Source organism: Mus musculus, chromosome 12 (assembly GCF_000001635.26).
Source record: "Mus musculus strain C57BL/6J chromosome 12, GRCm38.p6 C57BL/6J".
In the NCBI taxonomy this organism is placed as follows: domain Eukaryota; kingdom Metazoa; phylum Chordata; class Mammalia; order Rodentia; family Muridae; genus Mus; species Mus musculus.
The window spans coordinates 17,168,991-17,240,737 of record NC_000078.6 but is presented as its reverse complement, the minus strand read 5'-3'; the positions used below and the strand labels follow the sequence as shown (position 1 = coordinate 17,240,737).

The 71,747-nt window shown below is 46.6% G+C and overlaps 1 protein-coding gene, 1 long non-coding RNA gene and 1 pseudogene across 3 annotated transcripts; 2 read left to right on the top strand and 1 right to left on the bottom strand.

Moving 5' to 3' along the window:
- Positions 1-6,680: 6,680 nt before the first annotated feature.
- On the bottom strand, positions 6,681-7,144 carry Gm10054 (annotated as a pseudogene).
- Positions 7,145-12,684: 5,540 nt separating this feature from the next.
- Gm36568 lies at positions 12,685-56,876 on the top strand. 2 transcript variants are annotated; one of them, XR_381307.1, is made up of 3 exons: positions 12,685-12,827; positions 13,072-13,110; positions 56,671-56,876. It is a non-coding gene; the product is annotated as a predicted gene, 36568 (long non-coding RNA). The 2 variants fall into 2 exon arrangements; XR_381306.1 differs by having other exon boundaries at positions 12,685-12,895.
- A 6,973-nt stretch (positions 56,877-63,849) lies between these two features.
- On the top strand, positions 63,850-68,638 carry Kcnf1 (potassium voltage-gated channel, subfamily F, member 1). Its single transcript, NM_201531.4, has one exon. The coding sequence runs from the start codon at positions 64,520-64,522 to the stop codon at positions 66,035-66,037; it is 1,518 nt and encodes a 505-aa protein (NP_963289.2). The 5' UTR covers positions 63,850-64,519; the 3' UTR covers positions 66,038-68,638.
- The last annotated feature ends 3,109 nt before the right edge of the window (positions 68,639-71,747 follow it).

Below are 71,747 nucleotides of genomic sequence, written 5' to 3'. Positions count from 1 at the left end.
GGGCATTCCAGTTGCTACACTGCCAACAAACTTGCTGGAACCCTAGGTCTTCAGGAGCTTGCCAGCAGAGGGTGCTACCTAGGAGCAAGGGCTGGATTGTGTGTGTGTGTGTGTGTGTGTGTGTGTGTGTGTGTGTGTGTGTGTGTATGGTAGTTGTAGGGGAGAGAGGCTGGGCTGAGTGCCTACAAGCATACACACAGTAGGTGCTCAAAAAAAGTAATAGCAAGACAGAAATGCTCAATCTATTTTAATATGAAACTATCTCTAGAAACCATTTTTTTTTTGCTACCCTAGGAAGATAGGATTTGAATATTCTATCTCATGAAATAGGAAGTTGAATTGTAGTTGTTCTGGAAGAAAATGGAACCATTTTCAGCTATCCTGGACATAATGGACCACTGAGGTCTGCTGTAAGAGAGCAAGAATTACTAGGGGTGGGGCACTCAGCTGGTGTGTAGGGATGAAGGACAGCTCCAGTTTTAGATGGGGTGCAGGAAGTGAGCTCAGGAAGGTAGCCAGGGCAGGAGAGGTGGAGCTGGATCCAGAGACTTCACCAGCCAGGGATGTGTGTGTTCTAGGTGCGTACAGTGTGAGGGTACTCCTAACTCTGAGAGCCCATCCTGGGAGGCATCAGCACTGACCCAAGAGGGTTATCCCATTGTGGTCAAAGAATCCCCAGCTCTTGATGGCACATTTAAAGGAGCTATTGGCCAAGGGGTGCTTATGTATGCATATGAGTGTGTGCTAAAGTGAGCAAGCTTGACTCTTCAGCTCTGGGATGGTAATCACTGATACATGCATTGTGAGCACACACACACACACACATATACAGAGAACAGTTAATACTGACCTTCAGGACAGCCTTCCCTCTCTCTCTACATATATATATATATATATATATATATATATATATATATATATTGAAATACCGAAAGACTCACTGATTTGGCTCCAAGAAGATACACTGACCTGGGTTATGAACTCAGGGGTTTGAGTTTAAGTGAACAGTGAAGATCTGTATTTGAAGGCGATTTCATGGCAGACTTGAGGAAGACTATGGGACTTTTGGCTGGAGACTGTCCTCTGGGTCTAGATGACTGAGGGAAATCTCAGATGAGAAAGCTGCAGTTAAGTGAGGTCAGGTGTTTTGTTTTGTTTGAGATAGAGTCCCACCATACAGCATAGGCAAGCTTGAAACTAGGTGGCCCAGGCTGACCTAGAACTCTCTGTTCCCCTGCCTCAGCCTGCTGAGTAGCTGGGATTACAGGCATGCACCACTAGGCCCAGTTAACCTATTTTGAACAGAAATAACGACAGTTTAATTCGAGATATTTGAGACATAATGTTCAATACAAGACAGTACGTCAGGCTCTCCGGGAAACATTAGCAGAGAGCTGGCCTGTTGCTGGCCCCTGGCTTGTGGCTCAGGATACTAGGAAAGTGTTCCTTAGGCATTATGGAATCTATTTCTGTGTGAGAGCCTTCTCGGAAATGTAGATACTGGACAAGCTCTACCAACAGCTCAGGGACCGTGTCTGCTGGGCTGTTTTCTTCTCACTGAACCAGCGGAGGTGGGGGTGGGGGTGGGGGTGGAGAGAATAGTTGGGGTTTGTTCCTGTTTGGGCCTCAAGGGGGAACAAAGTTAGGCATAACCATGGTAACTAACAGGCAATTAACGCCAATCAGGGCTGCTAATCACTGGGTTAGAATTTCCCTGCAGGAAGTTTTTCTGTGAACTTCATTAGAAGTGGATCACGGGGCTCTGTGGAGGCAGAAGTTCCACTGTTGGGGGAGGGGGTTCACATGGTCCTGGGACCATGTTGCCTGGTGACATTGCTAGGTGAAAAAGGTTCCAGAGAGGAGCTTGGGCTCGGGTCCTGGCCCAGCTGTCCAGCCTGTGTGATCTTGAATAAGCCCTGTCTGTCCTGGTTCCCCACAATCCCCATATGGAAGTGGTTAAGACCTCAGGGCTGCCCTGAATTCTCATGAGGGGAGAGACAGAACTCAGCAAATGCATGTACTGCATGGGATTTGCATCTGTGAGGGACCAGGAGAGAGCTTAACTACCACTTAGTATTCGTCTTTAAAAGATTATTTCAACTAATTAATGACTTAATTATTTTGAGACGGGCCATTGTGTAGCCCAGGCTGACTTGAAGCTCTCTATGTAGACCAGGCTGCCCTAAACTAATAAGAGATCTGCTTGCTTTTGCTTCTCAAGTGCTAGGATTGAGGCATCATCATCATGCCTGACTGGTCTCTCTCTGTCCTTTCTGTCTCCAAAACAAGGTCTCATGTAAATCTGGCTGTCCTGGAACTCTCTATGAAGACCATGACGGCCTAAAACTCACAGAGATCCTCCTGCCTCTGCTTCCTAAGTGCTGGGATTAAAGGCGTGCACTACTACAACCCACCTGGCTGAATTTCTATATTTTATAAAGTTGAGACAGTATTCTGCAAAGCTCAGGCTGGCCTCAAACCCCTTCTGTAGTGGGAGATGACTTTGAACTTCTGATCGCTCTGCATCTACCTCCCGGCACTGGGGTTAGAGGTATGCAGCACCACACTTGGTTTGCAAGGTTCCAAGGATCGATCCAAGGGCTTCATGTATGCTAGGCCAACTGAGTGGCATCTCCAGACCCTCGCCGAGTGTTCTTACTGTGCCTTTTCTGTGTGTAGATAGTGATGTGTACCAGCACTGCTGTGCTGCAGCTGCCTGCAGCATCCAGCGCAGCATCCAGTGCAGTGTTATCCTATACAGCTTCTAGCCGTGGAGTGATGGTTGATGCTGCACAGCTAGTGCAAGCAGCGCTGTCTGTGTAGGTTAGCGGAAGTCGTCTATTACAAGCAGCAAGGACACATTTCCCCAGAAGCATCTCCACCGTTGAGACACTCACAATTGCCATTTGTAAATAGTTGGAAATTCCAAGGGCCTCTGCTCTTAATTTTTAGTCCCCAAAGGGTCTTCTCAGGGGACAGAATGAGGGAATTGGATAATAATTTTGAGTTTGAAAAACTTTATCAGGACAGTTTTCACATAAAGAAGTGGAGGCAGAGTTGAATTAGAGTTATCTCTGAATGTGTTACCAATATCAGTGATTAATACTTGACCAATTTTGCTTTGCCAATTCTCCTTTAAATGCACAACTTCATTTGAAAGGTATAATTTAGGGCTATACAATGTATCCAAATGAGAGGGTTTTTGTTTTTGTTTTTTTTTAAGATAGACTTTTCAGGGTGGCTTTGAACTCACAGAGTGCAACCTGCTTTGCCTCATGAGTGCTTAGGGATGTATTACCTACAGATGTAGGGTTGCTGAAGATCCTTTCCCAATCTGTAGGCTGCTGTTTTGTCCTATTGATGGTGTCCTTTGCCTTATAGAAGAGTCTTAGTTTCATGAGGTCCCACTTATCAATTGTTGATCTTAGAATCTAAGCCATCAGTGCTCTGTTCATCCAGGAAGTTGTCTCCTGTACCAATGTATTCTGATCAGGTGTAGGAAGAAGGGAAGCAGGAGAGGGTTGGGAATGTGAATGGAAATCAGTGGGGGAGGGGCTTCTCGGGTGACTAACTGGAGGCCCAGGATGGGAGAGGATACAGGGAGTCTATGGGGGATGACCCTAGCTGAGATTCCTACCAGAGGGGGATATTGAGACTGAAGTGGCCACCTCCTATAGCCAGGCAGGGCTTCCAGGAGAGAGAGGGGGACATCACTCAACCCATTAAAACCTCAACCCAAAAATTGTCTTACCTACAAGACAGGGATAAAGATAAGAGCAGAGACTGGGGAAACAGCCAACCAATGACTGCCCCAACTTGAGACCCATCAGATATGAGAGAGCCAACCCCTGACACTGTTAATGATGCTCCGCTCTGCTTACAGATAAGAGCCTAGTATAACTGATTCCTGGGAAGCAGTATATGGTGGCAGATGCAGAGACCCTCAGCTATACATCAGGAGGAGCCTGGGGAGTCTTGTGGAAGAGTGGGGGATAGAAGTGAGCAAGTCAGAGGGATCAAGGACACCACAAAAAAGACCCACAGAGGCAACTAACCTGGAACCGCTGGGGCTTACAGAACCAGGGAGCATCAGGAGCTGGACCTGGATCCCCTACACATCTGTAGCAAATGCGCAGCTTGTGGGACCCCTAACAAGTAGAGCAGGGGTTGTCTCAGACTCTGTTCCCTGCTGTTGGATCCCCTTCCCCTACCTAAACTGTCTGGTTGGGCTTCAGTGGGAGAGGATGTGCCTAGTCCTGCTGGGACTAGATGTCCCTGGGTGGGGTGGTACCCAAGGGGGGCTCCCCTTCTCTGATGTGAGTGAAGGGGAGGAGGTGATGGGAGGAGGGACTTGTAAGTGTGGGAGAAATGAGGACTGTGATTCATGATGTAAAGTGAATAAAAAAAGAGAAGGAAACAGAAGCCAGGGATTGACAGCTATTCATACATCTATGTTCGTGTCACCATTACTCACAGTAACCAAATGTAGAAATACCCTGGGTCCATCAGCAGATGAGTAAGAAAACACAATGCGGTATGTAAAACCCTGAAGCCTAGTCAACCTCACACCAGGGTCTCTCTTTACACAGAATACTAATGACATCGAATGGGGGCTGGGGGTGGTGCTGTCTTCCACATCAGCAACCAGTCTCCCGTTCTCTAGGCACTAGCTGGGAGCACAACCATTCGATTCCATTTAGACACTCGCTCACTATAGCTTGGACATGCACTTAAAAGCCACTTTTGCAAAAAGCCTTGACCCCTAACTGGAACCCACAAGGTAATTAAAGCAGGATGAAGGCTGCCCGTCTCTGCCTTCCCTTTGTGTCTGTACTTTGGCAGAAGGCTCGGAGATAAGTGATGTCCTTAATCTCGTCTCTTGAGTCACTTTGAATCCTAGCAGAAACAAAATCTCCAGGACACACACACACACACACACACACACACACACACACACACACAGAGCATGCGTATGCATGCAGTGTTAAGCCCAGTCTCTCCCCCCTACTGTAATAGACTGCTATACAGTGCAGGACAAGCATGCTACAATCCACAGACCTGAAAGGACTGACTAATAAGGAGGTCTCAAGGGAAGATGCTTGTATCTCACTCAAAAGGGGAAACTAGGTAGTCATTGGAGATGGATGGAGAGAGGGAACTGGGTAGGAGAGGAGGTGAGGAGAGGAACGGGATGGTTTCTGTTTCTTTTAGTTGCCTGCTTACACACGGGATTGCTGGATCACATGATAATCTTTCACTTTTCTTTTGTTTTTCGAGGCAGAGTTTTTCTGAGTAGCTCTGGCTGTCCTGGAACTTGATCTGTAGATCAGGGTGGCCTTGAATTTGAGATGCACCTGCCTCTGCCTCCGGAGTGCTGGGATTAAAGGTGTGCACCACCACCATCTGGTGGTAATTTTATATTAAACTTTTTTCCAGGGTTTGAAGGATTGTTTTCCATAGTAGTCGTATCATGATGGCAACACCAGCAAAGGACGGAGGTTTCTAACTTCTCCACATCCTCACCAACACTTGCTCTTTCAGTTTTTAAAAGTAACCACCAACTTACTGGGTGTGTAATGACATCTAAAGTTTTTCTTAAATCTGTATGTGTGTAGATCTGCATCAGGCATACATACTGCAGGTGTGCCTGGTGCCTCCAAATGCCAGAAGAGGGCATCAGATTATTTGGGACTGGAGTTAGAGGCAGCTCTGGGTCACCAGGTGGGTGACCAAACCCAGGTCCTCTGCAAGAACAGCCAGTGCTCTTAACTGCCTAGCCATCTCTCCAGCCCCGTAGTTGTGGCTTTGATTTGCTTTTCCCTAATGACACTGAAGGTGAGCACCTTTCTCTACACTCATTGGCCACAGTTGTGCACCTGCTTCGGAGAAGAGAATGTCGGTTGAAGTCCTTAGCCTTTCATTTGCTTCATTAGATTAGGGATGTGTTTTGTTAATTTTAAATATACATTTGAATTGTCTGTCTGTATGGTGTGGGAGCGTGGGCAGGTGTGTTGGAGGTCAGAGGACAACTTTATGGGGTTGCCTCTCTCCTTCCACCTTTAAGTGAGTTCTGGGAATTGAATTCTGATAATCAGGCCTGCATGGCAAGCACTTTACACACGAGCTCTCCCCCCATTTAATGCTCTCCCCCCATTTAAAACAACAAAACAAACATGGACTGGTGAGGGCTCAGTGAGGGAGGCTGAGCAAGCCTGATGACTTGGGTTTCAGCCCTGAGGAGCCTGAGGAGCTCACGGTGAAAGGAAAGAACCGAACTCTGAAACTTGTCCTCTGACGTCCAAGTGTGCACCCGGGAATGCATACATATCACACACTCTCACACACACACACACACTCACACACACACACACTCACTCACACACACACTCACTCACTCACACACTCACTCACTCTTATACACTCACACACATATATATACACTCACTCACACACACACATACACACACTCACTCACTCATACACTCACACACACTCACACACACATACTCACTCACACACTCACACATACACACACTCACTCACACACACTCACTCACACTCATACATACACACACACACACACACACTCACACTAATAATAATAAGGAATTTTCATACTCTCACAAATAATTCTTAATTCTTCCTTGATTTTTTTCAGAATATGAAAATTTATTACTGTTTTTCATTGTCAAATTTTATGATCTTGGCCTTTCTTTCTTGCCTTTGTACAGAGCCAACAGAGAAACATTGGCTACTTTAACCACCTTAAAGCGGACTCCAGGAATATCACCTACAGCATGACCTTTTCGACCAAATCCAGCAACCAGATCTTCATCATTTTCCTCAATGAAGTTCAGGCAGCCATCATTGGGCAGGAACGCTGTGATCTTCTTGCCGTTCTTAATGAGCTGCACCCTGACGCACTTCCTGATGGCAGAATTTGGCTGTTTGGCCTCAACCCCTACTTTTTCCAGCACAATTCCCTTTGCATGAGAGGCACCCCAAACGGATTGGCCTTCAGGGCTGTGCCCAAGTGGGCTTTCTTGTACTGTTTGTCATGCCACTTCTGATCCCGTCGGTGACTGCGGAGCTTCCGGGCAGTTCGGAGACCACGACACTTGCCCATCTTGCCGGCGCCACGGGCCCCGATTTTTATGCATTATCATTTTCCCAGTATTTTATCTTTATTTTGAGTATATAATTTACAATTAATTATTTAATAACTACAATAATTATTATATTAATAATATGATTATAACATCTCTCTCTTTCTCTCACTTCCTTCCTCTAAATGCTTACATATTAACCTTCCTTGCTTGCCATCAAATTCATGGTCTTTTTTTCATGGATTTTTGCATGCACATATATGTCTATACAGATGTATTCTTAAATATAACCTGTTCTGCATCTATAATGTTGTTTGGATGTGTTTTCAGGACTGAGAGTTTGGCATTGATTAACCTGTTTTCAGTTTTGAGGTAGAGCCTCATACTGAACCCCAGGTTGGGTTTCTAGTCACTCTCTTCCTGCACTAGACTCCTAAGGCTGGGCTTACAAGTGGACAGTCCCACACCTGGCTTCATCTTCTTGGCTACATGTGGTCTTCCAACACATCTGCTTCCCCAGTGAATAATGTCCACAGGCTCTCTTGGTTTGGGAGCTATCCTCTTTGGAACTCTGGTTGCTTTGACCTGTGAGCTCAGGCTCTGTAAGGATGTCGGCTATTCTATGTAAGGGCAGCTCAGGTTGGTAGGAAGAGTCCAGGGTGGGGCCTTTGCTGGTCAGAGAGTGCTATAGAGAGGGCACCCAGATGAGACTGGACTAGGGGGGCCTTTCCTGTGTGCCATCTTCCTGCATGATGCCTGCTCTGATAAAGGCTGTTCCACTGACCCCCTCAGGGAAGAGAAAACTTGGGACAGCCATCCTTTCAGAATTCAGTACACCTTGGGGTATGTGTGTGTGTGTGTGTGTGTGTGTGTGTGTCAGGGGGGTGTCTCTGTCATCACCTGTTTTTGTTGGATCCCAGAAAGGTCCCTGCTTTTATTTGCTATTATTTCAGATTCTAGACGCAGCAGCCTGACTGAACAAAGGCTCATAGAAGCAAGAGACAGGAATTAAGAGACTCCTTTTCCCTTGGGCAGGAGAGGTGGCTCAGTGGTTAAAATCATTCCTTGCTCTTCTAGAGAACCTGGGTTTGATTCCTAGTGCCTAAACGCTGGCTATCAAATGTCTTTAACTACAGATCCGTATGATCTAGTGCCCTCTTCCAGCCTCTGTGGCCTGTACATGAGCATGCAGCCAAAACACCCACACACATAAAATAAAAATAAATGAGGAAGTCAGGTGTGGTGGTGCACGCCTTTAATCCCAGCACTCAGGAGGCAGAGGATTTCTGAGTTCGAGGCCAGCCTGGTCTATAAAGTGAGTTCCAGGACAGCCAGAGCTATACAGAGAAACCCTGTCTCGAAAACCAAAGAGAGAGAGAGAGAGAGAGAGAGAGAGGGCACTCCTCTGCCCCTCTTTGCTGTTTCTCATTGGTTATCCTTTAGGCTGTAGCATCCTAGTCCGTTACCCCAACATCAGAGTTGAAACCACCATCAGCCTTCATCATAACACACCTTGGTGCTGCTCTCTGGTCATTTACGTAGTTTTATTTTCCAGACTCCCCAGCACAGATTTGATGGTTCTCCCCCAAGATTTTCAGAAAGAACAGTTGGTGGACTGTTTAACGGAAACACCAGTGGATTGTCTGAATTCTCTGCCTGCAGAGACCTTACTTTGATGTTTCTGTCAGCTGTGGCTGCTGTGGCTGTTACTTAATGCTTATTGTGTTTTCTATATGTGAAAGACCCAACTTAAATCAGTTTTAATCTTCCGTGTGTGTGTGTGTGTGTGTGTGTGTGTGTGTGTGCGCGTGCGCGCGCGCGCGCGCCAGAGGTCCTCAGGATATCATAGTCTCCTACTGGCCTGGTGCTCAGAGGTTAAGTTAGGCAGTTTGGCAAGCAGACCCCAGGGATCTGCCTGTCTTCGCTTCCCTGGGTCGGATTACAATGTGTGCCACCACACCAAATTTAAGTCCTCAGGCTTGGATGGCAGCACTTTAACTGAGCCACATTCCTAGTCCCACCCCATTCTGGTCACGCCTTTGGTCTGAGCCCCTGTCCAGTGTTAGGAGTGTTCTGGGCTGTGGGAACGGGCTAGCTTTGTCTTCTTGGCTGCCTGAGACACAGCTTCGGATGCCACCGGAGGCAGCCTCTGCTTCACTCTTGCTGTTTGTTTTGGTCCTAGGGTTTCTCTTCCCTTAAAATTTCTCATGTTGCTTCAAGGGGGTGACTGCCTGCACCCTTCAGTGTGCTTCCCCTAACTCACACGCTACCTTGTGGATGGTCCAGGACGGTGCTTTTATGCTGCCAGCTCCTGCGTGCTATTGAATCAAACTCTGCTTCCATTTACCTTGTTCTGTGGTGGATCCTGGGATCCAGCTACTCTCTATGGGCATTCCAGCCTCAGTCAAGAAGGGAATTTGTTAATTGTGGGACTGAGACACAATGCTGCTCTAATGTAGGAGCACTTGTGCCAGCTCAATTATTCATGCTCCTTGCGACTATTTTTAAAAGTATAGTCTGTAGGCAGTGAGTAATTATACACCGGTAGATGTTTCAAGTCTTTAAAAAAATGTCTTATTTTCTAATTCTAGGTATCTGGTTAGGGTAATGGGCATTTTTATTCAGATGCAATGAAAAAGCCAAGTATTTGCACAAAAAATTAAATATGGTATTGAAGTCATAGCTGTTCCAGCTTGTAATTACAGGCTATGATAGCATCCGCAGTATCCCTCCTGCTAAAGTCTGAGTCACTGCTGCCGCCCTGACCCTGGGGTAGAGCCAGCAGAAGAAGAGGGCAGTGAGGATTTGTGGCTAAAGAGCTTGGTTCGTGTCCTGGCCATGTTCATTACCACAGGCCTTGCCAACCAAGGCTTGCAACCTTCTGGTGCATACTTCCCTCCAGTGCAAGTCTGACTGGAGCATCCTCTCCGTCCCCCCCTCTGCCTCCCCTTCCTCTTCCCACTTCCTTTCCTTTTGATGTATGAGAGAGGCATCAAGAGCAACAGAGTCAGAGGACTAGTGGGAAGTGTCCTAGTGTCAGAGGACAGCGGGGGGTTCTTCTAACCATGGGCTCCATATAACCAAACAGCACATGAAGAATAATGGCTGGTGTCATTGGGAATGTCCTGAAAGGACAGAGACCCATGGCCACCCATGGTCCAGGCCTGTGAGCCTCAGGCCTTTCCCAGCCCTCTGGCCCACTTCCACTGTCAGGAGTTTATTTCTCTTTATCTCTTTAAAAAAAATCTCTCTGTGTGTGTGTGTGCGCGCATATATACATTTCATACAAATGTGTGTGTAGTATTTCTCTTTCTTAGTTAGCCTTTAAGATCCATCATTATCCATGTGTCCTTAGTCCAGAGCTTTTTTTCTGGTACACAAGAACCTTGACATTTCAGTGGGTGCCCTCCAGGCTCTGGTCCATGTCTGTAATCCTCCCTCCCTCCCTCCCTCCCTCCCTCCCTCCCTCCCTCCCTCCCTCCCTCCCTCCCTCCCTCCCTCCCTTCCTTCTTTCCTTCCTTCCTTCCTTCCTTCCTTCCTTCCTTCCTTTGTTCCATACCTTCCTTTAAAATATTTATTTTTATTTATGTGTATGTGTTTGTCTATATATGCTCTCTCTCTGTCTCTCTCTGTTTCTCTGTGTCTCTGTCTCTGTCTGTCTCTGTCTGTCTGTGTGTGTGTGTGTGTGTGTGTGTGTGTGTGTGTGTGTGTGTATGCTCTTGCGCATATAGAAGTTTGAAGTATATTCTGGAAATCAAACTCTGGTCCCCTGGAAGAGCAGTAAATGCTCTTAACCATCAAGCCATATTTACAAACCCACCTTTTGTTTAAGACGAGATCTCACTTTATAGCCTAAGATGGCCTGGTGCTCATTATGTGGCCCAGGCTGTCTTCCAACTTGTGACATCTTTCTGTCTTAGCTCCTCAAGTGCTGGGATCTATTTTGTAGTAGGATTAACAAAATGATGTGTGCTGCTATTGTTTGCTTGATTATAAAGTGGATCGATTAAGATCAGCAAAGCCTGTGTGTTAAATCTGACACCATCAAAACCTTGAGATGCCCTTTCTTACCTAGCTGATCCCATAATATAGAATATAGAATACTCTTTTAAAATAGAAGCAGGGATATTTCTAATATAGGGATTACTGCAGTGGAGGTAGATCAGTGTGAGACAGGACTATGGCAAAGCTTAGCTTCTGCCACTGTCCCTAAGAAGAGAATTTGGGGCCCCACTCAGCAGGAAGGACCTGCTTGACTGTGACCAAGTTTTTACAAGGGAAACGTTTATGTGGTTCTAGTTAAAAGGGAGTGGGCAGAGAAGCTGAGAACTTCATGTCCAGGAGGCCTTGTCTGAGGGACAGTACTCTGGCCAAGATGTCTCATGGCAGCATGTAGCGTTGGGCTGGGTAATAGCTCCCCAGAACTACCTCTTCTCCATCCTAGACTCTGAGCTCTCTCAGCCAGCTCCCTCAGCTCCCTCATATCCTATCTGAAGAGTGCTCCTTGTAGGACAAAAGAGGCTTTCTTTATAAAATCAGGATGCAGGCTCCTAAGTGGGCATGTGCAAGAAGACTCACTGGAGACAAAGAATAGAACTGCCATTTGTGCCCGAGTCTGTCTGTTGTTCATCACCCCCCCATTTTTCTTTGGGACAGGGCCTTCCACAAGCTGATCTGAAACTCAAAAACTTTGTCTTAGCCTTAGTGCATGGGCACATGTGTGTGCATTTGTATAGAGAGAGAAGAGAAGGAGAAATCTTAGTTGGAACTATCATTCCTTTAGAGAAATCTATTTTCCTGTTTTGGTGGGAATAGTGTATAATCTCTCATTTGCCTTTACAACAGACCCATGAAACAGATAGACATATCCAGGTGTATAGCCATACCTGCTATGTATACCTATTAATATCATTTCCATCTACTCAATGCAAATGGAGGTCCAATCACTTGAATTTGGAAGGGCACATTGCCACTAGGGGTCCTTGGTCCACCTCATGTAACTGTTCCTACTTGATCTATTGCTGTGGTTCTCAACCTGTGGGTTTTGGCATTTTGGGGATTGCATCTCAGATATCCTGCATATCAGATATTTATACTACAATCTATAACTATCAAAGTTACACTTATGAGGTAACAATGAAATAATTTTATGGTTGAGGTTCCCACAACATGAAGAGCTGTATTAAAGGTCTGCAGCATTAGGGAGCATTAGAGCCGCTGCTCTATCAGCTAGCCCTTATTTCTGCATATGGTATTTGCATCATTATATCAGGGCCATCCCAAGGAGAGAAGCAGAAAGCAGCCTCCCTGGGAGGCTGTCTTGGACTTTCTCACGGTGACTGTAGGATTGAGGAACTATGTTCTTCTAGAGCCCATCTGGACCCTTTGGCCAGGAGCAGGCTAGCCAGGCTAATGCCCTGCTGGGAGACACTTTTGCTCATATATGAATCACCAGACAGCCCACTTTGTGAAGAGACAAGGATAGAATACAGAAGGCTGGTGTACCATGCTTCCATCTTACCCATAGTTGCCAAGGCAACCAGAGCCTACTGTTTCTTAGTAACCACGCCTCCCAAAATAGCCTCCATTGGTGCCAGCCAGGGATCTGTATCCACAACACAATCATTTTTACATGTTTTGAGGAGAAGGGCAAGGGGTCCCTTTACATCGCTTAAGGTTATACACTATGGATGCTGCCCTTCCTCAGCCGAGTTTGAGCAGGTGAAGAATTACAGTCTCCACCCCAGGAGACCAGCATAAGCTCAGGGAGAGAGAAAGGACTTGCTCAGGTGATTGGCAGGTCTCAGAAGTGAAATGGCAGCAGCAACTACAACCACTACCACCACCACCACCACCACCACCACCATCACAACAACAACAACAACAAACTCAAAACACCAGACCCTCTGAGATTACTGGCCAGAATGCTGCCTTCTCCCAACTCTGTCTGTCTTTTTATTCACAGGTGGAGGAAGTGCTGAATCTAGTCAACCCTGTGGCTAAGGTAGGCTATATTGAGGTCTTGCTTGTCGGTACCATCCCAACCTTTAGACTCTTCTTGTCAGTGGGTACCATCTCCATCTTCTAGACTCGAAAGCTGGCTGAAGGTTTTACAGATGTAGAGGGGTGGATGACTTTTACGGCCTTCCCTAGCCCAGGGGTGAAGACGGACTTGCTATAATGATAAATCCTCTCCTCTGGCTAGTACACAGGTGACTGGCCCCAGCCAAAGGAGGTGGGAGCCGATCTTTGTGGACCTGGCATTTCTCTGTAGAAAGTCATCACCAAGAACAACTTCCTACCCTGGCAAGGGTTCCTTTTGTGAGTGATGTCACCTATGTGATGGTCACGAGGAGGAGCACTGCTGGTCGTGCTAAGTGAAGGAGGAGATGGCTTTGAAGTCAGGTTTCCTTTCTCTAACCGTATTGTTGGGTCCCTGCTCTTGCACTTGTGGCCTCCTGCAGCGCACCAGAGTTCTATCCAGTATGTCCTTCACTTTGCCTTGGGCCACAAGCCTGTTGGTGCTGGCTGTATGTTCCTCACACTCTTCCCCAAGTCTAGGGGGCATGGAAAGGTCACTGAGAATCAGGCTGGTTCTCCAAATGCTTAGCAGTGGGAGGCCTGGACCCCATCGCAAGGGACTCAGTAATGTTTGTTGGGAAGTTCCCAGGATTCTGCTTTGCAGAAGTATGGCAGCGTCCTTCATATCACATCTTCAGGGCTGGGCTTGCGTTGGGAGTTCTTCCATATGAAACCCCTTTGCAATGTGGAAATAATTCCAGCAGTGGTTTGGAAGGATGTATGAAGGGAGTTCTTGCTTCTCTTACACTGACATCCACAAGTGTTTGTTAAGTAAGCTTTGGGACTAAAGGCCAGGGAAGTAGCTGTGATGTGGCTGCTAGCTCTCTGCACCCTGAGCCCAACAGTGTGGTACATACCACAGAGGGACCCTCAGTGACAGAAAAACACATCGGGGGGATCTGGAACTATGATGTAGGGGAAGGGGATGGCCAGCGATCAGGAGCAAGTGCTGATGGATGCTCTGAGACCGGAGGAGGCAGGAGGTAGGTGTGTAGAAGCATCACCGAGTGGTACCAAGGGGCATCTGGGTAAGACCTGCAGAAAGGAAAGAGTGAGTCTGGACCCTAAGTGCCTGGCCATTAGGGGAGAAGTTAGACTCACGTTTGGCCTGGAGTGATGAAGAAGATGCTGAGTTCAGGTGGAATGGTGGGATGTCAGGAGCTCTGAGGAAGTAAGTCGTTTGAGGGAATTTGCAGGGTCTGTGGCATGCTGGTGCTGTGTGGGGGTGGTACATCCCTGTAATCCCAGCACTTGGGAAAGAGAGGCAGGAGGATCAGGAGTTCAAGGGCAATGCTGGTTACATAGCAAGGCTACAGGAGAACTTGTCTGCAAACCAAACAAAACTCAGCCCAGCCCGGAGAGCAGGGATTAAGGTGTGAGCAGCTACCGTCCATTGGAAGACCAGCCAGGGGCTAGAAATAAGGTTTTCTCCACTAGCTTTTTTTCCTCCCTGCTCCCCAAATGGCTCTGGGGGATGCCCAGCTTCTTCCTTACAGTACCCTCCCTTCCCCCCAGCCCCTCTGCAGCTCATTTCTGTAAGGAAGCAAGACCTGGTTTAGGGGGAACAGGGATGTGTCCTGGGTCAAAACCTCAACTTATTCTTAGAATAATAATAATCCCACTGCCAAGTTCATAAATGTTTGAAACTCACAAATGCATGTGTCTGCAGTTGCTTGTTTTTCTAGCTGTTTTTAAATTTCTTTGCCTGATTCCCAAGCACACATCAGAGTTAATGAAGCAATTCTATTATTAAACCACTTAGAAATTTAGAAGACAATGTACTAGGGTTTGAATGGGATAATTAGATATTGGAGAAGAAACATTTGTAAGCGGGACCCATGTAAACCTCAGTGCTATCCCTCACACCATGTTCCCCTAAACGCCAGCCTCATGAAGAGGCTGTTTGTGCATTTTGGGGAGCAGCAAGAGTGTTTCTGCTTCTAGCATACAGCCTTCAGAAACACCCCAGAATGCAGCTCTGCAACTTGATAGCTGCATTAATGTTTATGTAGAAGGTTAAAAACAGTTTTTGATTTGGAGAAGTGGATAATGCTGCCATAGGGCTGGCACCTGACGAGGGGCTGGGACACCACTCTGTCCTCTGCTGAGAAGCATAGGATGCGTTATCGCTATGCTGTGAGAGAAGCAGAGGCTTCCGCTATGCTGAGGCCACAGCAAGGACAGGATGGAGACTCACTGGGTAGCGTCTGGAGAGACCCCCCGCAGGTCTTGTTCCATGACTCTGTGCACAGATTTCCTGCTGGTCAGCAGGCACAGAGTGATCTTGCCCTTGGCAGTGGCCCATGTTTGAGTGGCTCAGCAGATTGCAGGGCTCATCACAGGCATTTGCCAGTTTCACATGGCCTGCGGTGACAGGTGCAAATAGTTTCCTTCAAAGGACACAAATTGCTCACAGTTCCGGGGTGAATGTGAGAGGAGTCTAGATCCAAATTTGCCCAGATGATGTGCCAGGCTGGACATATGTATCCATGGACAGATGAAGTCTCTGCCAGGAAACTCAGGAGCCATTTGGAAAGATCGTAGGTCTGGAATCAGGAAGATGACAAGTCAGGCCTTTGCTGGGTAACTTACTAGCTATGTGACCTTGGGCAAGTTCCTTGATATCTGGGTGACATACTATCCCCGTTAGCTAGCTTTTACTTTCCGTGACCAAGACGCCTGACAAACAGCTAAGAGAAGTATTACTTTGCTTATTTGGCTCAGAGAGTTCAGGCAATCATGGCAGGGATGGCATGGTGGAGCAGGGTGGTTCACACCAGTTCAGGGTGGAGAGGATGCAGAGTATGGATGGCCAGCCCTTGGGGTGGCGTATCCTACACTCAACGTAAGTATTTCTCACTCAGCTGATTTTGTCTAGAAACAGAAACACCCAGAAGTGCACCTTACCAATCTCCTAGGTGACTCTAAATCCAGCCAAGTGGACAATGAAGATTCACTACTATGGCCCCTTCTGCACAGCAGAGCTGGGTACCATATGTCCTAGCTTTTTTGCCCTGTGATGTGATAGGATGCAGACAGAAGCATCAAGGGAGAAAAGGTTTCTGTCAGCTCACAGTTCCCGGTTACAATCCACCCTACCAAGGAGGCCACAGTGGCGGGAACTTGAGGGAGCAGGTCACACCAAACCCATCGTCAGAATCAGGGGACAACAATGGATGCAGTTAGTGCTTTTCTGTTTGTCCACAGCCCAGGTCCTATCCATAATTAAGGTGAGCATGTTCCCACATCAATCAAAGTGGTCAAGACAAACCTCTCAGGCCTGCCTATGCCCCGGTCTGCCAAGTGATTCTCCGTTCTGTGAGGCTGACAGTGAACACTGACTACCACACTGCCCCTTCTTCTCATGCCAAGGGTTGCAGAAGCACTTTGTACATGATGAAGCATGCTGCACACACTCTGGGTACTCCTCATGTGCTCTGAGGTGGTTAGGATGAGAATGTTGGGGAGCTCTGCGTTCAGTCCACATACGTGGTGACAGAGTGGGTCCCTGCACCCCTGTCCTTCTGGCAGCTGTGGCTTCCTTCCCACTCTCAGGTTCCCACTCCCAGGTTCTGCCTAGATAGTTAGCACAGCTTAATGGAATTGCCATAAAGTGTAGTGAGTCTTCCAGAGACTTTGGCCAACTCGTCTCTGAGGCTTGGCAGTAGCCCAGTGCATGTCTATCAGTCCTCTGTCAATGATTGCAAGAAGAATAGAATTGATCGATGGCCACCAGGAGCCTCCCTGTGAACAGGGAAAAGCAAGAACCTCTCTTTTCCCCCTTTTATTTCCCTCTTCTTGCTCCCTCTCTCTCACTTTTTTCCTTATTTTTGGGTTATTACTGTTTCTGGCTGTTGTTCAAATAGCTCTAATTACTTAGTTGTCATTTTGCCGATAATTGTTTGCCCATAAATGGATTCATTTATTTAACATAATTTATTCGAATGTACATGTTTACACTGTGCAAGTGTATTGCTTACTGTTGGGCTGATTTGGAGACTGGAGGCAGGGGTGGATGGAGATCAAAGACAGATGATGAACAGCAAATCAGGTGACCCCTGGGCCCAGCTTCCTGACTGTGAGAAAGGGGAAGATGAGCCTCCCTCCTCTGACTCAACGTGATGGTATAGACCACAGTGGGTCATTCTACACTATCTGGGAAGATGTGAGGGGATTCTTTACAGAGTGGGTGTATCCAGAGAAGACACAAAAGTAGCCTTTGGGGGACAGGTCTGAAGGGGGCCTAGGCATTGGTAAAGGCAGAGTCATCAGACTGGGAAAAATGGCTTTAAGGGTTTCTCACAGCTCCTGGGAGCACTAGTGCCTCGTTAATTCTTTATGAGGCAGTTAAACCAATGGCCCCCAGGTCCCAGTTCTTTGTAAACTCTATGATGTCCTTGGGAGATATTAAGGCTTCTTCTTTTTTTTCTCTCTTTCTAAAAGACTGAGGAATAGGGAAAGGGGGTTTTCCATCTGAGTAGAGAGCTTGTTCACGCAACACTGAACTATTTGGTTTTTGGAATGTTTTTTGTGCTAGTCAGCCTAGGCTGTCATAATAATATGAGAGGTTTACATACTAGTTGGAAGTTTGAGACCAGGGTACTAATGTGTCTGAATTCTGATGAAGACTCCTTCTGGATCCCAGATGCCACCTTCTTAATGTGTGTTCACGCTATGGACAGAGAGAAGTACAGTGTGTGTGTGTGTGCGTGTGCGTGTGTGTGTGCGTGTGTGAGCACAACGTGAGAAACTGTATTAAAGTGTCATAGCATTAGGAAGATTGAGAGCCACTGCTCTAGATTTTCTGCCGCTCCAGTGCTGGGATTACAGGTTCATGCCACTATCCCTGGCTTTTTATATGGGAGGGGGCAGGATCTAATTTCAGCTCCTTATGCATTCAGGGTAAGCGCTTTCTATATTGACCCACGACCCAGCCCTCAGAACCACATTTTAAAAGAGCACTAGTTCTGCTAGGTAGGAACTGCACCTCATGATCTTTTCCACACTAATCTCCTCCTCAGAGGCTCCATCTCCACTTCAATCTGAAGGTAGAAGATACTTCAGCTTCATAATAAGGATTTGGGTACACTATCCCTCCCAGAGCAGATATAGTGTCAGGACTGCAAAGGTGGAAGGAGCTGGAGTCTAGGATTCGAGTGCTTTGAAAACTGTGTTCAAAGTCTTCCCTGCTGCCTATAGTTGAGGGGATGCTTGGAACAACGTGTTTATTTTTCTGATCCTAAGAGGAGACTCATCATCTTAAGAGTATTAGAATTAACAGGAGCTGACATTACACCTATTCACCTACAGGGGGCAGCACCACACCCACCCCCTTTGCTGCTGAACAGCTTTCTGTTTGTCCTGGACAGGCTCAAAGTGGCAGTCTCAGGTTCCACATTTGCTCCTCCGTGTTGGGACTCAGTATTTATGAGGCCATAGCGTAATGGTCTCTGTCTCTAGTGGGTGTCCCTAGCTCTAAAGCTCATTAAGACTGACAAAGAAACACCATGTGGAAATACTGGTCCTCCTGGGGCATACTACTCAGTCCAGGTTCTTGTACTATGTCCACAGCTACAGGGAAGGAAGCAGGCTTGGGAAGATGTGGGTCAGCAAAGATTCACCGAACCCTGCTGTGTGCCAGGCATTGGGGATACAGCAGAGGATCCGACAGGCATAGTGTCTACTCTAGCAAAAAGGTTTTATTTTATGTGTGTGACTATTTGCATATGGATGTGTACCATGTGCATGCATGGTGGCTGTGGAGGGCAGAATTGGGCACTAGATTACCTGGGACTGGAATTATAGATGGTTGTGAGCTGCCATGGGTGGGTGCTGGGAACTGAACGATACTTGCTCTTAACCCCTAAGTATCTCTCTCTGGTCCCACAGTCCCTACTTATTTTTAAAAGGGACTTTGAATTACGGAAGAAAGGACATGTTAGTAGATAATTATGAAGGGTAATTTTGAATTCAAAATTGAATAATTTTGAGTAATTAGGAAGAAGAAGAAAAAAAAGAGGATTTTTAAATAAGACAAAGGCTTTATGAAGGTTCGGAAATTATTACATGTGGCGGAGCTTGAGCCATGCTGTGTTCACCAGAAAAAGGGAGTGTTTTCCAGAGCCATGCTGTGTTTACCAGAAATAGGAGTGTTTCCCAGACTCTCAGACCAGGGGCAGATTACTTCCCAGGTTCTTCATCTTGCTCTTGATCTAGGAAAAGCCAAAAGTTCTGGGTGTTCTGTCTTTGGCTCCCCCTAAGCCAGCCTTGGAAGCTGTGGTCTTGGATGGACCTAGTCAAGTGCCTGTCTCTGAGTTTTGGGGCTGCTGTGTGCTTGAGGTCCCTGAAGTAGTCAGCTGTGCTCAGCATCCTACTTGGGCTTTTATGTCTGATTTCATTTTGTTCATCTCCAAAACCCTGGGCAGGAGCCTTGATCACCATCATCTGTAAGAAGGGGATATGCTCGGCCACACAAACTGGCAGGTACCTGGGGGCACCAGAGGCCCTGTGGGAATGAGGGCGAGGGCTTCCCCAGGACACTGGGCTCACATCTGCCTAGGACCCCTGCAGATTTTGCTGTTGCACTGAAGTATACATCATTGGGCCCTGCTGGCGCCTGCCAGTCCATCCCTCTGGGAGGGGTGCCCCAGATTGGGTGTGCAGGAATTCTTGCCTAAGTCCCTGGCATCTCATCAAATGCCAGCTCAACTTCTAGCTATGCGTCTCTCAGAGCATCTCCTGTTTTGGTGTCCTCGAGGCAGCCTGTTCAGGTCTCATGAGTCACAGAGCCACTTCCTAAGCCTCGGCCCAGAGCACAGCATTCCATTTGTAACAAACATGCTCACAGGAACCAAGGAGCCTCCTTTGTTGATACATCTGGCATTGTGGCTGAAGGTGCTTTGCACTGAGGGGATGGGAAAGTCATCTGGTCCCAGCTTTGCTGGGGACTTGCTAGGTGGCACAGGCAAATGACTAGCCCTCTTGACACTGTTAAAAGTTTGACAGTCAGTCTATGACATGCACCTGTATTCACACACAAGTGTGCATATGAGGGAGACAGAGGGAAGCGAGACAGAGAGAGGAGAGAGGCAGAGAGACAGAGACACAGAGAGACAGAGACGGGGGAGAGAGAGAGCACTCACAAACATACCCACCAGTCATATGACATATATTACACTTACTGCACAGTCAGAAACATGGCTGTGTCTTATCGAGTATTGTGTACATGTTATTGAATACACTGGGTTTCTAGAAGATGAAGCACCATAGGTCTGCTTACACCAGCATTGCCCAAACACAAGAAGAACGTGTCACTTTACAATGACACAGTGGCTGTGACATTACCAGGAAGAAGGCCATTGTCATCTCCACTGTGATCTGACAGGATCAGTGGTGTTTTCATCTGTTCTGGACGGGGTGATGGTTGTCAGCCTCCCCTCTGACATTGTACTTTTGGTTTTCTATTTACCTCAGGCTTTTCCTGCTCAATTATTCCTGTATCTCTTTCATTTAGATTCAGTGAATATTTCTCAATCTGGCAGTTTAATTACTTGCCCCTATATTTAAAAGATTTGAATTTATCTGTTGACAATTTCATACATATAGTCACGTATATAGAATACAGATTATATCATCCCAACCCCCTCCTTTAATTCTCCTGGACCCCCCTAAAATGGGCCTCCCACCTCCATGCTCTTTGTTTTAAATTTACTTTTTAATGACTTATTGGATTTAATTAGTGCTGGCTACATAAGCATGTACAACCACCCAGTGGCCATACCCCTGAAGAAAAATGACCCACCCTTTCCTCCAGCTAATCAGATGCCAATGACTCCTCCACTATGATTAGAGCCTTGTGTGACCTTCCCCTCCCATGCTGGAATTATTGTCTGGCTTTGCACAGTAGGTAACTTATGTAACTGGAAGTGCTGTGAGTTCATGCATGCAGCAGTCCTGTCATGTCCAGAGACACGCATGCAGTAGCCATGTCATGTCTAGAGATCACCCATGCAGCAGTCTTGTCATGTCCAGGGATCAGCATTTCACAGCTCTCCTCCCCACCTTACATTCTTTTCACTCCTTCTTCTGAGGGGTCATCTAGAGCCCCCTTTTCTGAGGGGTGATATAGATCAACCATTCGGGGTTGAGAACTTGGCAGTCACTTACTCTTAGCACTTTGACCAGTTATAAGTCTTGGCACTGACTGCTGCCCACTGCAAAAGGAGCTCCTCTAACCGAGGTGAGAGCAGCGCTAATTTATGACTTCCTCCAATATATGCTCTTAAAGTCATTTCCTTAGCAGTCATGGTTTGGGATGTGTGTGTTTGTGTGCTTGTGTGCGTCTGTATGTGTTTCTGTGTGTGTGGATATGTGTCTATGTGTTGTGTGTCTGTGTGTGCCTGACTGTGTGTATCTCTGTGTGTATATGTGTGTGACTATGTATGTGTGTGTCTATGTGTGTGAGTGTGTCTGTGTTTGTGTCTATGTGTGAGTGTATGTCTGTGTGTGTGTGAGTGTGTATATATGTCTCTGTGTGTGAGTGTGTGTATGTGTGTGTGTGTGTGTGTGTGTGTGAGAGAGAGAGAGAGAGGGAGAGAGAGAGAGAGATTTGATCAGAGTCTATTAGACAGCTCTGGTGACAGATTTAGGAATTTCATTTAATATAATTCTACTTCTTCCCTAGTATTACTGTTCAACAGTGTTACACCTACATGCATTACAAACCCAATAATATGTTGTTATAGTATTACCTTATATAATTTAATGTCTTTTAAAGAGTCTGAGAGAAGAAAAGAGAGCAAGTAAGTATGTTTATAGCCTTCATTATATTAAGTTCCATAGTCCCTGGTTCTGGTTCTCTTCGTTTGTTCCTGTTAATTGTGTTGCCACACGAAGCTGCTTTCCTAGCTTAGTCTGCCTTTGTTCTCATTCGCTCCCTGGCACTGCTGTTGAGAACGTTTCACTTACGCATGGTGTAGCTAGAAAGATGCAAGCTGGTGCAGTGAGTGGGACAGAGAAAAGCACTTTACAGTGTCTCCCATGCTGACCGGACTATCTCCTCCCGGGTTCTTAATTTCTCATGCAGAGTCGAATCACCTCCTTGGGTTACTCTCTTGTAGTGTGAAGGACTGGCTTGATCCTTCTTGTAAGCCAGGCATTCTGTTTCATGTATGTGCTGATATCTTTGGATTTCTGTTTGGAAGATAACTTTGCTGATTGAAGTAGTGTGTGTGTGTGTGTGTGTGTGTGTGTGTGTGTGTGTAAGGGGTGCAGTTGTTTAATTTAAGAATTTAAGTGCCTTCAGTATTGTCCCATTGTGCCCTAGTCTCCATTTTTTCTAATAAGAAGTCACACTGAGGTCCCCCTCTGAGGTTTTCTCTGCTCTGCTGCTGATTTTAAGGCTGTCATGTGCCTCTCTCTTCAAGTTGCATAATCTCTGTTTTGTATCTTCCAAGTTGATTTTGTTTGCACATGCAAGCAAGCAAGGGCTCTGTTTCCCCAGCCCCGAAGTTTGGCAGTTCTTTTGCCAAGTGAAATCTATTGTTGAGCCTCACTTTATAGCCCAGATTTTCCTCGTAAAATGTCCATCTCTTCATGGACAGTCCCCTTTGGTGGATTGTGAAGTACCTTTTGGTGTTATGAAAGTTTATCCTCAGGGAGGATGGTTTCTGGTCAGATCTGGTAACTGGACATTTTAGATCATACAGCATTGCATCTGATCTGGGTATTGGTCCTCAGGGAAGTATTTATGTCGAAGCTACCTGTACTATTTCGGTGGGTCTCCTCACCATCAGTTGTTCAGCTCAAGCCTTGTGAGAATGTGGCACCCTGGGGTTGGTGCACGCTTGGCAGTACCCTTTAACTATCTCTTTCCTTGACCACAGCCACACGTAAGGGTTCACAAATCACTGCCTGGCTTTTCACTTTACCCTGAAATCAGTTTAGTGATAGATTTCATTAAGTTTCTGAAGCCCATGCTTAAGATTTGTTCTGACTCCTTAACCCTGTATCTCCCTGGTTCTTTCAGAACACCTAGGCAAGGAAGATACTATGGCCTGGGGGCTGTCCACTGAAGGAAAGGGCGTGGCCAGAGCACTGAGTCTTTGTCTGGAGTAGAATCACAACAACCTCCAGCTAAGATGGACCAAGGGCACGGGCCTTGGATTCAAATGTCACAAATTCTCACTCCTCTTGCTGAATTCTATAGATTTTCTTAAATGTCTCTTTATTTGATCAGTGCCTTTAGGATTGTTTCCAAGGACTCTAACCTTTTTTTTTTTTTCCTACACAGGATTTCTCTGTAGGCCTGGCTGTCCTGGAACTTGGTTTGTAGACCAGACTGGCCTCGAACTCACAGAGTTCCACCTGCCTCTACCTCCTGAGTGCTGGGACTAATGATGTGTGTTACCACCACCCGGCCTTAAACCTTTTTTTTTTTTTAAGATGGTTTTTCTTTCATTATATAGCCTCGGCTGACATCAAACTCTTTTCTCCTGCTTCAGCTGCCTGAGTGCTGGGATAAACATTCTTTTTTTAAAAACCTAATTTCACCAGTATCACAGGGCAGCCGGTCTCCTCATTCCTTGCACGGTCTCACTCAGAGTGGAACTTTCTTTTAGAAACTCTTATTTAAGGCTTTAATTGTCTCTGAATCCCTCAGCTACAGAATTTGAAGATGTTACTGCTTATGCCGATAGCTTAAGTATTCTAGATATAGATGTGATATGAGTCATATAGATGCATATATAGAGAGTACATGGATATATGTGCAAGTAGTTTTTCAATAACTTTTTGATGTTTAAGGAGTCAAGGATTCCACATAGATTTTCAGGCAGTATGAGGACTTGGAACTTGTGTGGCATTAAAAATATTTTATTCATGTTGTGTGCACATGTGTGGGCATGTACGTGTCATAGTATGCATGTACGGAGATCAGAGGACAACTTAAAGAGGTTGGTTCTCTCCTTCTGTGAGTCATGGGATTGAACTCAGGTCAGGCTTGGTGACAGGTCCTCCTACCCACCGAGCCATCTCACCAGCCCTTGTATGATATTTTAAAAGAAGGGGTCACGTTCCCTCGCACTCCCCCACCCCCCGTGAGACTTTCTGTTGATCTAAAGATGAGCTACCAGGATCCTGGGATCCTCTAGATAGAGTTTGGCTCCTTACTTACTAACCCAGTGTCCCAGCCCAGTTCTCTGACCTTCCTTTGGTTAAATGTTGGTAGCACTACTTCAGATAGGGGAAAAGAATGAATAAGTCACCCATGACACAGGCTGAAAGTGCCCCATATCCTCAGGATTGCAGTGATCTGGAGTCAGGAGCATGGGACGTCCTTTTCTTCCATGCAAGGCTCAGAGGCTGCCTGAAGAAGGCCATATCTCAGCCAAACCATAAAGATTTTATTTGTGGGTCTTGACTGTCCCTTGGTTTGCAGAATCTGATAGAAGAGTCCCTTACTTAATGTAGCTTCTCTCTGTTCCCTAGAATAGCAAACTTTTATGCATATCTCTGTCCCTTGTTGAGCTCTCTCCATTTAGTTCCTGCTGCTGGCCAGTGGGTGAGGTAGCTGGCCTTGACTGTTTTCGCCGGGGGAGGAGGGAAAGCATGCACAATGACCATGACCCTCTTTTGCACGGACAGCAGCACATCCTTCCTCGGCCTACTCGCTAGTCCCCAGAGAGGCCTCATCGATCGCTGCCTACTTCCAGCTGTCTGTCTTGCTCCCTAGGCAAAATGTTCTTTTCCTTTAGAACAAGAAGCCACAGATTTGTAGGATTCTTTGATTAATATCACTAATATTGGCTTTAGTTGTCAACTTGATATAATTTAGACTCATCTGAGAATAGAAACTCGACAAGGGACTGTTTAGATCAGGTTGGCTTGGGAGCATGTATGTGGGGGATTGTCTTGACTACTAGGGTTAGCTGACATAATAAGACCCAACCCACTGTGGATGGCACTATTCCCTAGAAAGGAGATCTTGGACTATGTAAGTGTGGAACTGAGGCTAAGCATGAGTACACATGAACTCATCCATCTGCTCTTTGCCCTATGGCGATAACTAGCTGCTTCAAGTTTATGCCTTGTCTTACCTGAGATGGTGGGTCATAATTTGAGATTTTAAGACCTTCGTTATCTCTCATTTTTAAAATATTTATTTATTATATATATATGAGTATACTGTCACTGTCTTCAGACATACCAGAAAAGATCATCGGATCCCTTTACAGATGGTTGTGAGCCACCATGTGCTTTGTGGGAATTGAACTCAGGTCCTCTGGAAGACCAGCAAGTGCCCTTAACTGCTGAGTCATCATTCCAGCCCATATCTCTCAGTTTTATTTTTTTTAACTCTTTCTATCTCTCTCTCAGTTTGTGGCAGAGGGTATATATGTGAATATAGGTACCTATGGTGGCTAGAGGTGTTGTGTACCCCTAGATTTTTGAGTTACAGGTGGTTGTGAAACACTAAAGAGGTCAACTAACTAAAGACTGTTGGAAAATTCCACCAGGCCTCAAAATAGCTTGGTACCCTCCCTTCCTAGGAGAGAGAGGTCAATGGAGCACATCGGCACCCCTCCCTTCTCAGAAAGGAAAGTCTGATTACATTCCTCAGAAAGACCAAAGGGTAGACCAGCCATTGGCTACCTGCAGGACCAATCAGTTTAAAAGTCACACTGTTCCGCCAATCATATTGTGCCTAGTTGCTATTGCTCCATTCTACCCCTGAAAACTGTATAAAAACTGGCTGAAGGGGTGACCTGGAGTCGTTGCCTCTCCTTTGGGTGTAGGACAGCCCCAGCGTGCTGGAACAATAAACTCCTCTTGCTTTTACATCAATCTGTAGATCTATGTGGTCCACTGGGGTGGGGGGTGGGGGGAGGGAGTCCCTGGTATCTAAGGCTCAGCAGAGTCTGTTTTTGTTGTTGTTGTTGTTGTTTTTGTTTTTTGTTTTGAAACAGGGTTTCTCTGTGTAGCCCTGGCTGTCCTGGAACTCACTTTGGGGACCAGGCTGGCCTCGAACTCAGAAATCCGCCTGCCTCTGCCTCCCAAGTGCTGGGATTAAAGGTATGTGATGTGCCACCACTGCCTGGCTGGCTCAGCATAGTCTTACACCACCAGACATGGGTGCTGGAAAGTTCAAGTCCTCTAAAAGGGCAATACTTGCTCTTAACCACTAGCCATCTCTTCAGTCCCAACCCCTTCTCTCTCCTAAAGATTTATTTTATTTTATGTGCATGAGTGTTTTGCCTGTATGTATGTATTTGTACACATGTATGTACTGCCTTCCTGAATATGTCAGAAGAGGGCACTGGATCCATTGGAACTGGAGTTATTGTTAGTTGTAAGTGACCATGTGGGTGCTGGGAACTGAATTCAGTATTCTGCAAGGGCAGCAAGTGCTCATAACTGTAGGGAGAATATCTTATGTTTGTATGGTTGCAGCACCTGTCAATAATAAATCTGATGGCCTATGGCTTAGGCAGGAAATAGGAGGTGGGACATTTGGTAGGAGAGAGAATTCTGAGATAGAGCCAGGCATGGGGAGATCTGCCCAGGAAGATTTGAGGAGATGAACACATGGAACCTGAGCACAGGTAGTCAGTCATGTGGCAGAATGTAGGTTAAAATAAATGGGTTATCTAAGTTATGATCTAGTCAGAGTAGAGCCTATATGACCAAGCTATTTGTAAATATACTTTGAGTTTGAGGACCATGAAGCAGGGAGGTAGAACCAGGCCCTAACTTCTACACTTAACCACTGAGCCATTTCTCCAGTCTCCTGACCCTTTTTCTCTAGAAGTTGTTTTTTTCTCAGGGGAATACACACACACACACACACACACACACACACACACACACACACACACACACACACACACACACAGTCACAGGACCAGAAATGAAGCTAGGACAGTGTCTGCCCCCTTCACTTGCATGTAAATGCTACTAAGTGCTCTCTTTGGCAGCAAGATTTTTACTTTGTTTCTGCTCACTGTGGCACCCTTGGCACTTATTCAGGCAGAGTGGATGCTCAGAAAGTGTTCACTGAATGAATAAAGGAGTCATTTAGAATAAAACATCTCTGAAGAAACCATAACTCTTTCAGAATAAGGCCCAACCCAAGTGGGCCTCATTGGTATTCTGTCACCTTCAGGAAGGAAGTTACAAGAGGGATTCTCAATGTGCCGTCACCTTGGTGAATTACTGGGACTGACACTGGGCTTAAGGGAGTAGAAATGTAAACATGCTTCCTGGAGTGTTTACTAAATCTCTTACCTTCTGAGCTTTACCTCTTCTTGATGAATAGTTGAAATTTAGCAACATATAAATCTTTTTTTAGAATGATTTGTTTTAGTACTCATGCTGTTGTATGTGCCACATGTGTGTGGTACTCAAGATGTTCAGGAGAGGGTGTCGGGTCCTGTCCTGGCTAGTTTTGTGTCAACTTGACACAGCTGGAGTTATCACAGAAAAAGGAGCTTCAGTTGAGGAAATGCCTCCATGAGATCCAACTGTAAGGCATTTTCTCAATTAGTGATCAAGGGGGAAGGGCCCTTTGTGGGTGGGACCATCTTTGGGCTGGTAGTCTTGGTTCTATAAGAGAGCAGCCTGAGCAAGCCAGAGCAAGCAAGCCAGTAAAGAACATCCCTCCATGGCCTCTACATCAGCTCCTACTTCCTGACTTGCCTGAGTTCCAGTCCTGACTTCCTTCAGTGATGAACAGCAATGTGGAAGTGTAAGCCGAATAAACCCTTTCCTCCCCAACTTGCTTCTTGGTCATGATGTTTTGTCCAGGAATAGAAACCCTGACTAATTGGTACCAGCATAGTGGGGTATTCCTGTGATATCCTGACCATGTTTTGGGAAGGACTGTGGAAGGACTTTGGAACTTTGGGCTTGAAGATCCATTCGTTGTTAAGAGCTCTGTCAGATGTTGTGTAGGAGCTTGGAAGATAATGTTGAGAACAGTGTAGAAGATGGAGGCCTGGCTTGTGAAATTTCAGAGGGAAAATTAAATACTCTTTTTAGAGCCATTGCTGTTTTGATTGTGAAGATTCTGTAGTTTTGGTTAGCTGGGGCTGAAGAATCAGCTGTGATTAACAAACAAGATACCAGAACTACTAAAGCAAAAAACTTTGCATTACTGGGACTATTGATGCTGGTTAGCTGGAGCTAAGAAATTAGTGGTGATTAAGAAGAGACCAGCATCATTGAGGTGATATCTTCTGGGAAGTGTTTTCTGAAAGCACAAAGAGGCTGTGTTCCAGAGATAGCCAAGGTTGTACTCCTGCTGCAGCGGGACTTGGTAATGTGTAAGGGTCACCCAGGTGGTACTGGTTTTGAAGGCATGAAGGGGTCACGCAGAGCAGCTGAGGCTCCGCACTGTGAGAGGCCATGGAAGGCCATTGGTGAAGGTGCAGCCGCAGTTGCAATTGACGGCCCAGGACTGAATGGATCATGCAGTGTTTTGGAGATGCCAATACCATGAGATGACCACCAAGAGCAGCAGTAGCAGTGGAGTACAGGCATCTGGATCCTAGAGGACTATGTGTGTGCTACAAAGGGCATGGCTGAAGAAGTGACCCAAGCCCTAGGAGGAGCCCAGAAGATCGTGAGTTAGATCCCAGACATTGGACGGCTGGAGATTGATTTTTGCTTTTGATTGTGACTGTGCCCTGATATTTTCCCTCTTGAAGGAAGTTTTTTAGTGGAGCCCACAGTTAAGAGACTTTTAATTTTAAAAAGACTTTGGGTTTTAAAAGAGATGGATATTTTAAAGAGATTGAAAATTTAAGAATATGTAAAGACTGTGGGATGTTTAAATTTATTTAGACCTTGGGGATGAATAAGAATATAAGGGTTGAGGCTTACTAGTGATGTGTTTGTGTGTCAAGTTGACAAGGGGTCAATTGTACTGGCTAGTTTTGTGTCAACTTGACACAACTGGAGTTATCACAGAGAAAGGAGCTTCAGTTGAGGAAATGCCTCCATGAGATCCAACTGTAAGGCATTTTCTCAATTAGTGATCAAGGGGGAAAGGCCCCTTGTGGGTGGGACCATCTCTGTACTGGTAATCTTGGTTCTATAAGAGAGCAGGCTGAGCAAGCCAGAGCAAGCAAGCCAGTAAAGAATATCCCTCCATGGCCTCTGCATCAGCTCCTGCTTCCTGACCTGCTTGAGTTCCAGTCCTGGCTTCCTTTGGTGATGAACAGCAGTAAGGAAGTGTAAGCTGAATAAACCCTTTCCTCCCCAATTTGCTCCTTGGTCATGATGTTTTGTCCAGGAATAGAAGCCCTAAGACAGGTCCTTTGCAGCTGGAGCTGCAGGTGACTGCGGGCTCACTGGTGTGATGCTGGGAACTGACTTCACTTGCTCTGCAGTCCTGGGTTTTATTCTCACCCCATTTCTCTTATAATTGAGCCTCATGAGTTCTTCAGATACATGTGATGCCCTGTTAAAAGGCTTTTCCCCGTTAAAAGGATTTTCCCTGATATCCTGCAGCCCACATGGTCATGTGACTAAGAGTTGCCAAATGGAATGAACCAGTGCACAGCCTCCAGGCATCTCTGTTGTGATAAGCGTGTGTCTTCTCCCTGCTCTCTTATAGGCTTGAGTGTGGAGGCAGTGATGTTACGGAAGGGAGACTGGGTATGAACATGAAAACCTCTAAGACAGGGGACAGAGGGCTGAGGAGAAGGTTTGGGGTGTTGATCTAGTTACACACAATGAATGAGAGGCAGGAACGGGAGGGAGGGAGGAGAGAAAGGGAAGTGGATGATGGATGGACAGAATCCTAGCCAGAACTGGCCTGTCACTGTTCTGCATTTTACGGTGTAATTGTACGGAATAATGGGTATACCATAAAGAAGTAGCAGGGTTCTCTGAATGACTTTGTGGAATTGAGTTGCTTCTGAACTGTTTACATAAGAGAAAAACAAACTTCCATCATGTTTAGGAACATTCTTGTTCTAACCATTTATCTTGTACTTAATTGTAAGGTTTTTTTTTTTTTGGTATGAGGGAGGGGTCTGACTTTAGGTTCTCTTGAGACAGGGTCTCACTCTAACCCAGGCTGACCTCTCAGGGACCTTTCCACTTCAGCCTCCCAAGTGCTGGGATTACAGGTGTCTGTCACCTGTAATCTGTAGGGGCTTTCTGTTTTTATTTAAGTCTCAACCCTCTGCAGAGCCCGTGGGGGAAGCTGCTCTGTGCCTGGTCTCAGAGTGCATGTTTCCATGGGTGGCTTCCAGCCACACATGGGTTTGGAAACTTAAACAGTTGCAATACACCAAGGGCAGAACCTTTCTCTTCTGCAGCAATTAGCCTGGAGTGGTCAAGACAGCTTTTCAACTCACTGGGCTTGCAGGCACTTCTTCTAAGTGGGGTCTGGTTCTAAATCATCTAAATGATTTGCTTCAACAAATGACACGATCACCTGAACTTGGAAATGCTCTCTGTCCTCCTAATAGCCTGTATGGGAATGCTTGAACAGATCTCTCTGTGCACACACCTCTCAGGACTCAGCTACTTGGGTTCCTTGCCTTGCAGGTTGTGAGCAATGATGAAGACCCAGGTGGTGGCACAGGGGACAGCTGTCAAAGTCGCTGCTAGAAACAGTACTCCGGGGCCACCAGAAAGGGCTGACCATACACCCTGCAGTATGCTAGGCCTCAAGGTGACTCACTGAATGATCAAGATAGAGTCAAACACAGGAATGGCCAGAGAGGAAAAGTCTCGGGCAGGAGGGAGGGTGTGGTACAAAGAGGAGTCTGTACTCCTGTGACCGGGGGAAGGCAGTGTCTCCACAGAATGCTGCCTTCTCCAGTCTGTAGGGGTGAGAGCTTCTACCTGAAGGCCCCTCCCTTCCCTGTTGTCCTGGACTCCAGGCCTCCTGCCTGGCTTGATGGAAACCTCTATGGGCCAGACAGGGCTGGATTTGTGTTCTGTGCATTTGGCTTCAAAGGACTCTATCTACCTCATAGGCACATGGAGGTCATGTCCTGGTTCCTGTCACATCTGAACCCACACCCTTCTCCACCTCCTAGCTCCAAGGGATAGACAGCCCTTTCAGATTTATTTCCAGGCCTTTTCAAGTTTCAAAACACTGAAAAAAGATCACAGGCTTGAAAACAAGTTTCCCTCCTGCCCATCAGTTTTCTCAGCTGGGCTTTGCTTCAGCTCACTCTGGCCAAGGCCCAGCCTTTGCTTTTGGAGAGAGAGAGAAAGAAAAACTTAAATGTTCTCTGTGGTAAAAAAGACAAGGATTCAAGTACAGGGATTACCATCAACTCACTATGGGAGATGTAGCAGGTTCTTTAATTATTTTAAAATTCATTTGCGCTCTCTCTCTCTGTGTGTGTGTGTATTGCTCATGGAGTTCAAATGGGGGTGCTGGAGTTATGGTTGGCCATGAGCTGCCATGTGGGTGCTGGGAACAGCGCAGGGGTCCTCTGCAAGAGCAGCCAGCGCTCTTAACCCCTGAGCGCTCTCCAGCTTCTGTGGCATGTCCTTTAGCTTCTGTATATATACATATAACACGGAGATAATAATTCTGGCCCTGCCCACTCCCGTGGCTGTGGTTAAAGATGCATGTAAGGAACAGAATAATAATAGACATGACTGCTACTTTTCTCACCTTTGTTCTGTCCCAGGGATTATTATAGAAGCGAGATTCTAGAAGCTCTTGTCAGGTACGATGTGTACTGTGCTCTGTGTGGCTGTGTAAGAGTCTTGGTATTTATAGCTCCTGCTATACAAAATATGGTATTTAGTCATGTATTAATCAGAGGAGAGTGGAATAAATAATTCCCTCTTTCCTTTCATCTAACAATAAACTTCTGCTAGAAAAAGAAGCAAATAAGTTCTGAATAGGATGGTGGTAATACTTACAAAGTGTTAAAATTAGAGTGATCCAGGTGTACTTCACATACTGAAAACTCCAGGCATAGTTTACTGAGATTGGCCATACATAATTGTACATGTCCTTGTCTCTTGCATGCACACACAATATTTCACAGTTCTCTCTTGAAGGCAATCTCTCATGCCATCCAGCTTGGGGAAGCCATCAATTGGATATCTGTCCTTAGTGGTTTTGTCTAAATGATATGTTAAAAATATTTTCAGAGCTAGAGAGATAGCTCACCAGTTAAGAGTGTGCACTGATCTTATAGAAGACCCAGATTCAGTACCTTGCACCTATGTTGGGTAGCTCACAATTATTTATATCTCTAGTTTTAGGTATCTCATACCTTTTTCTGATGGTGCCAGAGTACATGTATGCAGTGCACACATATTACAAATACACACACTCACATCCTCTCTCTCAGACACACACACATACACAAATAAAAACAGATCTTTTTAAAATCCAGTACTGGGACCTGTAGAGATGGCTCAGTGGTTAAGCATGTATGTTGCTCTTCTAGAGGATCAGAGTTCAATTCCCAGTAACCATATCAGGGGGCTATCAGGGGGCTCCCAACTGCCTCTAACTCTAGTTAGTACCTGCACTCAAATGTCCCCCTCACAATGCATATATAAAAAATAAATCTTTTTAAAAACCCAGTAGCCTTTACGTCTGGCTTCTTCTGCCTTGGCATCGTGTTTTGAAGCTGCACCCACAATGTTGAGTGTGTGCACAGCTTCTTGCCTTTCATCACTGTGCAGCACTCTGAGCCACAAGCAGCATGGGCTTGTTCATTCTCTTGTTGAAGCACGTGTGGATGGTTTCCAGTTTGGAGCTATTATAAATGCAGTTTTGGGAATTTACATACAGGTCCTCATATGGGCATATGTTCTTCCTGCTCTAAGAGCAAAATAACCAGATCATGGGGTACTAGTATCTTTTTACTTTGTGTGAGTGTATATGTGTGCATCTGAGTATCTGTGCATATCTAGGTGTGTGTGTGTGTGTGTGTGTGTGCACGCACATGCTTGAGATATGGAACTAGAGGTTAACCTCTGATATTATTCCTCAGGATCTCATTTACCTTATTTTTTGAGACAAGGTCTCTCAATGGGACCTAACGCGTTTAATGATCAGGCTTTTATGTGGGCACCAGGATCAAATTTCACTACTGACTTAGCTTTCCCCCAGCCCTTACTTTTAACAAACTGACCAGTTGTTTTCCAAGATGGCTGCTGGTTGTTTGCATAAGAGTTCCAGCCATCCTGCATTGTTCTGACCACTTCCTTGTCCAATACTCCATTTAAATGTGGCCATCCCTCCATGGGCATAGTGACCTCTCATTGTGGCTCTAGCCTGTATTTTCCAGTGCTGAATGGCATTAAACATTTTTCATATATTTATTTACCACTCAGATCTCTTCTTCATTGAACTGAAGGGTCAACTAAATGCCAAACTTAAAAATAAGTTCCATTTGTTTGCGACACTGAATGTGACTCGGTGACAGAACACTTGCCTATCATATGCTGGGTCTCAGGTTTGATCCCTAACACTCCAGATATGTGAGTGATTAAGTTAAATTTAAATTTAAAAAAACTTTAAAAAATGTTGAAATTAAAGATTTTGAAGCAGTAAATGTTAATCCTCTCTAAAATCCCAACCCTCACCTCCTCTACACCAGTCCAAGTGTTTTGAATTCACAAATGAAAGATACACATGCCAGCTATTTTTAATATGCCTTAACTAGCTCAATGGCTGGGCCACTTTTAAATCTCCATGTGGCTAACACACTCCCCTCTAATATCCTTGAGTTAATGCTTACTAAATCCATATTTTATCTTTGCTGCCCTGAACCCTTCTAGGCAGCCCTCCTGGGGCTGTTTTCCCCTTTGCACCCATATATTATTATTAATAGAAATTTTGACTAGGAGACATATCTACTCCCGACAGTATCCTGTTCCCCTTCAAGGAAGACACTGAGCATCATTAGCTCCATGTGGAGTTACTTTGATTGTGGCAAAATAGCCACTGGGCAAGAATTGCTCTAATTCATCTGCAGACAAAAATACTGTCCCAAAAGGACAAACAGATGTAGGATAGTTGACTGTTTAGCTCTGCCAAGTCAGGGTAAGCTAGTCTTTCATAATTCCTGCCTCATTTAAGGGATGTCACATAGTTCTGGGCCAGAAGGCTGAAGACAGATGCTCCAACGTTATAAGAAATTAGGGGACTGTCCGGGTAGTCAGCTGTCTCTGCAAATTGGTTAAATTTTGGAAGCTATGTTTTAGTGCTTCCTATATATTTAGGTAATATTTAATTCATTCTCAGGTCTTTGACGGGGTTGAAGACTATAGTCTCATAATCAAACTTAAGTTGTTTAGCATTGAGGAAGATGATGTAGATTTGAAACGATGGAGGGGAGTGTGTTAGCCACATGGAGGTTCAGAAGTGACTCAGCCATTGAGCTAGTTAAGATGGTAATGCAGGTTGAAATTAAAATATAATTCAGACATAAAATTGTAAGCTCTTTAAGTTAGGATACATGTTAGAGTAATGCACCTAAATTGACAAAATTGATGGGCTGGACGTTATTAGATTATAGCATACTTTTAGTTTACATAACTGTTGTCTTAGTCAGGGTTTCTATTCCTGCACTAACAACATGACCAAGAAGCAAGTTGGGGAGGAAAGGGTTTATTCAGCTTACACTTCCATTCTGCTGTTCATCACCAAAGGAAGTCAGGACTGGAACTCAAGCAGGTCAGGAAGCAGGAGCTGATGCAGAGGCCATGGAGGGATGTTCTTTACTGGCTTGCTTCCCCTGGCTTGCTCAGCCTGCTCTCTTATAGAACCCAAGACTACCAGCCCAGCGATGGTCCCACCCAAAAGGGGCCTTTCCCCCTTGATCACTAATTGAGGAAATGCCTTATAGTTGGATCTTGTGGAGGTATTTCCTCAACTGAAGCTCCTTTCTCTGTGATAACTCCAGCTGTGTCAAGTTGACACAAAACTAGCCAGTACAACTGTTAACTATGTTCTATGTATGTATGAGAGAAAAGGCCTTTAATGGATAAAAAAGGTGAGATGTTGTGGATTTGATTTAATGGATTCCCAAATTACGTGGGAATTCACACGTCTGCTTGTAAGATACTACAGCTCCCTGCCCCCAGTTGGTTTTGATTGGGAAATAAAGTTGCCAGCCAATAGCTGGGAAGGGAGACAGAGGTAAGGCTTTTAGAATTCCTGGGAAGGGAATAGGGAAAGAGGAAGCAGGGGTGGGGGGGTGGGAGGTGGGCGCAATAACAAGGTTGTAGGAGATGGACCACGTATGCTGCGAAGGTGCAGAAGGGAGAGAAGGCTGAAATGTAGGTGCAAAGGGGAAAGTGGCCCCAGGAGGGCTGCCCAGAAGAGTTCAGGGGAGCAAGGATAAAATATAGATTTAGTAATATCAGGAATATTGGAGGGGAGTGTGTTAGCCACATGGAGGTTCAGAAGTGACTCAGCCATTGAGCTAGTTAACGCATATTAAAAATAGTTGGCCTGGGCTAGAGAGATGGCTCAGTGGTTAAGAGCACTGACAGCTCTTCCAGAGGTCCTGAGTTCAATTCCCAGCAACAGCATGGTGACTCACAACCATCTGTACTAATAGGATCTGATGCCCTCTTCTGGTGTGTCTAAAGACAGCTACAGTGTATTTATATACATAAACCAAATAATTAAATCTTAAAAAAAAAATAGCTGGTGTGTGTGTCTTTCATTTGTGAATCCAAAACACTTGGGCAGGTGTAGAGGAGGTGTGTGCACCTGTCCAGAGTTTAGAGTGGGTCAACATTTACCACTTCACTATTTGGGCATAATCTTTTCATCAGACACATGTTTGGCAAATATTTTTTGCAGTCTCTGGTTTGTTTCTTATTTTCACAGGTATCTTTCAACGATCAAAATTTAATATTTATGAATTCAGCATTCCCCTTTGTTTTCTACCCTTAGATCATGGCGTTTTGTGTCCCACTTAAAAAGTCTGGATAAACAGATTCCTCCTTATGTTTTGGCCTTAGGCTTATAGTCCTAGATTTTATATTTAGGTCTATGCTATAATTTAATATTTGCATGTAGTATAAGGCATGAAGGTAGGATTTATCTGCACACAGACATCTAGTTACATCTGTTGACAAGGATAACCTTCCCCTGCAAATTATCCTTTGCCTTAGTTGTCAGCAGACCACTAAATGTCAGACCTGTTCTGGGTCCCCAGTGGTGCTCAGTTCATCTTTTGCAGGACAAGTGTCCACTTTCTTCCACCAGGCCACCAACCATCCATCCTCCTGTGGCATCTTCTACACACCTTCTATTGTGTCTTCTATCCCCGTGTCCCGCTTTCTTTTGTATAAGGATACATGTTGGATTTAGAGCCACTCTAGTGACTCTAAGGTCTTCTGCTTGCAGCCTGTACTGTAGGACAAAGAGGCTGTGGGACTGAGGAGGAATGCTGCTCTAGGTGATCTGTTGGCCTGTCAGTTCTCCAAACTTAATTTTTTTTTCTGCAGAACTGGGATAATTGCTATCCCTTCCTAAATCAATAAGACGATTAAATTAGACACCGCAGCACAGACCTTGAAGAGATGAAGAGACCCACTACCTTCCCTCAGTTAGCTCTATGGCAAGAGTTTATAGTGTGTGTGTGTGTGTGTGTGTGTTATATATGTGCATGCTCATATAGTAGGCAAGCCAATTTCCAGTTGAAAGGACAACTGGACAATACAGGATGCAAAGTAGCTCTGTGGAAGGACATGCTGAAAGAAGTATATTGAATGAAACCTCACTGACCAAGTCAGGGTGGGACTTGATGCTAGGAGCCTTATCAGATTCATTCAGATGGAGTAGCTATTTTAGAAAAACCATATCCTGGTATATGAGAACCAGCTGCCTGAAGGCAGAGGTGCCGACAGACCAAAGGGCCTGATGGCTCCAGCATTGCATGGATCCAAGACTGGTTTATGGCAGCAAAGGCGGGAGGGTCACTGAGCCCAAATATGAAGAGGTAGACCAGAGCCAACCACAGGTGCTCAGCCTTTCTCAGAGACCATTAACAAGCACCCATCACATCCCCCGACATCTAAGAAACAGCGTGGTCACAATCTGCTCAGAGACTCTCTGTAGGACTGAGGATTTGATGTTTGTGATCACCTGAGGACAGAGGAGTAATGGTGACCCAAATGGCATTATCCCTGTCAAGCCCCATCCCTTCAGTAGCATCAGGCATGTATGCTTGGGGGTCGGGGAGGAGTGGTGGATCCCCAGTGCCTGGGCAGTGCTGAAGGAGGGTGGATGAGTGAATGAGCCAAGAAACAATGGATCCTGCTAACAGCCTGCTCTGATGGCTCTTCTCCCTCCCATAAGTCCCCAGTGTTCTTAGTGCCTGGGCTTTGTGCTGTCATATAAGACACAGAGAGGAAGAGGACAGAGGGACTGCATAAGGCTTTCTTGCGTGACTCCTCTCATGCCGCCAGGAGTCACCCCTGTGCTCTGCTCAGCTGTGACTCTGTTCTCCGGGGTCCCAGATCCCATAAGCTTTTCCTGTGAGGTTGGGAAAGGTCAGATCTATGCACTGGGAGTCAGCACACAAAGTCCCTCAGTTGCTGACAGGGCTTAGGCGGGTGGGGGGAGGAGCACACTTCAGCTCCTGTCCTGATTCGGGATATAGGTCTGTCCACTTAAAAGCCCATTTACCCCCAGGGGATGGGGACAGAGTGCTCTGAAGCCCAAATGGCACTTTTTTTTTTTTCAGAAGTTGAACACGGAGTGAAATCAGCTTGCTCCCATTTTAAAACCATCAAAATCAAAGCCTCTTTGTTCAGCTGTTTATTGATACAGGCGAGCTGCCGAAGGCGGCAAACGAGCGGAAGCTTGAGCTTGGTTTGCTGTGCATTCAGCTGGCGGCTTTGAGGGGCTTGTCTGTCTTCAGTGGTTTCACCCCCTCTGCCCTGTACAGCATAGCCTTTGCTTGGGTCACAAGGGAGCTGTGTGAGGTCCCCACAGGCTTGTTGGGGTGGCGGAACCCTTGCAGATTCAGAAGGTGCCTCTTGCCCCACCCATGCTAAGATGCAACTCTTGCCTGTCAACTCATCTCTCCTAACATATTCTTCTTCCATCAGGACTGTCCAGCTTGGGGACAGGGGCCATGACTTAGGCTCCCACAAGTCTGATTAGCGTCCTGCTCATCAAGTTCAAAATGTCTGTGGTCTTAAGGTGCGTGTGTGAGCATTCCCACACGTTAAATGTAGTAGGAGATGGAAGAGTTAAGGAATGAACCACCTGGCAGGAAGGCCTAGACAGTTTGGAAGACTGGTTGTTTGGTGAGCGTGTGTGTGTGTGTGTGTGTGTGTGTGTGTGTGTGTGTGTGTGTGTGCTGATAACGGGACAAAGTCAGCAATTATCACTGAAAGGACTTTTTTTCCAATGAGGAAACTTTCAGGGGATTGGCTCAGTTGGCGTTTTCTTCTCACCTCCAAATTCAAGATTCTAACTGTGATGGCCCTGAGGGATTCGCGTGCCTGACTGCATGGGAGGGTTCCTTCCCTGCACAGACTCAAGGACAGAAAATACAAGGCTGTTACAAACAAACACACCAGAGAGAAAGTTAACCAGGCCAGCAGTGTGGGGTGCAAATGTGGGCTCACTGTTGACACACTCCTCTGATGCCAGGCTTCCTACCATTGTTGTATTAGCTGAGAACCTATTTCTTAACTTCGGGGAGAGCCAAGGGTGCCAGACCTGGGGTCTAGGCTGATACACAGTGGAAGGTGCCCTCGGTGTCACTCTCCCTGCCTACCCTCTTGGCTCTCTGGCCTGCTGGGAGGCAGTTCCTACAGTCAGTCCTGGCAGTGCACATTCATGTTTCTGTTCCTGCAGAGGTCAGAGGTCAACTTCAGCTGCCACTCCTCGGGAGCCGTCTACCTTGTTTCTTGAGACAGGTTTTCTCACTGGGGCCTGGTGCTCATGGATTAGGCTGGCTGGTTGGCCAGCCGAATTGATCCGTCTGTCTCTACCTCCCAAGAGCTGAGGTGGCAAAGCACACGCCACCATGCCTCGCTTTTTATGTGAGTGCTAGGTGACCGAACTCAGGTTCCCACACTTGTGCAAATACTTTACTAACTAAGCTCTGCCCCCAGCCCTAACTTTCCTTGAGTTTTAATTTTATTTTCCTCTATCCAGTGAGTGCAGATTCCTTTTGAAAATTCTCCTCAACTTTGAAAGGAGATCTCACTATGTAGCCTCAGCTAAACTGGGACTCGTTAGATAAACTAGACTAGCTTAGGGCTTGCAGCAGCCCTCACGACACAGACTCTTGGGTGCTGAGATTACAAATTTGTACCATCATGCCTGGCTCAGAGTCTTTATATTGAAAAGGCAATTGCTAGTTTTCTTCATTGTGTTTTACTGACCTCCAGATCCTCCTGCTAAACCTCTCCTCCACTGAAGCCACATCTCTTAGATACCCCCCAAACAATTCCACCAACTGAGGACCAAGTATTCAAACATTTGAGCCCATGGCGGGACTTCCCATTCAAGACACCACAGAGGGAAAAATAATCTATTATTCCTGAGAGGGAGAAATCACCCAGTGTGAGAGCTCCTGCCGTGGAGCCCGTCTGCTTGCCAAGGCAGGGAGCCACTCTCAGGGATCTCTCCTGCCTCTGTTCCATGTACGGTCCTGTAAGATCTCAGCCGTCCGCCATCCCCACCCCATCCACCATCCACTGAGCTGCAAATTGCCTACCTTCTAAGATGAAGAGTACAGATGTTGGTTTGTGATCACAAGGCTAATTAGCACCCACCACATAGATGGCTGGGGCTGGAACAGGGTCCCTCTTCCCTGACAAAGCCTCAGAAAGTCTTCAGTGTGGAGGAAGCATTTCTGGATTGGAGAGATTAAACAGCAAGCTTGTAAAACAAAGGCAGGTGGTGTTTATCTGGGCCCACGCTCCTCTGAGTTTACTTGTTTGATTTCAGCAGGCTTAGGGACATATACTCAATGATGGGCCACAGTCCCACACTGCATGTTAGTACCAAATCTGGGATGGTGTTTTAATTTGCTTCCTGCTCAGTTTTCATTCTGTTGCTGTGACAAATACCATCACCAAAAGCTACTTACAAGAGAGAAGGTTTTACATCAGCTCACAGATTATAGTCCATTACTGAGAGAAGTCAGGGTGGGAACTTGAGTAAGAACTTGAAACCAGGCCTGCTTGCTATTTCATGTAGGGTTGTCTTTGACCAAGGAACTCACTCAACCAAGGAAGTGCAGCAAAAACCTCCGAGGCTGATACTTTTGTTTGTCTTGCAAAGAGGTTCACACTCAGCTTGCCCTCTCAGTTCAGGAGCACCTGTATAGGGGTGAGACCACCCAAAGGGGGCAGTCCCTCACAGACAGACCAATCTCATTTGGGCAGTTCCTCAATTGAGATTCTATCAGGTGACTTTAGACTGTGTCAAGATGACAGTTAAAGGACATTCCCCTGACCCCAGAGGATCTTCTGTGGGTGAAAGGGGACTGGTTGCTAATGGCTGCTCTTGACTTTGCTTAGTTCATAGAAAGTAAATCAAGGAGAAGAGAGCATCACAGCCTGTTGATGACAGATGTTTTTCAGGCACTCTGCAATTCATTAAATATCCAGGGTAAATGACTTGCTGGGAAGACTGTGGTCTTTTCTTTAATGGGGGAAGGAGTGTGTGGACTGGGAATTGAGCCTAGGGCTTTTGTACATGCTAGGCTTTACCCCTGAGATTTTGCTCCCGCTAGTGACTTCTGTTGAGAATTTTGAGGCAGGGCCTCAGGCAGTCTAGGTTAGCCTTGGACTACAGACCCTCCTACCTCTTCCTCCTGAGTCCTGGGATTACAACCATGCAGTGACACACCTGGCTGAAGACATGGTCTGATGAAATCACAGCCACACGTGTCACCGGAGTTGTTTTCTTAATTTTCCTGTTCCATTTGCGAAGAGGGCCATGTGGCTCATCCACACAGGTTGCCTGGCTGCAGCAGTTGCAGGAGTAGCAGTACTGCCATGGATCTTACATTTTGAAGAATTTGCACACCACAGCATGGCTATAGTTTGGTTTCTATTCCTATCATATATCCAGTTTGCAGGTTTCCATAAAGACTTATAGTTGGGGGACAACTTGGACACAAGGAACCATCATTAAAGATACCCACTTTCCCAGAGATGAATCTGCATTCTTCTATCTTAGGAGGTTTAGGTGGGAACAAAAGCCATATATAGCCACAGGTCAGTATGGGATCAGAGTCTACCATAGTTCATAAGTCATCTTTCTTTTTAGATTTATTATTATATCTAAATACACTGTAGCTGTCTTCAGATGCACCAGAAGAGGGCATCATATCTCATTATGGATGGTTGTGAGCTACCAGGTGGTTTCTGGATTTGAACTCAGGACCTTTGGAAGAGCAGTTGGTGCTCTTAACCACTGAGCCATCTCTCCAGACCCCTCATAAGTCATCTTAACTTGATGCTAATACCTGTTGGGTGGTTGGTTTAATTATTAAGTTGACATAGCCTAGAGCTACCTAGAAAGAGCCTCAGGTATCATCTTCATTGGGTTGGTTTGTGGACATGTCTGTAGGGGATTTTCTCTCTTTATCTGTCTCTGTCTCTGCCTCGCTCTGTCTCTCTGTCTCTGTCTGTCTCTCTCTCTCTCACACACACAAGATTTTTATTTAATGTGTATTGGTGTTTTGCAAGTGCCTCACATGTGTGCAATTCTTGAGATACCAGCAGGGGACATTGGATCTCTGGGACTAAAATAGGTTTGCGAGCTGCTATGTAGGTGCGGGAACCAAAGCCAGGTCTTCTGAAGAGCAATGCGTACTCTTACCCATGGAGCCATATCTCTAACTCTGTGAGTTGTCTTAATTAAGTTCATTGATGTGAGCCTCCTGTGGGTAGCACCATTCCTTTGGTAGAGGGTGCTTAACTATGTAAGAGCGGAGAAATGGAGCTGATCATAAGTAAGTAAGTGAGCACACATGCGTTAATGTCTCTTTGTTCTTGACTGCATGCGATGTGGCTAGCTGCTTGAAGTTCCTGCCTTGACTTCCCCACAATGATGGACAGTAACCTGAAACTGTAATGAAATAAACTCTTCTCCTATTAGTTTTTTAAAAATTTGTTATCATTTCATGTGAGTTGGTGTTTTACCTGCACATATGTCTGTGTGAAGGTGTCGGATCCTGGAGTTATAGACAGTTGTGAGCTGCTGTGTGGGTACTGGGAATTGAACCTGGGTCTTCTGGAAGAGCAATTGGTGCTCTTAACTGATAAGCTGTCTCTCCAGCCCCTCTCATAAGGGTTTTTTTTTGGGGGGGGGAGTGTGAATGGTCAGAATTTTTTATCAGACCAACAGAAACAAAACTAGAATACTCGTGAAGACTCTGCCCAACTAGGGTAAAACTTGAGCATTTTGAGGTGGGAGCCCTGTGATGAAACGTGTAACTTGAATAATGAGATGGGTGAGGCCACCATGGTCCTGGAAGCTGTCGAGCTGTCAGGCATAATAATTACAATGTGACCAAAAGATGTGGAAGCCTGTGCTGTCTCAGACTGTATCATAAAAGATAGGATGCTGTAAAGATGCCATGGTGATTGGGCTTCTGTGTTTGGGCTGTGGGTGCTTAGGGGTTGAGGGTAGTGGCTTTCTCTGCGAATGGCTCTGTCTTAGCACACTACTCTAGAAAACTGAGCCCAGGGAAGAGTTATGAAGGATGGGGGAGTTGAAATTCCAGAGAAGCAAGGGTGAAGCCCAAGGGCAGTGAGGCCAGAAGAGGAGTGAAGACAGACTGATGGATGAATAGGTAGGTCAGTATAACCTAAGAACACTGCAGCTGGTTCCAGTCACATCTACACGGAGAAATGCTAGGAACGGCAAAGGAGTCCAGCCTTCCCTTCTAATCTCCAGTTTTTCTTCCTGCCTAAAGTTCACCCATGAAGCTCACCCCTCCATCAGTTGGGTTGTGTTACTGAGTCCCTCTGAACAGCCACTAGGAAACCCACACATGCACTATGACCCATCTGAGCTCACAAAGTTAGGAGGGGCCAACCACAAGTGGCTGCAAAGGTTCCCTACAGCTCCCATGTGGGCTCAGGCAGCCGCTCAACTACAGTCAAGTCAGAAAAGCATGGTCCAGACCAGCAGTGTGAGAGTCACTTAGCTCAGGCTGGGCAAGCTGAGCATTACAGGTGGCCACCTGTCCCCATAGCAGCTGTGTGTTCTGGTTGTAGTTCTATAAGTAGCTAGATCTGTAGGTGGACAAGCCTTGAGGGCTGATTGAGACTGATTGAGTGACAACTGGAGATCTGGAAACCGTTCCACATTCATTCAGGAGGTCCACACCTCTCCGATGCTGGCCTGTGAATGAGTGCTGTTGACTGAGGTTTTAGGAAAGCACTAAGCTAACATGCACACTCTTTGACCAGGAGTGCCTTCTGCGTAGATCTTGGAAAAATAAATGCCCAGTCCTGAGGCCTGCGTCCCGTTTAGAACAGGCAATGTCTGCCAAGTCTATACAAATCTGTACCACAGCACAGACCTGGCATTCTACAAACCCCAGAGGAAACTAGCCAGCCCTGTGGAAGCTGTCCTGACTTGGTCCCAAAGCAGGAGCGCCCTTCTATTGGGCATGATTTTTACCTGACCTTTGCTAACCTTGACTTCTGCCCTTCTTGTCTTTCTCACCTTCCTCTTCCCACCTACACGGTTGTTTTTCCTGCTTTTAGCTATATCCCACTTTTCCCAATTATCATTCATCTCTACCCTGCTCTTCTCAGCCCAGTTGAGTTCTCCTTCCTGCACATGGCTTTGGGTGGGGGTCTTGAATGATTTGGGCATAGTGCCTATATAGAAGGCCCCACCTCGGGCTCAGGCTCCCATGAACAGCCTACCTCCCAGTGAGAAAGAACAATAGGTTTGAAAATAACCTAGGCATTGTGGGGCAAACTGGTCAAGGCTGTACCATTCCCCACTCTGGATTTCAGTACTTTGGGATCTTTCTTAACTCCCTGTCATTCAGGTAAGCATTTTTCTTTCTGTTCTTTTCTATCCCAGACCTCAGCTCATTCCCATCCAGCCCTCCCTCTCCTCCTTCACTTCTGGCTACACTGCTCCAAAGTCAGCCATTGAAAAAGCCAAGAGCATGTTCAGGAGACACAGCAGGTGGCGTCAGACTGAAAGTGCCTGGTGGCCATGTCTTGACACTTCCTTTGTCCTTGGCTACTGCCAATGAGCCCAAGAAAAGAAATATAGACTCATCTGGGCACCTGCTAAGCTTTCTGGCTCTGCTAAGCTTCTGCTCCCACTACTTCATAAAAACTCTCTTGATTTCTGCCTTTGAATGGTTTCCTTGTGCTCTAGTCTTCCTCTGTAGGACCACAACAGAGGCTGACAGAAGCAGCCACCCATCCCAGCATTCCTATTTTCTTCAATGTTCAAGTATGTTTGTTCTCCTAAGGAACCACACCTGGCCATTACACACCTGTTTTATGGCTGCTAAGTAAATGTGGACACACCAACTTGGCACCTTGGCTATTTGGCATTTAACTAATCTCAAGGTTAAAGTTCTAGTTCCATGCTCATATTTCCTTGTACATGGTTTGAAAATGGAGACTGCTGAAAGTGACCCAAAGTGGTTTAAGTAATTGTCAAGTAGATTGGCTCTCTCAATAGAAAGCTCAGATACAGCTCAAGCTTCAGCATTGCCTTGACCTAGTGTTTCAGCAATAAAAGGACAGTATCTCGCGGAGTCCTTCCCCACTGCCTCTGAGCATGGATGCTTCATTTGAAAGGGTTGGTTCCACATGCAGAAGGGAGGAGAGTTTTTCTCACCATAACAATATCTTTTGCTATGTTTGTGGCTGGAACAGTGTGAGTTCTGACCATTTCTCATCTTCATGGCCAGTGGAATACTTTGGGTGGTTTGGGAAGGGGACACTCAGCTTTCTACAAAATGATAATGGAGATGGGTGGGACAGGATGATGGGAGTGGCTTAGACTGATCAGGACCATCTAGGTGGAGTAGGAGATGGGGACAAGATTATTCATGGTCCATACACACTAGTCCTTGGGGATGGGGAAGAGGCAATGGAGGTTGAAGAGGCCAGTGCAGTGAGCCAAGCTGTGTTAGAATGGGTACCACTGTAAGATGTGACAAAATGTGGGCATCAGTCTCTCCAGACCCAAGCTTGTCTACTTTGTTCTTTATGACTATTGGCTTAGTTTTATAGACAAGGATGTTAAAACTTGTGTAAATATTGTTGACTGGGACACAAAGAAGTTTGTTTCTGATTTTCTTTTTTAGGTCCTTTCCTATCCCAATGTTATGACAAATAGGTATAATGATAGATGGCCACTCATCACTCACAGTGCACCTTTTCAGTCCCTCAAGGGGACCATCTGATGCAGATGTAGTGACAGTTATCTATATTCTACATCGAAGGTATTCTAGTTAGCTTCAACTGTTAACTTCAAATAGACTAGAGCCACCTGAATGGGGAGTCACCATGAAGAACTGTCTAGATCAAATAGGCCTGTGGGCATCTGTATGGGATTGTCTCGGTTGATGTAGGAGGGCCCAGTCCACTGTGGGCAGCATCATTCCCTGGGCAGGTGGTCCCAGGCACCCATCCCAACATTTGAAATCTAGATGAACATATAAGTATGTGAGCAAGCCAGCAAGCAGTATTCCTCCATAGTTTTTGCTTTAATTTTCTGTTTGAGCTCCTGCACTGACTTCCCTCAATGATGAACTATAGTTTGTGAGGTGAAATAAACCCTTTCCTCCCTAAAATTGTTCTTGGTCAGGACATTTTATTATAGCAATAGAAATCAAACAGGAACAGAAAGTAACAGAGACTCAAAGAGACAAAATGGCTCATTTAAGGTCATGCAGCTGGTATACAGCAGAGGCAGTAGTACCCCAAAGTGAGTGTCATCATTAGATATTTGCCTCTCATGCCGCTGTCAGGAACTTTGTGTAACCGGAGGCATCCAAGCAGAGGCTGAGGTCTGCTGGAAGGGTTACGGTAGCAGAGACTGTTCCGAATGGAAGTTCAACTTGCATGGTCCAGACTCTCTGGAGACCAAGCTTCCCCACAGGCCCATCTCTGTACATGCACAGTCCTGTTTGATTCTTGTACCCACACAAGATATCTTCTTTCTGTTCCCTGGAGGGCTGCCATGAAATCTGTGCTGTGACTAAGGCACAATCTGCCCCCGAGGACACACAAACCACTACCTCTGATGACTGTATGCTCACTTGGGGGACTGCATTAGAAGGTTCATGACATCATAATTATTTGGTTCTTGTGGACTCAAACATCCCACAGATGACAGTAATTAACAAGTCCTGCCCAATGTGGCATTTTCTTCCGAAGGCTGCAAGATGTTTCAGAGTTCTCGCCTTGCCTCTCGTCTCCTCTCGTCTCCTCTCCTCTCGTCTCCTCTCGTCTCCTCTTGTCTCCTCTCGTCTCCTCTCCTCTCCTCTCGTCTCCTCTCGTCTCCTCTCCTCTCCTCTCGTCTCCTCTCGTCTCCTCTTGTCTCCTCTCCTCTCGTCTCCTCTCGTCTCCTCTCGTCTCCTCTCGTCTCCTCTCCTCTCCTCTCCTCTCGTCTCCTCTCGTCTCCTCTCCTCTCCTCTCGTCTCCTCTCGTCTCCTCTCGTCTCCTCTTGTCTCCTCTCCTCTCGTCTCCTCTCGTCTCCTCTCGTCTCCTCTCGTCTCCTCTCGTCTCCTCTCCTCTCCTCTCCTCTCCTCTCCTCTCCTCTCCTCTCCTCTCTTCTCTTCTCCTCTATTCCACCTTACTGCCACTCCATCACCTCCCACTCTGCTCTTGGTTCCCCTCCAGCCCACACTACTTCCCCCTTACCACACATCCCTTCCTTCTTTTCTTTTGACTCAGTCTCCTCTGCTGTGGCCATCTTATGCCCTCCTTCTGGGAGTGGAGATGGAGCTGGGAACAACACTAAACACTCTTTTGTCCAGTGGTTCCCAGGGTAGGACTCCCAAGAATGGGGGTTGTGTCCCAAACCTCTTTCCAGACCCTCTCAAATTCCATGAATTTTATTGCCACCTCAGGTCTCCTACTCACTGTAATGGTTGCCTGCTGGGTTTCCTACTTGGTAGCTATTGTTCGGGTAAGGTGTTGGGTGTGCCTGACTTTAAGGATTTTCAGATGACTCTGGGCTGTGTTGAGAAATTGACATTTAAAGCTAACTAGGACAGTGGGTTTTAAATGTTCCCACCACACAGAAATGATAAATATTTAATGTGGTGAATATGCTAATTAGCCTAATTTGATCATTTCATAGTGCATACAGGGATCTAAACAACACTGTAGCCAATAAGTATGCATGAGTCTTTGCCAATTAAAACAAAAACCAAACAAAACATAATAAATTATTTTTGTAGCATTTTTAGTTCCACAGACACATTGCACAGAAGGAACACAGAAGGCCCACATAATCCCTGCCTCCTCCAACTTCCCCTCGCTATACAGCGCCCCCATGGTACCAGTACCTTTCTTACAGTTGACAAAGATTCATCAGCACATCATCACCCAAAGTCCAGAGTTCACTAAAAAGCTTCATGCTTGGTGCATATATTATACTTCTGACAAATATATAATGGTGGATATGGATCCACCATATAATAACAGTTACAAAGCTTTCCTTTTGTATGGGGCTGGGAGATGGCTCAGCAGGTGAAAGATGTCACATACGCTTGACAACCTGAGTTTGGACCACAGGACCTCTCCCCCTTTTAAGCCAGATACAGAGGTGCGTGTCTGTAATCCCAGCACCCCTTTATATAGAGATGGGAATTAGAGATAGGAAAACAAGCCAGAAGCGCAAGGGCTAAGCTAACCTGGAGTCAGCAAACACCAGAGAAACAGTGTGTCTCAAAGCAAGACAGAGGGAAAGAACTATCTAGGAAAAAGCTGTCCTCTGACTTCCACAATAATGCCATGGTATATATGTACACACATGCACACATGCATACACACACATGCAAACATACATACATACACATGCACACACACATGTACACATTCATATGCACACATGCACACACACCAATAGTTTTACTGTCCTAAAAAATCTTTTATGCTCCATCTCTGCATCCTAATCTTGTAAACACTAATCCTTATATATTTTCCACGGATTTGCCTTTCCCTGAATGGCACAGGTAAATTAGAGAACATAGCTCTTACAGACTAGCTCCTTTAGCTTGGCAACACACACTTAAGTTTCTTCTCTCTCTTTCCATGACTTGAAGGTTTACTTCTTTTTGCCCTGCATAAATTCCGTCCAAGGGTACTGCCATCCATCTACTTACCCACTGGGAGATAACTTGGAAGCTTCTGACTCTTTACAATTACACATAACATCAGTAAACATGTACATTCTATCTTTGTGTAGTCATATTTCACTCAGCTGATTAACTTACAAAGAGCATGATTATGGGCCACAGGGTCAGAGGATGTTTGGTTTTGTGAAGAGCCCCCAAACAGTCTCCAAAATGGAGGGATCACTCTGCTCTCTGAACAGAGAGAGTTCCTGTTGCTCCATGTCCTCGCCAGGACTTGCTGTTGTCAATTTTTGAATTCTAGAACACACTGATAGATAGTGGGTGTTTGCTTGAAACCCCAGCTCATGCCCTGCACAAGGCCAAGAAGCCCCGTTTGATCTTCTTCCCCCAACCCTGCCGGCAAGGAGAAAATTCTGAGCTAACACACTATCTCTCCCTATTTCTGAATTTCCAGTTACCCACCCACGAATGCCTGCCCAGGGGCCCAGCTTTTTAAAAATCTTATATGGGCATCTTAGCTCCTAGCTCACACATTATCACCCAAGGTTTAAAACCCATAAAACTCCCTTGGTTTAGTCCAGGTGCGTGACTTCACTGACCTCCACCTGTGAGATCAGTGAACTTGCCCGAGAGCTGCCTCTCAATAAACCTGCCTTTATATTTTCAGTTTGGCTTGAATTGGTTCATTTTCTCAGTTGAGAAACCTAGTAGTTGGTGATATCCATTGTTGTTTTAATTTGCATGTTTCTGTTGTCATGTGATGTTGAGCATCTTTTCATAGGCTTCTTTGTCACCTGGATACACATTTTGGTGAGGTGTCTATCCAGGCATATTAATGATCTTTTAACCCTGTTGCTTGTTCTGCCATTGTTACACTTAATGTATGTTAATAAATACCCAATGTATATTTTGTAAGCATATGTGTGTGTATACATATATATATGTACACACACACACACACACACACACACACACACACACACACACACATATATAGTATCATTTTATTTTTAGTTATGTGGATAGGTGATAGTTGGGGTGGGTCAGGTGTGTATGTGCATGTGGGTGTAGATGTATGAGGATGCCAGAAGAGGGAGCCAGATACTCCAAAGCAGGAGTTACAGGCAGTTGGGAGCCACCTGATATGGATGCAGGTCCTTTGTAAGAATAGCAAGTGCTCTTAACTGCTGAGCCATCTTTCCAGCCCCTTCTTATTCTCTTAAATTGCCCTCATTAGGGCAGGAATTTAAATGTAATGAAAACCAACATCACTATTTTCCTTCTGTTAATTGTACCTCTGGTGTCAGTTCTGACAAAAGTCCTCATCATACCCAAAGTCACCTAAATTCTCTAGTGATATCTTCTAGGTACTTTATAGGTTCATGGGTATTTCTATAACCTCTTTTCTCTTCCTCCTCCTCTCTTCCTCCTCCTCTTCTTCCTCCTCTTCTCTGTCTCTTTCTTCCTTCCCTTCCTTTTCTTCCCTCCCCTCCCCTTCCTTCCCTTCCCTTCCTTTTCTTCCCTCCCCTCCCCTCCCCTTTCTCCCTTCCTTCTGTCCTTCCTCCCTCCTCCCTTTTCCCCTCCCTCTCCCCCTTCATTCCTCCCCCTCTCCTCCATCCGTCCCACTCTCCTCCTTCCTCCTCCCCCCATCCCTTCTTTTTCTTTCTGAAACAAAGCCTTACAATGTAGCTTGGGCTGGCTTCAGACTCAAGATCTTTCTGCCTCAGTCTCTTGATTGCTAGCATAACAGACGCGTACTGCTTGCTACACCCAGCTTTATGGTCCAGTTTGAAAGTTTATACTAAGTGTGTACACTCTTTCTAGCTTCATTTCTTTTATAAATGGATGCCTGGCTGTTCCAATACCATTTGCTGAAAGGTGATCTTGATCTAATGTACTGCCTTTGATTCTCTGTTGACCTTATTTTGGTGAGTCTATTTCTGTGCTCTCAAATCGGTTACCTTGACCTACTTGTCTGTTTGTTTCCTGGTTCCATCCTGGCTTGGTTGTTGGGCCTTTGTAGTAAGTCTTGAAGTCAGGTATTTGTCCTCTGACAGGTCAGCCATGCTAATGCGACAATACATTCTGTAGAAACTGATTGAGACTTGGAACTTTTCATTCATTTGTGCAAACTGCATCCAGAGTCACTGGTTTTAGTGGCTTCACAGTCTATGTGATGCAGAGAGAATCAATTGACCATAAATTTGAGGATTTACTCCCGGGCTCTCATTCCATCCTAGTGGTCTGTGTGTCTCCTGTGCCCATGCCACACCATCTAAAATGCCTCAGAGAAGCACATGGTCCTGGACTTAGGAAGGACATAGAAATAACTCCCGTTTGATTAATAGACACGTGGTTATTCACGATGTCTGTGTTCTTTTTGAGTGAAGTTTGATGGTTAATATCTTTGAAAAAAATTTGAGAATTAATGGTATTTACCTGTAAATTCAGTACAGGTATGTGATGAAATATAAGCACATGTAACCCCATTTCCCCACATCCTCTCAACTGTTCTTCTAATTCCATCCTTATTGTTATTATTGTTAATAACCCATTAAGTTCAGTTGTGTTGCCCATATGTGCATGGGTGGGGGGCATTCACAGGAGCGTGGGAATCCATCAGTGTCCACATTTCCCTGGAAAGAGGAGTCCCTTTCTCTCAGAGGCTATTACCTGCCTATCATCTCAGTAAGGGGTAGGGCCAGGGATCTTCTTCTCTATCTAAGCTGGAATGTTGGCTGGCTTTGGCTGGCTTTCACTGGCTTGATTATTACACAGGTAATCACAGTTGCTGTGAGTTCATCTGTCCAACAGCCCTGTCAAATGCAGAAGACAGCATTTCAGGGCACTCCTCCACATCTGGCACTTCTTCACAGTGTTCTCTGGGCATTGGTGGTGGTAGGTTGATCTGGCTGTCTGTCCTGTTTATGTCACTTAAACTAGGCTTTGCTACACAAATAAAGCTCTTTAGGGTAGATAGACTTGGTAGCACGAACAATTCCATTTTCATATCTTTATTTCCCATTCTTGGCCCAGAGTCCAGAATGTATATAGAATGAGAGATGGTGGGGTGTGTTTGAAAGAGGGGCGCACACCGCTGGCTCTGCTGATAGGACTCTGTAAAAGCATCATGGGTGAATGTCTAATGCTGTTGTCCAATACAGTCACGGAGGGCCAAGCTTCAATGAGGTGAATAAAAGTGACTAAAACAAGCCAATGGGAGGAGAGCTCCATTGACAGTCAGATGACAAACGGTCCATTCAAACGGAAACAAGATCTCATTTCTACTCTTCCGGAAACCACATTTTAAAAAACAAATTTAAATCTCATGCAGAAATCATGAAGTCTTAGAGCAGGCAACTGTCACTAAGGGTCTTGGTATGCAAGGTATTTGCGCCATTTTGTTAAAATTTAAAATGCCTGCTCTTTGGCATAACAAGTCTGTAGTAGCATCTACCCTGCAGAGACCCAAGAGCATGAGGAACAAACAAGTGGATTTCTTCTTCTTCTTCTTTTTCTTCTTCTTCTTCTTCTTCTTCTTCTTCTTCTTCTTCTTCTTCTTCTTCTTCTTCTTCTTCTTCTTCTTCTTCTTCTTCTCTTCTTCTTCTTCTTCTTCTTCTTCTTCTTCTTCTTCTTCTTCTTCTTCTTCTTCTTCTTCTTCTTCTTCTTCTTTTTCTTCTTCTTCTCCTCCTTCTTCTTTTTCTTCTCTTTAAAAAAATATTTTATTTATTTATATTCCATTTGCTGCCCAGCCCTCATTCATCCCTCCCACAGTTCTGCATTCCATTCCTCCTACCCCTTGCCTCTGAGAGGGTGCTTCCCTCTCATCAGGCCTCCCCCTTCTCTAGGGTCTTAAGTCTCTCAAAGATTAAGCATATCTTCTCCTACTGAGGCTAGACCAGGTGGACCTCCGCTATATATGTGCCAGGGGCCTCAGAGAAGTCCGTGTATGCTCCTGGTTGGTGGCTCAGTCTCTGGGAGCTCTCTGGGGTCTGGGTTAGTTGAGACTGCCAGTCTTCTTACAGGGTCACTCTCCTTTTCAGCTTCTTAAATCCTTCCTCTAATTCAACCAGAGGGGTCCTGAACTTCAGTCCAATGGTTGGGTGTAAGTATCTGTGTCTGTCTCAGTCAGCTGTTGGTTGGGCCTCTCAGAGGACAGCCATGCTAGGCTCCCATCTGTAAGCACATCATAGCATCAGTTATAGTGACAGGCCTTGGTGCAGGCCCTCCCCCTACCCGCAATGAGATGGATCCCACTTTTCCTTCAGTCTCTTCTCCATTTTTGTCCCTGCAGTTCTTTTAGACAGGAACAATTCTGGGTCAGGAATTTTGACTGTGGGTTAGTGGCCCTTCCCTTCTACTTGCAGCTACAAGTGGATTTGTTACATCAATCTTTTCATAAGGATTGGAAAGAAACTTAATATGCAGAAACAGAGGAGTAGGTAAAAATATTCCATGAATGCTATTGTGGAATACTTGTGTGTCATTTCTAAATAAAAAATTTTCCATCCCTCTTTCCTTTTTCATCCATCCATCTATCTATCTATCTATCTATCTATCTATCTATCTATCTATCTATCTATCTATCTATCTATCTATCTATCTATCTATCTATCCTGGCTGGTTTTGTGTCAAGTTGACACAGGCTGGACTTATCAGAGACAAAGAAGCTTCAGTTGGGGAAATGCCTCATCGAGATCCAGCTGTAAGGCATTTTATCAATTAGTGATCGAGGGGGAATGGCCCCTTGTGGGTGGGACCATCCCTGGGCTGGTGGTCTTGGGTTCTATAAGCAAGCAAGCTAAGCAAGCCAAGGGAAGCAAGCCAGTAAGGAACATCCCTCCAGGGCCTCTGCATCTGTTCCTGCTTCCTGCCCTGGTTGAGTTCTGGTCCTAACTTTCATTCTAACAGCAATGTGGAAGTGTAAGCTGAATAAACCCTTTCCTCCCCAACTTGCTTCTCAGTCATGATGTTTGTGCAGGAATAGAAACCCTGACTATGACACTATCTATCATCTAGCTATCACCTATCTATCTATCTATCTATCTATCTATCTATCTATCTATCTATCTATCTATCTATCAGAACTAGAAATACAAGATAATTTATGAAATATAATTCCAAGCTGGCCCATGCCTCATGTCTCCACTGCCATGTCCTTGAGTGTTAGCAGGACTGTGAACAAGACAGATGTTAGACTTCTGACTGGTTTACGTGGCAAAAGTGAAGTCATCTTGAGAACACAATTATGACCTTTTATTAGTATGAGTCTGAGCTAACCAAAAGTGAGAAAAATCTCCTGTACTGCCCCGCCACAGTCAAGTGTACTTAAGAGAAAACTTGAACTCAAACTTGAGTTCAGAGTCAATGCCAATGCTGGTCTAAAAGAAGTATCAGACTTTGGTAGGTTTTGTAGCTTCAAGGAAATAGACTCTGCCTTACGAGCATCATGGAGGACCCTGAGCCCAGATGAGACCCAGCTGTGACCAAAAGCCTATGACAGCGGAGGATGAGAATCTGGATGGGCCTTTTCCTTACCTCTAAACCTGGAAACCCCGACAAGACTAATGTGAGATGTTTAAGTCAGGTTCCATTAGTGACTCCCTTTTTTACAGAGATTACTATACAATCCCAGGAATGTAGGTATATACAAATAGGTATGCAGATTAAACATTTACTGACAATAAATCACAAGGGATTTTATTTTAAAACCATTCCTTGGTATATATACAATTTTACCATTTACTAAAGAGGAAAGCAAGTTTGCACACTAATGAGGAGGGTATGCTTGTTTAGTTTTACATAAAGAATTAAGTCTTGACTGCATGTCTGATGTTATAGGATGCTGAGCACCTTCAGTGTTTTTCTGTGTTGATCAATATTTTGATTTTATAATTGTCAATGCTGACAATACTGCTTCACATAAATACAGAGTACAAAATGGCTCAAGTATGTTTAGGCCATAACAAGAATTGCTGGAAATTCTGTCTTAATTCCAAGCCAAAAACCATTTAGTAATTCCTTAAAAAATGAATTTTATGTCACTTACTCAAACAGCAATTTTGAAAATCAAGCATCCTAACATGGTACACCCCAAAGATATAGCAATGTGTTTCACGCTAAGGAATGATGGTAGGAGAACATTCTGTCTTTGTTTTCTGTAACTAAGCTATTATGTTTCCATTAAGAGTAGAAAGCTTCAGATGTGCCTTGAAAACACTGCAATGCATAACTTGCAACAGTCTGGCATTGGAGCCCACGTGTTTCAGGCTGTGTAGAGGTATGGCTTCATGGCACAAATGGTGCATAGTGTATATGTCTGTGTTTAGAGCCACAGTTGCAGGGAGGTCACATGACACATAAATGAGACCACTTCCGGGAACACCACTGATCTGTCACACCTGTGATTGTTAAATTAACTTTTGGTTTTTGTATGTTAGGAAACCTTTTAGTATTACCATTCTTTTGGTGGTATGTGTGTGTATGTGTGTTTGTGTATGTGTGCATGTGCATGCATGATGGGGGTTAGACCTCTGACATGCAATTATACAACCATATATAGGTTCATGACCCACAGTTTCAGGAGCTATTACTTGGCTGGGGAGATGGCTCAGTGGTTAAAGTACTTGCTTTACAAGATTCCCCGCTTCCAAATACACTGTGGGCAAGCATGTTAGCCTGTCTGTATGCTAGCACTTATGAGGCAAAGGCAGGATCACCAGAATAAGCTTGCTAGCCCAACTATACAAAATGGCAAACTCTGGGTTCAGAGAGACACTGAGCCCCAGTAAATAGAGGGGGGTTGAGGAAGATACCCTGTGATGGTTAGTGTTAGTTGTCAATCAACTTGACAGAATCTAGAGTCACGTTGGAAGAGAGTCTCAATAAGGAGTTGTTTAGGTTAGCTTGATCTGTGAGCATATCTGTAAACTATATGTGAATATCTGAGATTATCTTGAATATATTAATTGAGGTAGGAAGACCTGAACACCATGGGTGGCACCAATCCCTAGGTGTTGAGGTTTTGTCTTTTACTGTCTATTGTAACACTGAGTGCAGGCCCTCAAAACTGGGGACCCTGCCCTCAAGTTAATTCTGATTGGTAAATAAGGATGCCTACAGCCAATAGCTGGGGAGAAGAGACATGGGTGGGATGGAGATTTTTATGGGCTTAGAGAGATAAGACAATGAGTACAAGAGAAAGGGAGGGAGAGAGAGACAGAGACACACAGAGAGACACACACACACAGACACAGAGAGAGAGAGAGAGAGAGAGAGAGAGAGAGAGGGAGGGAGGGAGGGAGGGGGAGAGAGAGAGAGAGAGGGAGGAAGGGAGAGAGAGAGAGAGAGAGAGAGAGAGAGAGAGAGAGAGAGAGAGAGAGAGAGAGGGGAGTCACCATGAAATAGAAGAACATACAGGAGAGAAGGGAGAGCTGTCATGGCTTAGCTAAGCCATAAAAATGTGGCCATGAGTGACCAGTCCAGCAGGTCCAGTTATTCAAGGGGGAGGGGAGTATGAGAACAAACAGACTCTAGGGGTCTTGGCCCAACCCACAACTCCGCCCACTCCAGCACCACCTCACTCCGCAGCTCCACCCACTCCAGTTCTATTCTGTCCAGAGCTCCCTTCTGTCCACACTGGCAGCTGGAAGCAGCAGCTTTGGTTTTGTTCCCTAACTCCATTCCTCTTTCTCTTTGAAAGTTGGAGCAGCCCAGGCTTCCTCTCTCCCAACCCCAGTGAACCTACAATGTACATAGTACAGAGGCTCAAACTTCTTTCTTTAGCTCTTCAGCGCCAACATCAGCATAGTTATCCCTCCCACAATCCCAAGCCATGAGTCACCGCTGAGGCTAAGCAGAGGCGGAAGCAGGGAGGGGCTGTGGAGCATCTGTGGACCTTGCCTGGCAGCTGAGATGGGAGCCAGGAGGCCAGTTTGACTTCGGCCCTTCCTCCGTTCCACCTGCCTGCCTATATGCATCAAGCATGTGACCATTTTACAGAACCCACACAGTATTTTAGTTGTGTCTATAAAATCTTGCACTCAAGGGAAAAAAAGGGGGGGGTATCAGAGGCTCCACTTTGCAGATGGGAAAACTAAGGTGTTAGAAAGAAAGCAGCAGCTTGGGTGTTTTCAGTGGAAGCTGAAGTTTGCTTGTGATCCTGGCTTACGTCTTTCTTCCCATTTTCCATCCAGCGTCACCGCCACCCAGCGTGCTTCCTGCCCTTGACCTCCTAAGAGCAGTCGATGGGCTGAGCCTTCCGTCAGTGAGTTCTGAGTAGGGGCCTGGGCTCAGGAGCACGTGACTACTGGGTCAGCTCATGCCAGTGCTGAAGGGTGCCCAGCAAATAATGAAATGTAAGTTTTTAGTCACACGGAGCCAAGGCGTAACAAAAGAGAGGTGCTATTAGATTGAGCAAGACACAAAGAAACCGTCACTGAGCAGAGCTGATTAGTTCATAAAGGGGGAACAGATTATAGCTTGCATCCTCCCCTATCTAGATAATCACCGAGGTATACATGTGCTGGTTTTAATTAATGTCACAAAAATGGAACACTCTGTAGCCCCCAGATGCTATTGTTCAATAACTTTTTATTTTAAAAGACACAGTTAATAAAGGAAGGTGTAACTCAAACAATTGCTTTCCAAAACTCATAACTCGATGGTGGTTTTTTTTTTTCTTCATTCCTATTTAAATGGACAGCCAATGAGTTTGCTGGTGTCTAATAGAATATTTGGGCTATTCCCTCACTTGCTGCAGCCCCCTGCATGGTGCCGTGAAATGTACGATATTCCCATAAAAATCAAATATAGGACCAAACGTACCACAGCAAGGGACTTTCTGTTTTTAGCCAAAAGCTGGGGATTTTCTGTCTTGCTTAACCCTTTGGGAAATTCTAAATGGAAACAGACTGCTCTGAATTTTCTATGCAGCAGTGACTTTCAATGAGATTGCAACACGTGAGCCTTTTTGAAAGCCATGGAACCTTATTCAAGCCTCCTCAATAGGCTGGTGATCAGAAGGGAATTTAAGGAGGGAGTCTCAGGGAAGAAGGAAGACATGACTAAGCACCTGGACTCCAGCGGCCAGCCATTGTTTTGCAGTTCTAGGGCAGGATGCCCAAGATCAAGGTACATGCTGGTTTGGTTTTATGCTGGCCTCTTCCAGATTTGAAGGAAAGTGCCTGTATTCTGTTTTTAGAAAGAAGTCTATCCTGTGGCCCCCAGCAGCTGCTCCATGAGCTGTGATGCAGCCCCCCTCTACCAGCTGTGGTCCACAGCAGCCCCTCCACCAGCTGTGGTCCACAGCAGCCCCTCCACCAGCTGTGGTCCACAGCAGCCCCTCCACCAGCTGTGGTCCACAGCAGCCCCTCCACCAGCTGTGGTCCACAGCAGCCCCTCCACCAGCTGTGGTCCACAGCAGCCCCTCCACCAGCTGTGGTCCACAGCAGCCCCTCCACCAGCTGTGGTCCACAGCAGCCCCTCTACCAGCTGTGGTCCACAGCAGCCCCTCCACCAGCTGTGACCCCATGGCAGCCCCTCTACCAGCTGTGGTCCACAGCAGCCCCTCCACCAGCTGTGGTCCACAGCAGCCCCTCTACCAGCTGTGGCCCCATGGCAGCCCCTCCACCAGCTGTGGTCCACAGCAGCCCCTCTACCAGCTGTGGCCCCATGGCAGCCCCTCCACCAGCTTTAGCCTCCCAGCAGCCCCTCTACCAGCTGTGGCCCCACTCCACTCAGCATCCAGGTGTCTTTTGCCTATCAGTAAGGCTTACCACAGTTCTATGGCATATTCAGAGGACAAGCCTCTCTCATTAACATGCCTCAGAAACCGCCGATGCCACTTTGAAGGATAGCCGAGCAAGTGAAAGCCCATCACAGACACAGACACCCTCCTAGTCTTCCAAATGGTATAGAAAGAATCTGTATATAGCAAAGTAACCTCTTCTGCCTTCCCTACCTGCACATACCTAGCCCCTAGATGTCTGGGCCCTGTGCTATGGGACAGTGGATGGTTCTGTGAGTGTGCAGAGAAGGGGCTGTCATCACTGGGGACTATGGGAAAGCAGCATAGTCCTAGGAGATCTTCTGTCAGAGGCAGGCACCCTGAGGACGGAGCTTTGAAGGATGGGACCTAATAAGCCCAGGGCAAGGTGGGCATCACTGCAGTACAGGACTCAGGTGTGTGAAGTGCATGTTTGGTCCAGGACCCAGGCTGGGGTCCCTCCTGTCTGGATTGCTGTCAGTCTGTTTACTGGTACCCACTTTGACTGGGCCTGCTTAATATAGTGCCTACTGGCCACAAAGAGCTGGAAATAAGGTGTGATTTATCAGTATAATGATCAATATTCAGCCATAAAAAGAATGGAGAACTGATAAATGTCTTTGCATATTCTTTTTATTAATCAATTTACTTATTTATATCCCAAATGCTGTCCCCTCCAGGTTCCCACTCACAGGGTGTCTCCCCTCATCCTCCCTTCCCTTTATCTCAGAAAGGGTGCCCCCCCAACCCCAGGTATACCCCCACCCTGGTGCATTAAGTCTCTGCATGGTTAAGCGCATCCTCTCTCACTGAGACCAGAAAAAGCAGCCCTCTGTAGTGAGAAGAGTCAACCTGTTACAAAAAAACTATATCTTTGTTGTGTCCGGCCAGCAGACCACAACCTGGGTTCTAGCCTGGAAAGGCATTTTGGAAACCTGGAAGAGAAGAGGGGCTAGGTGGCGAGAGAAAGAAATGTAGCCAAGACAGTTATTCTGATCAAAGCTCAAATTTTATTGTTGCGACACTAGTTATGAAGGAAGGGGGAGGGGACCCGATTCCCGCCGAATAATCTCAGATCCAGTAGCAAGGTGAGCACGTGGTGGCACCAACAGCAAAGCAGCAGGTTCCAGCAGTGGGTGTGGCAGAACGAATGAGCAGGAAGCTCCACCCCTGAGCAAGCAGGTTTCAGGCTGGGGGAGGGGAGACTACATATCTTATATGATTTATTTATTCAATTTAATTTATTTAATTCAATTCTATTTATTTTTATGTGCATTGGTGTTTTGCCTGCATTTAGCCTGGGGGGCGGGGGGAGAGGTGGGGGGGGAATGCCATGTCTCCTGGAACTGGAGTTATGGGCAGTTGTGAGCTGCCATGTGGGTGCTAGGAATTGAACCTTGGTCCTCTGGGAGATTACCCAGACCTCTTAAGCAGTGAGCCATCTCTCTCTAGCCCTGCCCCAGGGCTGTTTCTTGAAATGACAAAAATGAGCTGGGCTGGGTGTGGTGGTGCACGCCTTTAATCCCAGCATTCAGGAGGCAGAGACAGGCATCTCTATGAGTTTAAGGCCGGCCTGGTATATGTAGAGTTCCAGGACAGCCAGTGCTACATAGTGAGAGATCCTATCTCAAAACCAAACCAAACCAAAACCAAAAAAAAAAAAACGAGGTGAAACTCCTTGGTGGAGATGGTGCACAAAGTGATGACTATTCTAAAAAGCCATTGTCCACTTAAAAGAAGGAAGGTGGGCTGTGGGGGTGGGATGGGGTGGTGGGGGTGGGATGGGATGACTTAGTCAGTAAAGTGCTTGCTGCACAACCTTGAGGATCTGAGTTCAATCCCAAAACCCTTGCCAAAATTCCTACTATGGTGGTGTATGCCTGTGATCCTAGTTCCAGGGAGGCCAAGACAAGCAGGATCTGGGGACTCCATGACCAGCCAATCTATCCTAATCAGTGAGTCAAGGCAGTGAGAGACATTGTTGCAGAGAGGGAGAGAGGGAGAGAGGGAGAGAGAGAGGGAGGGAGAGAGGGAGGGAGAGAGAGAGAGAAGGAGAGAGAGGGAGAGAGAGAGAGAGAGGGAGAGAGAGAGAGAGAGGGGGAGAGAGGGAGAGAGGGAGAGAGGGAGAAAGGGAGGGAGAGAGATGGAAAGAGGGAGGGAAGGAGAGAGGGAGGGAGGGAGGGAGGGAGGGAGAGAGGGAGAGGGGGAGGGAGGGAGAGGGGGAGAGGGGGAGAGAGGGAGAGAGAGAGAGAGAGGTGGGTCCAGTTCCTAGAGCAATACTACCCAGGGCTGACATCTGACCTCCACATGCATGTGCAAACATGTGTGTGTGCTCTCACACACGCGTATCCCATGTACATATACATGGACACATATACACAGGTATGTGTTGTGAGTTATTTCTTAATAAAGCTGTTAAGATCAAAAAGTGCTAAGACACTTAGCTCCTCCCTGGCACTAGCCACATTTTAAAATGCTCAGAAGCCAGGTGGCCAGTGACTTCTGTTTGGGTCCTAGTAGGGGAAACTGTCAGCCCCACCTGAGTTTCAGTGGGCAGTTGAAGGCTGGCCAGGCAGCTGGAGCCCACCAAATCTGGCCCAATACCCAGCCCCTCCTATTCCTGATAAGACTGAACCTTGCACTTGATGCTGAGCAAGTGCTGCAAGGAGAGCCACTTTATCCACCATGCAAGTTATTGTTATTGTTGACTCTACAAGCCAGGATCATCAGGGAAGAAGGGACCTCAACTGAGAAAATGTCTCCACCAGGTTAACCTGTAGGCAAGTCTGCAGGGACTTTTTATTATTATTATTAATCGTTATTAGTGTAGAAGGGCCCAGTCCACTGTGGGTTGTGTAAAAAGGAACCTGAGGAAGCCATGGAGAGCAAGCCATTGAGCAGCATTCTTCCATGGCCTCTGCTATGGCATCTGTGACCACAAAGCCTGAGAAGAGACTTGTCCCTGCAGGGCTAGTCCACTCTCCAGTGGGGATGACCAACTCAGTCCCAGGCTCTAACCTACCCTCCCCCTAAGTAAATCCTCACAGCATTGGCATATTTGGCCAAATTGGCGTAGGACAGGTATTTCCCCTGCCCTAAATCATCCCAGTCCCAGATACCAAAACAATGGAGACCGCCCTTAAACAGAGCCTGTCAGGACTCCGGCTTTCTAGGCCTAAGTTCTTGCTTCTGCCATGCCTAGATTTCCCTCTGGAGACCCCAAGGAAGGCTCCCACTTTCTTCTTGTTCCCAGCCCTGTTTGGTCAAGCCTGTAGTTGTCCTGCCTGTGCCCTTTTCTTGGGGTTTCCTGGAGAATAATTTTAACACCTAACCTCTTCCGTGCTGGAGAGGTGTCTACAGATCTTACATGCTTAAAACACCCCCACACAGTGATGGTACCTGGGGTGGTGGCTGAGGTTCCATCAGCACTGTGATATCAAACCACGGGAACACTGTGGACAGTGTCAGCTTTGTCTGTTTTTGAGACAAGGTGCATTGTACCCCAGGCCAGCTTCAATTTCACTATGCAGCCAAGGATAGCCTTGGACCCCTAATCCTCCTGTCTCTACCATATCCAATTTTTATGCATCACTTTTGGGGGAATTCAGGAAGCATCACCCCATAATTCTTCCCTCTCTTGTTATGCCCTAACTATACTTATTATATATCTATCTATATGTATATGTAGATATATATCTATGTGTATTATATATATGTGTGTATTATATATGTGTATATATAAATATACATATCTATCTATCTCTCCAGTAGATTATGAATTCTATGCTTACCTAGGGTGGGTGTGGCATGTATACATGCACAGAACCTCAGTAAATATTTGAACATGTGAGCAAGGATGGCTTTTTTAAGCCCATAAAGCTCAGACTTAGATGCTCTTTGCACTGGACTCTGCTGGTATGTAGAAGAACAGGACAGGGCAAGGAGCACTAGCACAGACAATATGGACCCAAGGGTGTGGAGATGGTGGGCTGGTTGCCTACCAAGGAAAGGGGCCTTGGAGCCTAGCAGACTAAATCCCAAGTGCAGTGGGTGATGGTGGCAGTTACTTGATACCTTATTTTCTCAGAGAGCAGCTGGTAACTGAGTAAAAATATATATATATATGTATGTATGTATATGTATATATACATATACACACACACATATATATACACATATGTGTATATATACATATACACACATATAATGTATATATATTTACACACACACACACACACATGGCACCCAGAGTGCTAGGGGTACAGTGCTCTTATATTAGTGTTCACTGTTATTGCCATTCAACCTTTCTCATCCTCAATTTCCTATTCAGAGTAACACACCATGGAGAGGTGCTAAATGGAAATAAAATCAAAATTGTTAAAATATTTCCCTAATAAAAATTTGTGTACTGTATTCTACTGCATCTGACTTTTATATCACCCCATTAAAGAAAATACTGCTAGTGGCCCAGTATACCAGTTTCATGATTCATAAACAGGCATGGTCTTGAGCGGCTAAGAAATCCAGCTTACAGAACACATTTTAATGGTCTTTTTCAACAAGCAGTTTTAGAGTCACAGAAAATTTGTACAGAAAAATGCAGTTTCCCAGACCCTTGTCTCTACAGCTTCCCCCACAATCAGTACCCCCTCCCTCTACTGTCAACATCCCTGTAGGAGTGAAATGCTTGTCACAGTGGAGGAAATTCCAGGAATGGAGCATCTGTCATTACCCACATGGCCAAAGTGTCCTTTAGGACCCCCTCTTGCTTTTGTGCATCCTGTGGGTTTTGACAAGTGTGAATGACATGTTTGCCACCACACAATCAAACAGAATAGCTTAACTGTCCTATTCACCCCTCTTACTGGCTCTTCCTGTTCATCTCTCCAACTGTGTGTGTGTGTGTGTGTGTGTGTGTGTGTGTGTGTGTGTGTCAGTGTGTGTGTGTATGAGAGAATCCCTAGCCTAGGATAGCTTCCACCTCTAGAGGATAACCTTGAACTTCTGACCTTGCCCTCCTTTCCTAAGTGAGGGAAAGCTTGGATCATAGACCTCACCCCCACCTCACCCCCACCCCCACATCCCAAGCCCAGTTTATGTGGTACGGGATAACAAACACAGGGCCTTATGCATGCTAGGCAAAGGACTCTACCAAACTGAGCTACATCTCGGCCCAGCTTATGTTTTTAAATCCAATTCCAGGCCATAGCTAGATCCAGGGTTGATAACCCCGATGGTCAAGAACCTGGATTTGAACCAGAGATGTTCTCTGCCTCAGGAAAGATGAGAGGGAATATAGGGGCATCCAACTGGAAGAACTGATTTCTCTCAAAGTAGAGGGGGTTATGGGCACAGGGGTCATAGGAATCCAAGGCTCTGGGAGCTAATGGTGATGATGTTGTCCTGCTGGAAGCTAGCAGCTAGGCTAGCAGGAGAACCCTGGGTGAAGTGATGGCTAAGCTTTCCTCCCTTTTCATCTTGTGACCTGAAGCAATTTCCTCTTTATTGTGAAGGCTGGGACAAGTTGTGGTACAAGGTCACACCACCACCAGCAGGGCAGTGCTTAGGAGTGTCAAGGACTTATCCAGGGCCTACCGAAGCCTAGGACAGAAGGAGTGTGCCCAAGGAGTGCGCGGCTGCCCCTTGAGGGACTTGGTAAGCAACAGAGGTTCTCTTTCCTCTCTCACCTAGCTGGGCAGGAGGGATTTGGCAGCCTGAGCCGGGCTGGCCTTAAAGCTCTGGATCTTAACCTCTGAGCCCTCAGACTCAGCGGGTGGCGCCGGTGGCAGGGCGGCGGCAGCTGTGCAGGTCTGCCCAAGGGTTAACTCATTCCTGGGCAGCTGCAGCGCGTGCGGTGCGAAATCTCACCAGAAGAGGGTACAGTAGCAAAGCGTTTGACGTCAGGCTGGAATTCCTATTGTGTTTCGGACCCGCTCCGGCAAAGCCACTCCAAGTTAGCTCTCTATACAGCCCGGATCGCGCAGCTCTCGGGCTGACCCACCTCTGCCGCTCAACCGGGGAAGGAGGACGCTGCCTACGAGAAGAACCAAGTCCTGTCCCGGACCGAGCTGAAGGAGCCCGTGGGTGAGTGTCACCGGAGGCCACCGGCCGCAGAGTCCCCCGCCAGCGCTCCTGGATGCCCGCGTGCAGCCCCGCCACTGGGTGCATGGCTCCCTTGCGGCGCGCCCCAGCCTGCCTCCGCCCGCTGTGAGTGCCTTTTCCGGCAGGTGGTTGTTGTCCCCTAGGGCCTCGCATTGGCAGCGGCTGCGGCAGGGCTCATGGAACCGGGGCTTGCAAGCGAACCCGCGGGGAGCATGGACGCATCTGCTGAGCAAAGCCTCCCGGAGCCAGGCAGCCAGGACTCCGTGGCAGGCGAAGACATTGAGATCGTGGTAAATGTGGGGGGCGTGCGGCAGGTGCTCTACGGAGACCTGCTCAGCCAGTACCCTGAGACCCGGTTGGCAGAGCTCATCAACTGTTTGGCGGGGGGCTACGACACCATCTTCTCTCTGTGCGACGATTACGATCCGGGCAAGCGCGAATTCTACTTTGACCGGGACCCAGACGCGTTCAAGTGTGTCATTGAGGTATACTATTTCGGGGAGGTCCACATGAAGAAGGGCATTTGCCCCATCTGCTTCAAGAACGAGATGGACTTCTGGAAGGTGGACCTCAAATTCCTGGATGACTGTTGCAAGAGCCATCTGAGCGAGAAGCGCGAGGAGCTGGAGGAGATCGCGCGCAGGGTGCAGCTCATCTTGGACGACCTGGGTGTTGACGCTGCTGAGGGCCGCTGGCGCCGCTGCCAGAAGTGTGTCTGGAAGTTCCTAGAGAAGCCGGAGTCTTCATGCCCTGCGCGGGTGGTGGCGGTTCTATCCTTCCTGCTCATCCTTGTCTCCTCCGTGGTCATGTGCATGGGTACCATACCCGAGCTGCAAGTGGTGGACTCCGAAGGCAACCGCGTGGAGCACCCAACGCTGGAGAACGTAGAGACGGCTTGCATCGGCTGGTTCACTCTGGAGTACCTGCTGCGCCTCTTCTCATCGCCCAACAAGCTTCACTTTGCCCTGTCCTTCATGAACATCGTGGATGTGCTGGCCATTCTCCCCTTCTATGTGAGCCTCACACTCACGCACCTGGGCGCAAGAATGATGGAGCTGACCAACGTACAGCAGGCAGTGCAGGCCCTGAGGATCATGCGCATCGCACGCATCTTCAAACTGGCCCGCCACTCCTCCGGCCTGCAGACCCTCACCTACGCCCTCAAGCGCAGTTTCAAGGAACTGGGGCTATTGCTTATGTATCTGGCCGTGGGCATCTTCGTCTTTTCCGCACTGGGCTACACCATGGAGCAGAGCCATCCTGAAACTCTGTTCAAGAGCATCCCCCAGTCCTTCTGGTGGGCTATCATCACCATGACCACAGTGGGCTATGGTGACATCTACCCCAAGACCACTCTGGGCAAGCTCAACGCAGCCATCAGCTTCTTGTGTGGGGTAATTGCCATTGCCCTGCCCATTCACCCCATCATTAACAACTTTGTCAGGTACTACAACAAACAACGTGTCCTGGAGACGGCAGCCAAGCATGAGCTGGAGCTGATGGAGCTCAACTCCAGCAGTGCAGAAGGCAAGCCCGGGGGTTCTCGCAGCGACCTGGACACCCTGCCCCCAGAGCCTGCTGCCAGGGAGGGGCCAAGCTGGGGTAGCCGGCTGAAGCTCTCACACAGCGATACCTTCATTCCCCTGCTGACAGAGGAGAAGCATCATAGGACCCGCCTACAGAGTTGCAAGTGAGAGCTGGACTCCCTGGCAGGGACGGACTGGGCTGTGGATGGACAAACCATTGGGTAGACATGTCAGTAGGCACGTCTGTGGTTTCAGAGGAGCTGCTTGTGTCTTCCAGCCCTCCCCTGAGCAGACCTTTGCCAAGACTGGGTAAGACTCCTTGGGTGCCAGCTGTCCAGGTACAGGGGACCTGGGGAGTGCAGGAGCCACAGGGCCACTTTGGGCTATCAGATGGCCTGGCATGAGCTCACATCTGCTTTTGTGTCCCCCTCAATAAAACCTCCTGTTCAGCATACCCTCCGTGCTGTGGGTTGTCTCAGGCTGGTTACCCCAAGAGTGACTACTGCACACCCTAGTGCCAGGCCAGGAAGGAGGTGTGCAGCTCCAGAGGGAGTGGGGGGTAGCTATTTTTAGTTGAGAGCTAATTAAAGAAGGGCTGCAAGGCAAGGTTCAGCTCCAAGGCGCCTTGCCACATTCCAGGAGACACTCTCCTGCTTCCTTCTGTGGGAAAGCTGGCTCCCTGAGGTTTGGGGAGGAAGGAGAGGTGACAGAGCCCATTGGTGGGGCAGCTAACTCACAGTTATCATCTGTGGAGTAGCCCTTTCCACACCCCCTTTTTCCTTTCCAGCTACTCTGATAGACTGGCACCCCCATTTTACAGGTAAAAAAACTGAGGCTCAGGGTCACAACAGAGGAGAAATTCAACTCTGGTTTTGATTGTTCCCATGTGGTCTCTCCAACAACAGGCTGTATTGGGGCAGAGGCCTTTTGGGAGTCTTACAAGGGAGGGTCCAAATTCCTCAGATATTTGTGTATCAGGGGGACCTCAGAGAATCACAGTTCTTAGTTCAGCTCCTGGCATTAGGATGGCTCAGTCATTTATTGAAGGGGAAGCAGTGAGTTGCACACCTGCCCACTGGGGTCTCTGCTGGTCTGGGCTGGCTGGGCACAAGGGCAGTTAAAGGACGGGCACGACACTATAGTGCTGCTCTTGGCCAAAGGCTAAGCTGGGCCAGTGGGCCTAACCCTTTATGGTTTTCTACCTTCTAGGAGCCGTAGAGCCTTGTTCTTCACCCCAGCACCCTACCCCAGCTGTGGGGGCACCAAGGAAGGAACACTGTGGTGGAGTAGGAGGTAGAGGGTAAAAAGGGAGGGATAGAGGTATCTTCCATCTGCTTCTATTCTGGTTGGCTCTTTTCTCTTCCCTGAGCACAGATTTTCCCAGAAGTATGAGGAGGGCTTATTTTTCAGGGCACCTTCTAAGTCTGCCTCTCCAGAATTTCCAAGGTTTGAGCTTCTGATTCTTATGGCAGTGTTTCTATGAGGAAGGAGGTTGTCATTCGGAGGGAGAAGTCTTAAGAGTCGAGGTTCTATCTTCAGGGTGCAGGCTTACTTCATGGCTTCATTGTTAAGATACTCAGACCTGGGGTAGATGGCCCATGTAGCAGCAACATCAATGGCCATCCTAGGGGACACAGGGATTGCCCCATGTCTGCCCAGCCCTCTCACTTAGGAACCTGAAGGTCTTTAGCACTTCTAGCTGGCTAAGGCACTGGTTCCTCCAAACGTATGCCTCCTCTTCACATTTCTCCAGGCTGACACCAGGTCCTGGAGATATTAAAGGCAGAGGAAGAAGTTGGGGTCTGAGGAAGTAGAGACTCTAGATAAGGGAGGACAGGGACTACCAGGGTATTGTTTGTTCTTGGAGCTCAGGAGATTTGCCGAAAGGTTGGCTTGTCTTTGTTTGTCCCCTCTATGCAGAATCCTTGGGAAGCTAGAATATGGGGTACCATCCTCATAGCCCCAGAGAGTGGGAGAAGCCCAAGATTTACAGAGAGCTGAGTGACCTTGGGACAGAAGGCTATCTTCCTGTTCCCTGACTTCTGGGGTAGTGGTACTGGAGATCGAGGTGGGGAATTACAGGGAAGAATACTCAGAGATCCAAAGTATCTTTTTGCTGCTCGTTCAGGAATAGAAGACCAAGCCCAGAGAAGTGAGCCATCTGTGAGATCTCCATAGTCTAGGATCCACTGGTCCCAGGGGGACTGAGTGACTGATAGTGATCCTTACACAGTGATATGCTTTGTCACAGAGGAGTGGTCCAGATGTTCTGAGAGCCAGGACAGTCCCTAGGAAATATCTGGGTTTCAAGTACTTGAAAACTTGTACCTTAGAACCAACAGGGGTTGGGTGTGGAGTTTTGAAAGCTTGGTGTCCAGGCTACACCCCATTGCTGTGAAATTAGAATGTCTGAGATGACCCTTCAGTGTCAGTATTTTTATAACTTAAAGTACACATGAGTCATGGTGATTGGGTTAAATCCAGGGTTTGCATCTGTAGAGCTGAAAAAAGGTGTTCTTTCTCAACAAGCTTCCAGGTACAGCTGGAGCCTGGGGCTGCTAATCCACAAAATGGCTTTGAACTATCAGAATAACCATAGCCAGACCTGGTGGACCATCTGTTTTTGCACAACCCATGACTTTAGAATAGGTTTTATATTTTTAAATGGTTGATGAAAAAAAAAACTCAAAGGAATAACATTTTGTGAATCGTGAATAGTACTTTACATTCAAAATTTGTTGTCCATAAATAAAGTGTTATTGGAACTAACCTGCCTGCTTGTGTATTTTGAGATTGTTAGTGATGGCTAAGGAGGTATAAGACACAGCTAAGGAGTTGAGGTAGACCAGATGTCCCACAAAACCTGAGTGACTTCCTTTCTGGCCCTAATGAAGGAAGTTTGTCCCACAGTGGGCTGGGAAAGACATCTAAGGTAGCCTCCAGGGCTGCCCAAGAACCCTTCCAGAAGAATAACCAAGAATTCCCTAGGAGCTGGGATTTGTGGGAGAGATACCTGGATGCTGATGGCTCTGGGGAGGGAGTGTAGGGTAGAAATTGCAGGAAAGAGGCCATTTTATCTGGGTCCTTATTGTGTCACAGCCTCTCAGCTCCCTATTTCCTTTTCTCCTGAAAATTCTCTGCCTGGCTTATCTTTCAGCCTGATCCTTGCATTTCAGGCTTGCCCCTGTCCTCCATCTTCCTGATTCCTAGCCACTGTCAGTTCACATCTCTCTTCTAAGCAAGTTGTCTGACTTGCTTCTTTTTCTGTGTGGGCATCACTCATTACTCACATCCATTAAAAGCAAGGAAATGTTTCAGAGGTTACAGAACATCTATATTAACAGGGAAAACAACAAAGTATTGTTGAGTATTTACATATGTAGGAACTGTGGCCCTGAATTGACATCTTTGAGCCACTCATGAGCAAGTCACAGGGATACTTTTGTTCCACTTCTGTTAACATTGACAGTACATAGTTGTGCCATTTGGAGTAGAATTGTATATGTGTGCAAATACAAATTAATTTCTATGTGCTTTCCCCAAGGAAAGGACATGTAGTCACATACAAAATGTTTTATTTGGTCTGTAAATAGCACAGGAAGTAAACTGGTCAGTCTGGCTTATAGATAGGGAAACTGAGGCCAGAAAACTGAAGCCATAGACCGGTGACAGTGGTGGGAACTAGATAAAAACTTCAGCTGACTCACTCATCTGAATATGGGTCAGCCACTCCCCCCCACCCTCTATTCTGCCCCCACATAGCAGCTTTGACCAGAGCCCAGTGCCTCAGGGCCCCACCTCAGGGCTGGCCCAGCTTCCTAATAAGGTGAAGGATGGTGTCATCCAGTCTCTGGAAGGCTTCACTTTGTAAGTGGTAGTGTTTTATAAGGTAAGAAAAAATGTCAGTATATGTCCTTTGGTAAGCTGCTCTGGGCAGATATGTGACCATGTGGCATTCAGGGTCTGTCCTGACCACACACAAGGAGTTACAGCCTCAGTCTGGATGTATCTCATAAAATAAGTAGAGTAATCTGAGACATTTGTTCCCTAGGGAGAGCTGTTGAGGCAGGTAAGACACTAGCAATGGCCTTCACAAACCTCTCTGCTTGCAAGAACCAGCTCTCAATTTCCCTCACTCTGTGGAAAGGCTGCCTGCCCCCTCCCCGCCAGAATGATTTGATGTTGCAGGTTTCCTCTGGGGAAATGAGAAACACTGAGGCCTCCCACCTGTCGCCTGTGGGAAGACAGCTCTATGCATGGTGTGCCTGGCGGCGCATTTTTACCATCAGAGTGAGGATTTCACTGACACCCAGCTTCTGCTAGTGCACCGCCACTCAGTCACCAGGAGCACCGTTCTCCATGCCAGCTCCCTGGCTGTCTGGTTCCTCGGCGGGCTTAGCCGTGTGCGTGCATCCTGGTCTTGAACCATAGGACCCAGAAGAGGGCCAGCCAGAGACCCTGGCAATGGGGCTTCGAGTAAATTGGACCCTTGAGGATGCTAACTGCCACCCATTCCGCTCTTCTGTGAGAATAGGGGTGCAAGCCAGTCCCCGTTGCTGCTCTTTGGTGTCTCCCCAACTACAAGGTGAAGAGGAGCTGCTGAGCCTACCATTGTTCTCTCTGTGGCATGGCTGCACAGTACATCTCATCCTCATCTCTTTCTCTCTCCACTACACTAGGCCTATGGCTTGTCACCTACCCCTGTATATGGCTTGTCACCCAGCCCTGTGCACCAGAGGCCCCTGTTGTCCGCAGCACCCTCCTGCTCCTCAGAAGTCTGTCCCTATCCACCAATCAGATTTCTATCTTTGTTTTCACTCCCTGCTGGCCACCTTCCTGTCCCAGAGGTAACACTGCCCTGTGTGCCCTCCTGGTGGAGTGGAACAGAATTCATGCTGTGGAAACTCTAGGGTTCACCCACGTCTCTCCACATGAAGGAGACAGAATGTGGGAAAGTAGTGTAGCTCTTGGCACCTCAAAGCTATGGTAGCTGTGGGAACTGATCCACTCTGAATTCGGTCTCTACGTTCACTTATGGCTCAGCCCATCCCCACCCCACCCCACCCACTGATGGTCGCTGATAGGGGCCTCAACATGTGAGACAGAGGTTCTGGAAATATACCTGAGAATGCAGCCCCTCTAACAGCTTCCCACAGTGTGGTGAAGCTCAGCACCGGTTGGCCATTCACATGGCACTTCATACACAGTGGCTGGGTCATTTCCAACCTCCACAGAGACCTCTTGGCCTTTTGGAGTCTAATGTTCATAGCCAGTGTGAGGGATATACCTTACCAAAGAGCACATGCTAAGTGTACAATACTCTCTCTCTCTCTCCCCCCCCTCTCTCTCTGTGTGTGTGTGTGTGTGTGTATTTATGTGTCTTTGTATGTCTCAGTGTGTATGTTTATCTCAGTGTATCTTTGTGTTTTTGTGCAAGTGTGTCTATACATGTGTATCTGTTTGTGCATGTATGTGTGTGTGTGTACATCTCTGTGTATGTGTCTGTATCTCTATGTCCATATATGTGTGTGTCTGTGTCCATATGTGTATGTGTGTCTGGGCATATTTGTGCTTCTTTGTGTGTGTCTGTGTGTCTGTATGTGTCTCTTTGTGTATGTGAGTTTCTGTGTGTATCTGTTTGTCTTCCCCCCATGCGTTTTTGTGTGTCCATGTCCATGCCTGAGTGTGTGTGTGTGTGTGTGTGTGTGTGTGTGTGTGTGTGTGTTCCTTCCCACAGAAAGAAAGGAGGAAGTCCACTGTATTCTGAAGCAACTTCCTCCACTTCTGGTTCTCTCCTCTTCCAGAGAATTTGGCTTCTAGTACAGGGCCATAGGCAGGCTTGTCCTCCATCCTGAGAAGTGACCACAGCATTCTGTTC

Excerpts from the sequence above, each read along its gene's own strand:
- Kcnf1 (NM_201531.4), top strand. The coding sequence starts at position 64,520 with ATGGAACCGGGGCTTGCAAGCGAACCCGCGGGGAGCATGGACGCATCT.